Source organism: Phaenicophaeus curvirostris, chromosome Z (genome assembly GCF_032191515.1).
Source record: "Phaenicophaeus curvirostris isolate KB17595 chromosome Z, BPBGC_Pcur_1.0, whole genome shotgun sequence".
Lineage (NCBI taxonomy): Eukaryota > Metazoa > Chordata > Aves > Cuculiformes > Cuculidae > Phaenicophaeus > Phaenicophaeus curvirostris.
The window spans coordinates 75,079,356-75,149,951 of NC_091431.1; the positions used below are offsets into that span (position 1 = coordinate 75,079,356).

General features: G+C 50.6%; 1 protein-coding gene across 1 annotated transcript; it reads left to right on the plus strand.

Annotated features, from left to right (window-relative positions):
* Nucleotides 1-29,129: 29,129 nt before the first annotated feature.
* On the plus strand, nucleotides 29,130-58,232 carry MAPK4 (mitogen-activated protein kinase 4). Its single transcript, XM_069880994.1, has 6 exons — nucleotides 29,130-29,691; nucleotides 30,122-30,930; nucleotides 41,306-41,450; nucleotides 50,292-50,453; nucleotides 53,232-53,433; nucleotides 56,738-58,232. Exons 2-6 carry the CDS (start codon nucleotides 30,385-30,387, stop codon nucleotides 57,423-57,425), a joined length of 1,743 nt encoding a protein of 580 aa, XP_069737095.1. The 5' UTR covers nucleotides 29,130-29,691; nucleotides 30,122-30,384; the 3' UTR covers nucleotides 57,426-58,232.
* Nucleotides 58,233-70,596: the final 12,364 nt, after the last annotated feature.

Consider the following 70,596-nt stretch of genomic DNA (forward strand, 5'->3'; position numbering starts at 1 on the left):
GGAACACGGGGTTTGAGGACGGAAGATGCAGGGTTGATGCAGGGGTGTGGGGTTTAGGGATGCAGGGATGTGGGGTTGGGGATGGGGGGTTGGGGATGCTGGGATGCAGGGGTTGGGGTAGCAGGCTTGCGTGGTTGGGAATGCGGGGCTGGGGAAGCAGGGATGTGGGATTGGGGATGCAGGGGATGCAGGATTGGGGATGCAGGGGATGCAGGATTGGGGATGCGGGGGATGCGGGATTAGGGATGCAGGGATGTGGGGATGCAGGGTTTGGGGATTGGGGATGCAGGGTTGGGGATGCAGGGATGCGAAGTTTAGGGATGCAGGGATGCGGGATTAGGGATGCAGGGGATGTGGGATTAGGGATGCAGGGGATGTGGGATTAGGGATGCAGGGGATGTGGGATTAGGGATGCGGGGTTTAGGGATGCAAGGATGCGAGGCTGGGGATACAGGGATGCAGGGTTTGGGGTAGCAGGGATGCAGGGTTTAGGGATGCAGGTATGCTGGATTAGGGATGCAGGTATGCAGGATTAGGGATGCAGGTATGCAGGATTAGGGATGCAGGTATGCGGGATTAGGGATGCAGAGGATGCGGGATTAGGGATGCACGGATGTGGGGACGCGGGGTTTGGGGATTGGGGATGTGGGGTTGGGGATGCAGGGATTCAGGATTGCAGATGCAGGGGATGTAGGATTAGGGATGCAGGGATGTGGGGTTGCGTGGTTTGGGGATTGGGGGTGCGGGGTTTAGGGATGCAGGGATGCGAATTGGGGATGCAGGGCTGGGGGATGCAGGGATGCGGGATTGGGCGTGCAGGGTATGCAGGACTGGGGATGCAAGGATGTGGGATTGGGGATGCAGAGATGTGGGATTGGGGAGGCAGGGATGCGGGACCTGGGGATGCAGAGATGTGAATTGGGGATGCAGGGATGCAGGGCTGGGGGATGCAGGGATGCGGGATTGGGGAATGTAAGGTTGTGGGATGCAGAGGTGTGGGGTTTGGGGGTTGCAGGGACGTGGGGTTTGGGGCAGCGAGGATGCAGGGCTGGAGGATGCAGGGATGTGTGGTTGGGGGAGCAAGTGATGCAAGGTTTGGGGAGCGAGGGTGTGGTGCGAGGATGCGGGGCTCGTGCAGCAAGGATGCGGGACTGCGGGAAGCAGGGGATACGGTGCAAGGATGTGGGGTTTGGGGAGCAAAGATGTGGGATTGGGAGATGCAGGGATGCTGCCAGCATGGTCACTCCTCGCCCCGTGTGGGACCAGGGATGCGGAATTGGGGTGTTGAGGGTGCAGGGCTAGGGGAGCAGGGGATGCAGAACTGGGGGAGAAGAAGATGTAGGGCTGGGCGTGTGGGTATGTGGGGCTGCAAGAGTGAGGATGTGGGGCTCAGGGAGCAAGAGATTAGGGATTGCGGGACCAAGGATGCTGAGTTGGGGGATGCAGGGATGCTGCCAGTGTGGTTGCTCTGTGCCCCATGTGAGACTGGGGGTGTGGGGCTGGGGGAGCAGGGGATGAGAAGCTAGAGGAGATGAGGATGTGGGACTGGGGGATGCAGGGGATGCGAGGAGGGGAATGTGGAACTGGGGGAGAGAGGATGTGGGGGTAGGGGACAGGGACACTGCCATCGTGGCTGCTCCGTGCCCTATGTGTGACTGGAGATGCGGTGCAGGAGGAGCAGGGGATGCAGAGCTGGAGGATGCAGGGAGCCTGGGGCTGGTGGTGGGCACCCCACCTGAGCATCTCTCCCTGGAGCTGCCCGCTGGGTTGATGCCGGGACCCACCTCTTGGAAGAGTGGGATTGGGAGCCTGCAGTGCCCAAGAGGAGCAGTTGGTGCACATGTGTTTGCTTTGCTCCGATTTCATATATCCTTTATGTATCTATAAATGCTTTCTGTGTCTGCACACACTGACTTGTGGGCTTGCAGAGCTAAATCTGTGCACAACCAAGCTGGCATCATCGTGCCTTGCAGGTTCCTGACCCCTTCCTCATGTCCAGAATAGGGAATCTACTTCTCTTGCACACGTTTTCCTCTCTGTTTTACTTATTTGGTAACTTTCTGCTCTGAGAGTGTGCGCTGGAGGTGGCAGGTGGTGACGGTCTGGGCTTTAATGGCACTATATGTGCTCAGTGGGTGGTGAACGTGTGCTCGGCTGCTGCACTGGGAGGCACGACACCTCGACAAGATTCATTGGGGGTTGGTGTAGTGTGAGTAACAGAAAGGAGGGGAGAGAAATCCAACCCTGATGTCCCAGCCAGATTGTCCTGCATAGAGCTTTGCATCCTCAGAGAGTTGGGGTTGTCCAGCCTAGAGAAGTGAAGGCTCCAGGGAGACCTTAGGGCAGCTTCCAGTGCTGAAAGGGCCTCCAGGAAAGCTGGGGAGAGATTTTTACACGGGAATGGAGTGACAGGACGAGGGGGAATGGCTTTAAATTGGAAGAGGAAGATGTAGATCAAACATTAGGAAGAAATTCTTCATGATGATGGTGGGGAGGCCCTGGCCCAGATTTCCCAGAGCAGTGGTGGCTGCCCCATCCCTGGAGGTGTTCAAAGCCAGGTTGGATGGGGCTTGGAGCCCCTGATCCAGTGGGAGGTGTCCCTGCCTGTGGCAGGGGGTTGGAACTGGATAAGCTTTGAGGTCCCTTCCAAACCAAACCATAATATTCTATGATCCTATATGGTCCTCCAACCCCAAGGTGTGGGATTGGTTAGGGGTGGGAGGTCCCCAGGGGCCAGTGTGCACCCAGAGCTCATCCTTTTCCTTGTGTCACAGGTGTTTGGATACTTCTGCTACTTGTGCCTGGAGCCTGTGTGGTGTCTGTGTGCTCGGGCAATGTCGTGGCCAGAGAAGGTGATGTGGAGTATCACAGATCTCAGGAGGATTTCTCTTGTTAAAGCGGTTTGGTTTTGAAGACACAACACTTGGATACTGCCAAGAGGGATTTAGGTCCCTGCATTCCATTCTCTGTTGATTACTCCTCACTGTTAATTAGGCACATCTAATCCTACTCTGATCTTACTTGGCACTGGGAACTTTCCAGGAAACACGGAGTTCTTTTCTCTGTCCTGGTCTGCAGCAGGAGCCCAGCCTCCTGCAGAACGAGGCCTGGGGACAGTGATATCTTTCTTGCCACCCTGGACATGATGAAGGGGTGCAACTGAGACTCAGATTTGCACCTTTCTCCTTTTGGATGGACAGACATCCATCAGGTTGAAGGTGAGAAGGAAGCCCCGTGGAAGTGCGTATCGAAGGATTGCAGGGAAAGGGAAACCAGGACCATAGCGAGGACATCACAGGAGCTGGGGCTGGAGTTACGTGTAATATTTTGACAATAAATCTCACAACCAGCAGGTGAGCATCAGTGTTTCCTCTCTAAAGGAAAGGATAAAAGGATGTGGTGTCCCATGTACCATTGATTCTCTAGAGCTTGGGAGACCACTGTTGTGAGCCTCTGCCTGGGTTCAGAGCCAGAGCAGCGAAATATTAGGCTCACTGCAGTCCTTTCCCTTCTCAAGCTGAGCCCAGCCTGTTAGCAAGGACCAATAAGGTCTGAAATCCCAATCAAATAATCCGTGTTCAGAAGGAAGGGTGCTGAACTGCAAGCATCTCAGCCAGGCCCAAGCTCTCCAGGTGGAACACTTCATGCCAGTGATCTCTATCTCTTCTTTATACCCAGAACATAACTGTGAAGACCTTCCTTCAGGTGCTCAGGTAGCTTCTCATCCTGCTTCTGGCCAGGTTGGATGCTGTCTTTGAGCAACCTGATCCAGTGGGAGGTGTCCCTGCCCACGGCAGGCTTTAAGGTCTCTTCCAATCCAAACCATTCCACTATTCCATGGTTCTGTAATTCTGCCTCCTGGGTGCTGGGCGACTCAGCAAGGCAAACCAGCCAGAGCTGGTGTTAAGAGGTGAAATTACCTCTCGATTTCTGGGATAGCATGAGGCAGCTCACCTGCAGTTTTGAAGCTGTCTAAGGTCTAAGTTTAAGTGAAATGAATCTCACCCACTGCTTGCAGACTTTAGTTTTCAGTCCTTTCGCCTTCATCCTTTTTTTTTTTTTTTAGCATGACCCTGCTGTTCTCCTGCCACTCAGGCATTTTTTGAGGCATAAATAATGCTTCTGAAACTTTCCAGGTCTCCAGGTGGGAGGTGTTGCAAAAATGCAACTGAAGGGAAGTGCTCGCAGCTCATCCTTCTTCTGCAGACACAGAAGGCTGAGTTAAAAACCAGCCTGTTAATTTTGTTTTAATGGCTCTCAGCAATGGTGAGCACCCCCTCCCCTCCTCCCTCCCACCTTCCTCCCATACTTTGTGCCAACATTTAATTGCTCTCACTCTGGGGAGATGCTATCTCATTTCAAGGTTGAACTTCTCTAGCTTTGACTTGCAGAGTGGGGAAATGTTATTGTGCCCTTGTCACAAAGGCAACTTGTCACTCCGGGCTCTGTGCCCGCAGCAATCTGGAAACCTCTTCACCTGCTTCTCTGGAGTTTGAAGGTGCTATAACCTCACCGTGAGAGGCTCCTGCTCTGTTATGTTTGCTGTTTGCAGCTACCCTTGGGACCTGGCTGGTATGACTGCATCGTCCAGGTGCTGGTCTGGATGCAGCCATGACCTTGGCAATGCTGTGAGCTTGCTTTCCAGCTTCTATTGGACGCATTTCCCATTCCACCTGCGAGGACCACGTCCTTTTGCCCTGGCTTTGCTCTGACAGCATATGCAGAAGTGCTCCATGCTCATCCCAAATCCTTTTCTGGCTGAGAGAGAGATTCCTTTTCTGACCTTATGTGTTACTTTAGCACTTGTGAGACCTCATCTGGAGCCCTGTGTTCAGTTCTGGAGTCCTCAGCACAGGAAGGACATGGATCTGTTGGAGCAAGTCCAGAGGAGCCACAGAGATGATCCAAGGGCTGGAGAACCTCCTGTACGAGGCCAGGCTGAGGGAGGTTGTTCAGCCTGGAGAGGAGAAGGCTCTGGGGAGACCTTAGAGCAGCTTCCAGTGCTGAAAGGGGGTCCAGGAAAGCTGCGGAGGGGCTCTTGATCAGGGAGTGCAGAGATAGATGAGATTGAGCAGTGACGAAAGTCCCTGAGGTCCAAGCTTGGCTTCCCTCCCTGGTCTCACCCCATCCGCAGCCACGCCTGGCGCTGTGCTGGAACTCATCTAACGTGTTCAGGCTTTTGTTTCACCTGATGTGAGATTTATCCTGAAACTAGTAGGTGCTTTGGGGAAATTTGGGCAAACGCTGCACTGAGGCAGTTGCCTGCGTCATGCATCCCTGTCGTAGTAAATTAGGTCTTTTAAACAGTCCTAATTCCAGGAAGCTCAGCTGGCTGATAGGAATCGTATTTTTAGTCTCCAATTTGTGTATTTACCTGAAATTTCTGTCCCATTGTTGTAGCCGGAGATGACCCTGGCTTCCCTGCTGCTCCTGCTGTTCATATTTCATAAAATACTGCACTACACAAAGTTTCCCTGCTTAATTTTAAAGTGTTTTATTGCAGCAGGTGTTGGGCAATGCACAAATCTCTGGAATTATGGGGTTTTAAGGTAGTTTATTGTTGGGAAAGACCCTGCTTTTGCACAATGGGATGCACAGGGTTAATCTGTAGACCCAGTTTCTCTCGTCCTCTTTGGTAACTGTTTCATCCCATCGGCACAGAGTTGCTTCTAGTTTTACTGATGCTACCTGTTAATGAGTCTAGCAGCTACCTAATCCTCTGTCCTAACATGCTCTAAAAGTGCCTTACTTTACAGCGAATTCTGTTGGCTCTTCACATTTAATGGACTCCTTTAGAGATCCTCATCGATCACCAGCCCTTCACTTTTCTTTTTTTGCTGCCATTTCTTTTCCCTTTTAGAAAAATCGTGTTTCCATGCATTTTCCACGTCTTATTTTTTACAGAGTCATGGCATGGTTTGAGTTGGAAGGGATCTCAAAGCCCATCCAGTCCCACCCCCTGCCATGGGCAGGGACACCTCCCACTGGATCAGGGGCTCCAAGCCCCATCCAACCTGGCCTTGAACCCCTCCAGGGATGGAGCAGCCACCACAGCTCTGGGCAACCTGGGCCAGGGCCTCCCCACCTGCACTGGAAAATATTTCTTCCTAAGATCTCATCTCAATCTCTTGCTGCTTTACTGGGTTTGTATCTTCTGGGGTCCTTGTTAGATGCTTTGAGTTAGCCCTGTATCCAAGTAATGCCCATGATTTGCTTTTGGCTTTGTAAAATATACCCTTTTAAATTTAGACACCACTGCTGTTATTTTGAGCTCCTAGCACAGCAACAGAAAGGAGAGGGCTTGCATTAGACATGGCAGTTCATTTTGGCTTCGTCCTTGTCACGTAGGCTTGCTGCTACTCCATGGTCAATTAATGCTGAAATGTGAGCTATTCCATGTGCCAATGTGAGATATTCCATGGAATTTCATCTGGAAGACTTCTTGGTTTCCTGGGTTAATCTATTGATTATTCGTTGGTTGTTTGAACTGTGGTGATTTTATTTGCCTCTCTGGCTGTGTGATGAACAGAGTTGAGGTGATGTCCTCCTTGCACTGCTGTAGCTGAACGCGTAGAAGAGGCTGATATTTGGTGCTCATAGAATCGTGGAATGGTTTGGGTTGGAAGGGACCTTAAAGCCCATCCCTCATAGCAGCTCCAACCCCTTGCCACGGGCAGGGACACCTCCCACTGGATCAGGGGCTCCAAGCCCCATCCAACCTGGCCTTGAACCCCTCCAGGGATGGGGCAGCCACAACATTCCTGGGCAACCTGGGCCAGGGCCTCCCCACCCTCACAGCAAAACATTTCTCCCTAAGATCTCATCTCCTTCTCCCCTCTTTCAGCTTAAACCGTTCTCCCTCATCCCATCCCTGCCCTCCCTGATCCAGAGCCCCTCCCCAGCTTTCCTGGAGGCCCTTTCAGCACTGGAAGCTGCTCTAAGGTCTCCCCAGAGCCTTCTCCTCTCCAGGCTGAACAACCCGAACTCTCTCAGCCTGGCCTCAAAGCAGAGGTGCTCCAGCCCTCACATCATCTCTGTGGCCTCCTCTGGACTCGCTCCAACAGATCCGTGTCTTCTGTTGGGGTTTCCAGAACTGGACACAGGGCTCCAGGTGGGCTCTCATGAGAGCTGAGCAGAGGGGCAGAATCCCTTCCCTTGTCCCTGCTGGTCACGCTGCTTTGGAGCCCAGGACATGGTTGGTTTCTAGGCTGTGGTGCCAGCTCATGTTGATCTTCTTGTCCTCCAGCACCCCAAGCCCTTCTCCTCAGGGCTGTTCCCAATCTCTTCATCCCCCAGCCTGTATGGAAACTGTGGGTTTCCCCGACCCAGGTGCAGGACCTTGCCCTTGGCCTTGTTGAACCTCATGATGTTCTCACAGCCCCACCTCTCCTTCTGCCCAGGTCCCTCTGGATGACATCCCATCCTACTGGTGAGACACCTGCACCCCTCAGCTTGATGTCACCTGCAAACTCGCTGAGGGTGCCCTTGATCTCGCTTTCTGTGTCATCAATGAAAATATTAAACACTGGTTTTGGGACAGATGGCCTGAGGACACCCAGCAAATGGTCTACAGGTATCTTTGGCTTCAGTGAGGCAGAAAAACACATCCTTGAATTTTTCTTGCATCATATCTCTTCTTCTTTGCCCTGGTATCTTCATACTCATCTCCTACCAGGTTGCTGCACCTTGCAAGCCTCATTGGATATCTTTCCCAGGCAAGCACGATGCCAACCGGTGCAGCCCAAGCTTGGCACTTTGAAGCCTCTGTGTCTTTTCCGTGATCTGTACCAGGATGGAGTTTTACTTGATCTGCTTTGAGGGCGTTCCAGGCAGATTTGCACGCGAGGATTTACAGGAGCCGATTTCAGCCCCGCAGAAAGGAGCCAGGATGACCTTGTGGGCTGGGTCAGGAGTGGGACAAGCTCCCAAATCCCTCTACTAAAAACTTGCCCAGGCTTGGAGGCTGCAGGGGGGGGCATTAGCGTTGCTTTCTTCCTGCAGCATTTTGCATCCAAACTAAGCCTGTCTTTAAAAAGCATCCAGCGTGGTTGTGCTTGGAACAAGCAGCTCAGTTTCTATATTATACACAACAGTCATCTCCGTAGGAAGCTGGGCAGCCCACGCCGCTGCAGCAGCCCAGCACTACGAGGCTTCTAGTGCGCTTATCTTCAGGCCATTCCTGGGAGGAATGGGAGATGCTGGGGAACTCAAGGGAAAAGCTTTTCAGAACACTGCAGTGAGCATTTGCTGGAGTGAGAAGCAGTGCCTGGGTACATAGAAACACAGAATGGTTTGGGCTGGAAGGGACCTTAAAACCCATCCAGTTCCACCCCCTGCCCTGGGCAGGGACACCTCCCACTAGCTCAGGGGCTCCAAGCCCCATCCAACCTGGCCTTGAACCCCTCCAGGGATGGGGCAGCCACCCCTGCTCTGGGCAACCTGGGCCAAGGCATCACTGTCCTCATCATGAAGAATTTCTTCCTAATGTCCAATCTAAACGTCTCATCTAAATCTTTCTCTTCCAATTTAAAGCCATGCCCCCTCATCCTGTCACTCCACAACCTTGTAAAAATTCCCTGCCCAACTTTCCTGGAGCTGCTTGAGGTACTAGAAGCTGCTCTGAGGTTGCCCTGGAGCCTTCTCCAGGCTGAACAACCTCAACTCTCTCAGCCTGTTCTCATATGGGAGGTGCTTCATCCCCCATCATCATCTTTGTTGCCTCCTATTGACCCGTTCCACCAATTCTATATCCATCTTCTGTTGGGGATTCCAGCACTGGACACAGGACTCCAGGTGGGGTCTCACAAGAGTGAGCAGAGGGGCAGAATCCCCTCCCTTGCCCTGCTGGGCACGCTGCTTTGGATGTGGCCAGTGACACAGGGTGTGTCTGTCAGAGACATGGATACCTGCACATTTCTTGGGTCACTGGCAGGGATGGTGACATGTTTTTCTCAGTCCACAGTCCCTCTGCGGTGGGGACAGTGGATCCACCATGGGAAGGAGGGAAACCTGCATTCTGCTCTTTCACCCTCAGTGCGTTCATCACCATCCATGACCTGCTGCAGATAAAAAGTTAACCTGCACTGCCCGAGCTGTTGTCTTACTCCCGGGCTGAGTGATAGGGGACATCCCGAGTAGTTACAGCTTCCCGTGGAAGCAGCTCACCTGTGTCTCAGCTTCATGTTAGGATCCCTTTGGATTCAGGGAAGTGCAAACAACGCTCTGGGACTGATACTCAGTCCATGTCCATCTGTCCTAGCTGCTCAGATTGTTTGCACAAGTCAGTTCTTGGCTACACCTGATTTTACAATAGTGCTAATTACATATTAACTGATACACCTGCAGCAATTAGCTGTGTAAACTCATTATAGAATCATAGAATAGCTTGGTTGGAAAAGCCCTTTGAGATGACCCAGTCCAACCGTACCTGCCCACTACTAAACCAGATCCCTGAGCACCTCGTCTGCCTTGTCTTTTAAACCCCTCTAGGGATGGGGACTCTACCACCTTCCTGAGCAGCCTCTGCCTATGCCTGAAAAGCCTCTCAGTGAAGAAAATTTTCCTGATGTCCAATCTGAACCTCCCTGGTGCAACTTGAGGCCATTTCCTCTCATCTTATCACTTGTCAGTTTGGGAGGAGAGACCAGAACCCACCTCATCACAATCTCCTTTCAGGGGTTTATAGACTGTGATAAGGTTTCCCCTTAGACTCCTTTCCTCCAGGCTGAACAACTCCAGGCTTCTCAGCTGCCTTTCATAGCCTTTGTTCACCAATCCTTTCCCCAGCTCCGTTGCCCTTCTCCAGACACACTTCAGCACCTCAATGTCCTTCTTATAGTGAGGGTTGCAAAACCGAACCCTGGATTCGAGATGCAGCCTCACCAGTGCCGAGTCCAGGGGCACAAACACGTCCCTGCTCCTGCTGGCCACGCTGTTTCTGATCCAAGCCAAGATGCCATCGGCCTTCTTGGCCCCCTGGGCCACTGCTGGCTTATGTTCAGTCGCTGTCAACCAACACCCCCAGGTTCCTCTCCTCCAGGCAGTTTCCAGCCACTCTTCCCCAAGCCTGGACCTGCATGGGGTTGTCGTGTCCCAAGTGCAGGACCTGGCACTTGGCCGTGTTGAATCTCACCCCATTGGTCTCAGCCCGTGAATCCAACCTGTCCAGGTCCCTCTGCAGACTCTCCCTACCCTCCAGCAGATTAGCCCTTCCTCCCATCTTGGTGTCAATTCCAAACGTACTAAGGGTGCACTCAAAGCCCTCATCCAGATCAAAAAGATTAAAAGCATAATCAAATTTCCTGTTGCAGAGTACAGCCTGCTTCCCAAATCCTCCTCCTCTAATCCCTTCCTAAAGGAAACTACAAATCATTTCTGGACTCTGAGAGTGTCTTGTTTCTACGTGTAAGTGAAGTTAGGCAGAGGGAATGCTATATATCATCTACAGAGTCATGAGCTTGTCTGGAAGGAGTTGTTCCCCCTTTCCCAGCTCTCCTGGTCGCTCTGGAAGGAGCTGGAAGCATCCCCAGCCCCATGTGCGTGCTCCTGACCTGGGCATTTATGCAGGTGGAAGAAAGCACAGGCTGGGTCACGTTTGCAGTCAAGGTGGACTCTCATCCACGTCGGCTGTGGCAGCACCGGTTGTGCCCAGCCCCTCTCCAGGGCTCTGTGCTCCATTAATTCCCCCTGCCCTGTCCCCTGAGACACGGAAAGTTTTGAACTATTAGAAAATGCCTTTGGGTAAAGGTAAAATTAAACCCTTTCCTGCTGCGAGGAGGCAGGGCTGGAAATGCGAATGTGGAAATTAGGTCCTGGCTTAAAACGACTTCCAAGGACAGAGGGTAGGTGCTGGGCTTCTTGGGATCTGATTCAGCTGGGACCAGGTCCAATTAAAATGAGATCAAGGAGAATGAGAAGAAGAAAAAGAAGTTATTACTCTGTGTTTCTGCCAGTATTGTCGGTTGGAACATTGGGACTGGTTTCCATCTCTTCTACAAGTACTGAGTCTGACCCAGGGAGTATTTCAGGTTATTTCTCTTAAGAATCACAGTTTTTCTGCTCTCTGGGAAATCTGATTTCTTCCTATTTTTTTTTCTTAATTCCAGGGTTGAAAGAAAGCCTTTTCCCCAGAGCTTGAAATGAGTGGGACAGCCATTGTTTCCTGCCATGTATTCTCCCAGGCTGAACGTGGTCAGAAGTGCAGAAGTGCCATAAATCAGAAATAATTGCGTGCATTTCAGTAAGGCTGTGAACATGGAGCCGGCTGCTGCCGTTTCTTTGAGGGCAGGTGAGGCTTGTTGTGTTCCTCACTCCTGCAAACCCATCCCACTGCTTGCAAAGCTTCAGTGATGTAATTTTAATGTAAAGCCTAAATTTCACGTTCACGTTTCTCTTTTACTTGACTTTTGCATTAAACTTGGTGTCACTTTTAAGTTCTTTGATACAAGAGGCAAACAAGGAAATGTGAAATCCAGTGAGATCCTTCCAGGAAAATGAAACTTGAATTGTAACCAGCTGCTGTCAGGTCATCATCAAGTCATCTACTTTCTAGGTTGAATGAGGGACAGGGAGGCCTCACGTTGCAGCTTGATGCAACCCCCTCTTCCAGTGCCTGAGAACCATTTCAATGAAGGTATTTTTTCCTGATGTCCAGTCTGAACCAGCCCTGGTGCAACTTGAGGCCAGTTCCTCTCGTCACTTGTTACTTGAAAGAAGAGACCAGAACCCACCTCATCACAACTTCCTTTCAGGTAGTTGTAGAGAGCAATGAGGTCTCCCCTCAGCTTCCTCTTCTCCAGGCTAAACAGCCCCAGCTCTCTCAGCCACCGCTCGTAACCCCTGTTCTCCAGACCCTTTCCAGCTCTGTTCCCTTCTCTGGACTCGCTCCAGCCCCTCAATGTCCTTCTTGCAGTGAGGAACCCAGGATTCGAGGAGCGGTCTCACCAGTGCCGAGTCCAGAGGGAGAAGAACCTCCCTGGCCCTGCTGGCCACGCTGTTTCTGATCCAAGCCAAGATGCCATTGGCCTTCTTGGCCACCTGGGCCCCTGCTGGCTCATGTTCAGCCTCTCTCAACCAACACCCCCAGGTCCCTCTCCTCCAGGCAGCTTTCCAGCTGCTCTTCCCGAAGCCTGGAGCTGCACAGGGTTGTTGTGCCCCAAGCGCAGGACCTGGCACTTGGCTGTGGTGAATCTCACCCTGTTGGTCTCAGCCCATGGATCCAGCCTGTCCAGGTCCCTCTGCAGACCCTCCCTGCCCTCCAGTGGATTCTTCCCAGCTTTGTGTCGCCCATGAACTGAATGAGGGAGCACTCAATACTCTCCTCCAGATCATGGATAAAGACATTGAACAGGACAGGACCCAGCACGGAGCCCTGGGGACACCACTTGTGCCCGGCCTTTAGCTGCATTTAACTCCATCCACCACCAGACCCAGCCACCTAGCTGTTTTTTACACAGCAGAGGATTTGCGTGTCAACTCTCTAACGTACATTCCAGCCTCACCCAAGCCCTATCTGCTCTCGCTATTAAACAAGCGCTTAAGAGAACAACAATTCAGGGAGCAATGAGTGGGCTGCAGCTGTTCTCAAAATACCTGCTTGTTTTCAGGCACAACAGACGTCCGTGCCATCTGCGCGCCTCTTCAGCGCTGGGTTTTAGCCCAGGGTGAGCAGCTGCATCCCCGCATCCCCTGACGTTCAGGCAGGTGCGCGGGCTGAACCGCTTACTGTGAGTGACCTCAGTATTTCTGATAAATACCAACTGATTAACAAAGTTTAAACGCTACAGAGAGCGCTTCACTGAGCCGGGCAAGGGTGGAGGAAACACAAACAAGATTGTTAGTGGCGCTGAGTGGGATGGTAGAAAGTTTGATCACAGCGCTTCAAGGACCTTGTTACCTTGTGTTTTGGCTAGTGCAGTGGTTATTTTGCATTCAGGGAAGGTTTTCGCAGTCTTTGTCTCCTTAGGTGTTGTGGTTTGAGCTAAAGCAGAATCAGCTTGTGACTTAGTGTTTGATAGGAACGGTTGGACTCGATGATCCGGTGGGTCTCTTCCAACCTGGTTATTCTGTGATTCTGTGATTCTGTGATTCAGCTCAGTCTCATCTGAGGAGCTTCATTTTCTGAGCGTTGATGCCTGTGTGTCAGACAGGGCTCCTCTCCAGCAGCGACCACACAGGCACTGGGATGCAGAAAGGCCAGTGCTCGTGCTCAGCCCTACGGACACCAAGGCCATCCTGGAGCTGGAGGAGCCGAAAGGGAAAGGGGCGAGAAAGGTCACTCAGGAGAGGTGACCCCAAACTGACCAACAGGGGATTCCATCCCACACACCTCATACGGGGGATGAAACCGAGAGATCACAAAGGTCAATATCTTATTGCTCGCCGTGGCTCCTGAAAAGGAGTTTGTGGTGGAGGTGGGTGTTGGTCTCTTCTCCCTGGTAGCCAGTGACAGGACAAGGGAAAATAGCCTGAAGATGTGCCAGGAGAGATTTAGGTTGTGTATCAGGAGGAATTTCTTTACTAAAAGGGTTCTAGGGTGCTGGCAGAGGCTGCCCAGGGTTGAGTCCCCATCCCTGGAGGTGTTTAAAAGACGTGTAGATATCATACTTGGAGACATAGTCTGGTGGCAGGCTTGGCAGGGCTGGATCGATGGTTGGGCTCAATGATCTTAAAGGTCTTTTCCAAACAAAACCATTCAGTGATTCTATGTCTTCTTCAATGGCCCATGTCCAGTGAGGACCTTGCCTGTCTGTTTGCCCCTGATCCCAGATTCATGCATTCCTGAATCCAGTTCAGCTCCCTTCCAGCCTCAGACCCTTTCCCTCGTGTCTGCCCCGCAGCATCTGTGGTGACATCCCATCATCAAGGAGTAGGGGCATGATTCCACATATTCGTGTATATTTTATTACTTCCTTATTATTATTACTACTATTTTAATTACTACTTTATTATTATTACTACCATTTCCATAAATCTATAGTTTCAGTTCCTAACCTGCAAGTCTTTTTCTCTCATTTCCCTTTCCCCTTTCCCTAAGGGTGGGCTGAGGGGGAGGGGAATTGGGAGACCAATTGCTTCATTTTAGCTGCTGAAATTGGCCAGGCCAGAGCTAAACTGTGACACTAAGTCATTAGCAATGCCATGGTCTGTTAGAAAGATGGGGCTAAGGTTGGAAAAAAAAAAATCTCTGAGCTGCAAAGCTAATTCATACAATCACAGAATCCTGGAATGATTTGGGCTGGAAGGGCCCTCAAAGCCCATCCAGTGCCACCCCTGCCATGGGCAGGGACACCTCCCACTGGATCAGGGGCTCCAAGCCCCATCCAACCTGGCCTTGAACCCCTCCAGGGATGGGGCAGCCACCCCTGCTCTGGGCAATTGGTCAAATGCAGCAGAATAGACAGAGCATTTATTGGAAAAAAAGGGAAGAATTTGGAAAGAAATTCCCTTTACTATGCTTGCAGCGTGAGACTGTTGTGTATTTCAGCAGGTCCCAGGAGCAGTCAAAGGATTAATCCTTTGCAGCTAGGGAAAGCTGTGGTGGCAAGGTTTGGAAAACTTCTCCTTTTTCTCTAGGGAGGAGTGTAGGTTAGGGCTTTGCTCCCCTCACCTGTTTCATTTCACCCGTGCCGTGGCGCTAAGGAGGGCAGACAGTCCTGCAGACCCTGGAAAGAAATTCCCGTCCCCCACGGAGTCGCAACATCTCCCAGTGATTTGGCCTCACATGCTGGAATCTAAGCTCATCTCCTACGCTGGCCTCTTTTATCTGAATAAGTCTCATGTGGCTGCTACTACTCATTTAGGAAAGATAAGCTTTATTGCTGTAATATATTTGTCAGCTTGCTTTTATCCCAGCAAAGCACCGCGGGTTCTGCAAAACGCCTTGAAAAATACGTGCATTTTTTTGAGCCACAGATATTAAAAAGAGGAAGATGTGGATCTGAGACGTGAGTCTTGCAAACCTAACCACTCAGCCAGGTTGTCTTGGCATGATTCCTTCTGCAAAATGGGCATCTTGCCGCCCACTGGAGCCAGAAGTCAAGAAATGGATTAAGGTTGTGAAATGGCTCCATCCTGATCCCTCTTTTGCAGCCCCACGCGGAGCAGGAGGGAAGTTTTGGAGCAGTGTTTGGCTGAACATTGGGCCCTGGCAGTCTAGAGCCCAAGCTGGTGTAGAGGACGTTTATTATGTTGGCTCCACACGAAGCGTAGAGCAGGCTGACGCTTCGGCCCTAAGTTTAAATCATCTGATGTGTGAGAACAGAGCAAATGAGCCTGAACCTTCAGCAGCCTCCCAGCTGGCTGTGGAGCTGCTTTCTTGCTTCCTTCTCCCTTCTGAGCATCCAGGTCTTAACGGGGAGCAGAATTAGAGGGCTGGAGCACCTCTCATACGAGGACAGGCTGAGAGAGTTGGGCTTGTTCAGCCTGGAGAAGAGAAGGTTTTGGGGAGACCTTAGAGCAGCTTCCAGTGCTGAAAGGGGCTCCAGGAAAGCTGGGGGGGGGCTCTTGATCAGGGAGTGCAGGGATAAGATGAAGGAGGATTGTTTTAAGCTGAAAGAGGAGAGATTGAGATGAGATTTTAGGAAGAAATGTTTTCCTGTGAGGGTGGGGAGGCCCTGGCCCAGGCTGCCCAGAGCAGGGGTGGCTGCCCCATCCCTGGAGGGGTTCAAGGCCAGGTTGGATGGGGCTTGGAGCCCCTGATCCAGTGGGAGGTGTCCCTGCCCATGGCAGGGGGCTGGGTGGGCTTTAAGGTCCCTTTTATCCTAAATCATTCCATGATTCTATGATTCTTTCCCCCTCAGCAAGGCCTCATTAAAATTGATGAGTTAAAGTGGGAGGAATGGAAGAGAATTTGCTGTTAAATGTTTAGTTCATTTTTAACCTGAAGGCTTAGATGGAGTTTGTGCAAACCACCGGCAAGGCAGTTAAAGGGGCTTTGTAATGGGTTATTTTTGTAGCTTCACCAGGGTCAGAGCTGAGGATCCCAGGCTGTGAGCTGCCTGGGGTAGAGACCGTACTCGCGCTGCACTGCGGTGATGCTTAATCCCTAATTGGGTTTTACATGTGAGCCCTGGCTGAGTCACGACAAGAGAAACAGTGCAGAGATGTGGCTGGATGGAACAGAGGGAGCAAATCGTCTGGGATTCACTCCCCAGGGATCAAATTTGGACCCATCCTGGGAAAAAGGAGTAAAGGACTTTGGACCATGCAGTGTCTGACTTATTTTGAATCACAAAATTGTTTAGGTTGGAAAAGACCTTGAAGACCATCGAGTCCAACTGTAAACCCAGCACTGCCAACTCCACCATGAAATGATGTCCCCAAGTGCCACATCTTGGCATCTTTTAAACCTCTCCAGGGAGGGTGACTCCACCACTTCCCTGGGGAGGCACTTCCAGCATTTGAAAGCCCATTCCATGAAGGAATGTTTTTTTCGTGGCTGCTGGGTGTTTTGCAGGAGTAAGCTCCAGGGACAAAAAAACAATAAAAATGAGCTTGCTCCGCGAGTTCCTCTTAAATCCTGAGGACAGCTGGGAGAAAATGAGAGAGAGTGCACAAGTGCTGGGTTTTCTGAGCATGTGTGCAGTGACTGTAAAACAGACCCATTCCTCTGAGCACTGGGCAAACGCCTGTCTGCGTCTTGGTGAAACGCTGCTCCTGTGGGATGGAGCTGCTGCATCCCATGTGGTGAAGGATGCTGTGATGGTCACACAATCATAGAATCATAGAATGGTTTTGTTGGAAGGGACCTCAAATTCCATCCAGTTCCACCTCCTGCCATGGGCAGGGACACCTCCCACTGGATCAGGGGCTCCAAGCTCCATCCAACCTGGCCTTGGGGCAGCCACCACTGCTCTGGGCAACCTGGCCAGGTCCTCCCCACCCTCACAATGAAGAATTTCTTCCTAATGTGTAGTCTAAATCTTCCCCTTTCCAGTTTAAAGCCATTCCCTCTCATCCTATCCCTTCAATCCCTGATCAAGGGCCCCTCCCCAGCTTTCCTGGAGCTCCTTTCAGCAGTGGAAGCTTCTCCAAAGTCTCCTTGGATCCTTCTCTTCTCCAGGCTGAACAACCCCAACTCTCTCAGCCTGTCCCCACAGCAGAGCTGCTCCAGCCTTTGGATCATCTTTGCAGCCTCCTCTGGAACCGTTCCAGAGGATGATGATGAAGTCTGATTCCAGACTTGGTTGGGGGGCATCTTTCCAGGCATGTGTCCGGTCTGCATCAGAGGAGAGGGTGTGGGGCTTGTCACCTCTGTCTGGAGGGCAGAGTGCATACTGAGTGCATAGAATCATAGAATCATAGAATCACCAGGTTGGAAGAGACCCACCGGATCATCGAGTCCAACCATTCCTATCAAACACTAAACCATGTCCCTCAGCACCTTGTCCACCCGTCCCTTAAACCCCTCCAGGGAAGGTGAATCAACCCCCTCCCTGGGCAGCCTCTGCCAGGGACCAATGACTCTTTCTGTGAAAAATTTTTTCCTAATGTCCAGCCTAAACCTCCCCTGGCAGAGCTTGAGGCCATTGAGTTGCTCATTCCCTTCAAGGTTTGAGTCCATTTCACAATGCAGCATTGGAGGAATGCAAGCTTGGGCCTGGCTGAATTAATTTCTTATGCAAGTCAGCCAAGAGAAACCAGGGATGAATGTGTTTCTCTCCGTCACATTCATTCATTCAGCTATTGCCTGCATTAACACACTTCTGTTGCCTTGCGATTTCTCTCCACCTAGGTTATTTAGGGGAATGCTTTCTAAAAATAGCCACCTGGCTTGATGTCTTTCCGGCATTATTCCATGTAGAACTAAAAACCTGCCCAGAAAGGCTGCCCAGTTCACTGACGTTCCCTTAAAATACAGCTAATCCACATAATCTCATTAGAGCAGCAGGTGATAAAACTGAAAGCAAGCTTCAGCTGTGGTCCTTTTATTCCCCATCCATTATCTGGGCAGCTAAAAGTCACTGGGAGCGTGTTTTGGTTTTGCTGGGGCTGTTTGGGGCTGCGTCCAAAGCAGTGTGGACACAGATACCACCCGTGTCCTGGGCTGCATCCAAAGCAGTGTGGGCAGAGGGAGGGGATTCTGCCCCTCTGCTCTGATCTGATGAGACCCAACCTGGAGCCCTGTGTCCAGTGCTGGAATTGCCAACATGAGAAGGAGATGGAACTGTTTGAATGGGTCCAGAGGAGGCCACAGAGATGATCCCATGTCTGGAGCACCTCCCATACAAGGACAGGCTGAGAGAGTTGGGGTTGTTCAGTCTGGAGAAGAGAAGGCTCCAGGGAGACCTTAGCACATCTTCTAGTACTAAAAGGGGCTCCAGAAAAGCTGGAGGGGGGCTCTTGGCCAGGCAGTGCAGGGACAGGGTGAGGGGGAACGGTTTTGAGCTGAAAGAGGAGAGATTGAGATGAGGTTTTAGGAAGAAGTGTTTTGCTGTGAGGGTGGGGAGGCCCTGGCCCAGGGTGTGGAACTGGATGGGCTTTGAGGTCCCTTCCACCTCAAACCATTCTATGGTTCTATGATTTTAGGACCAGGACTTAAAACATTTTTGTTTTAAATCTAGCTAATCTCCCCCATGTTTTTTGGGGGGGTCTTTTATTCTTTTTTTTTTTTTTTGATGCCTGCACTTTTCTCCCACTGTCACTGGATTTCATAATTGCTGGCATCCCATGACTATGCACTGTGGTCTCCCAAGATCACGAAAGTGGGGAGCATTAAAATGTTAGAGACCTTTTTCCTGAAGCTTTTCCACGTGAAGCTGTTAGTGTGGAATTCCAGGTCTCCAGCATCATTTTGCGGGTGTGGGAACTTGTGGCCCTTCTCTTAGGGAATCAGACCAAGGAGAGGGCTGAAGGTTGGGATCCTGAGTCCCTGTCTTTGGGAAGGACCTGCCTCGCTTCCCAGGCAGGTGGGACGTGATGTCTGTGTCAGGCTGGAGGGGCTGCTGTTTGGGTTGTACTGGGAGATAACCCGGAGCAGAGGTTTGTACTGTGGAAACCTCACCATGAGCGAGGGCTTATGCCTGTAGAAGCTGTGAAACAGTTTGTGCTTGAAACATGGGTGAAGCCTGTCCTTGAAGAGGAACAACTCCCAGTGCACATTGCCACGTAAAACCCTGATACGCTTAGATCAAGGAGTGACTCTTCAACCTTGGCCATTATCACAGAGCGCATGGGGAGAGAGCGTGTCTGGACAGTGTCCTGGTCTTGTGATTCTTTGTCCTTGACATCTGAGCAGCTTGTGCTGTTTGTGATGGGTTACAGTTCAAGTTCTCTGCGTACTCAGTCTGACTATGCCCCTTGGTCCAGCAGACACGGGACCTTGGGGCAGTATCAGTTTGGTGTACCCCACCCTCACCCTCCCAGAGGATTGTTCATAAGGTGGATGTCTCTGAGAGCTTGCCCCTGGAGTCACACAATAGTTGAGATTGGAAAATGTCTTTAAGATCATCAAGTCCAACTGTCAAGCCAACACTGCCAACTCCACCACTAAACCATGTCCCTAAGTGCCATGTCTGCAAGACTTTTAAACCCCTCCAGGGATGGGGACTCCACCGCCTCCCTGGGCAGCCTCTGCCAGGGCCTGACAACCCTTTCTGTGAAGAAATTTTTCTTGATATGCAGTCTAAACTTGCCCTGGTGCAATTTGAGGCCATTCCCTCTCATCCTATCACAGGTTACATGGAGAAGAGACCAACACCCACCTCACCACAGCCTCCTTCCAGTGGGCTGCAGAGAGCCATGAGGTCTCCTCTCAGCTTCCCTTTCTCCCATCTAAACAACCTCGGATTCTTCAGCTGCTCCTTATAAGGATCGTTCTCTAAACCCTTCCCCAGCTCTGTTCCCTTCTCTGGATGTTCTCCAGACCCTCAATGTCCTTCTTATAGTGAGGGGCACAAAACCAAACACAGGATTTGAGGGGCAGCCTCACCAGCGCCGAGTCCAGGGGGACGATCCCTTCCCTGCTCCTGCTGGCCACACCGTGGCTGATCCAAGCCAGGATGCTGTTGACCTCCTTGGCCACCTGGGCCACTGCTGGCTCATGTTCAGCCACTGTCCACCAACACCGCCAGGTCCTTCTCTGCCAGGCAGCTTTCCAATGACTCCTCTCCAAGCTTGGAGTGCTGCACGAGGTTGTTGTGTCCCAGGTGCAGGACCCAGCAGTTGGCTTTGTTGAAGCTCATCCCCTTGGCCTTGAAGCTCATCCATGGCCTTGGCCCGTGGATCCAGCCTGTCCAGGTTCCTCTGCAGAACCTCCCTATCCTCAAGCCAATCAACGCTCCCGCCCAACTCGGTGTCTTCCTTGGAGGTGTTTACAAGACAGGTAGATGAGGGACGTGGTTTAGTGATTTGATGGGGATGGTTGGACTGGACGATCCAGTGGGTCCTTTCCAACCTAGTGATTCTGTGATTCTATGATCTGCAAACCAAGGGAGCGCTCAATCCCCTTGTCCAGGTCATGAATAAAGATATTGAACAGGACTGGCCCCAACACAGAGCTCTGGGGAACGATGCTCTCGAGGGCAATGGATCCACAAGCGGGAGCCTGTGGGTGGAGGTGCAGCTCCCCCGTGGTCCTGCCTGGGAGGACGAAGGGGCATCGGGGCTGGTGTTCCTGGCTGGGGTGCTGGGCAAGTCTCTGCATGGTGCAGTTTTGCCCCTTTCCTCTCTCAGTTGCTGGGGAGCATCTCTCGCTGCGTTGGGGCCGCAGCAGCGTGGGGCTGTGGGGCTGCCGTGGGGGTGGAACCTATTACAGAGTGATTCCTGCGAACAAATTCAGAGGTTTTTTCCTCTCCGTAATGTCTGTCTTTGTTGTTTTCCCAAGCTGAGCAGGCAGGTCTGTGCGCAGTCCAGCTCTGGCCCCCTGAATAAACTGGATGAGCTTTGTCAATGAGCAGAAGGATTAAGGGGGAGGTTAATCCCTGAGAGGCACAAGTGCAAGCACTTTTGTCAGATCCCAGCACAGTGTTTTCAGAGGACATTGGGCTCTCTGCTCACAGAGCTTCCTCTTGGGGCCCGTGGAGGATGGGGGCGAGTGGAAGGAGTCGCTCTGCACATTCCTCCTTTGGGGCAAATTCCTGGTGTGGGATCCTCAGTCACAGTTACAAAATACCAAAAACCTTTAGGGCTGTTTCTTTACTTTTTTTATTTTTTTTTTTTTAATAACCATCCTGCTTTTGCTGATCTTGGTCCAGCCCCACCAGTGATAACACAGGCAAAGCCCTGACCCGCGGTGTCCTGGGGAGTTATAGCCCAGTCCTCTGACCAAGTGCCGGCAGAGAGCGGATCTTTTCGTCTCTTAGAAGAAAAGCCTCTAGGTGCCAAACCAAAAGGGCAAAGTGATTTGCCCTGATGAGGTATCGTGTTTCTGCTCTGATTTATGGGTAGGGGAGAGGCTTCTGAGTCATCCGTTCTAGGAATTACTTTATTTAGGTAACGGAAATAATTCTGCTGGTTTTAAATTAATGTGGCGTCAGCCGTTAAAAGCCGGTGTGGCATGAAAACCACAGCTAGCAGGGTCAGGGCTGAAGGGGGAGTAGGATGGAGGCTACAGGTGCAGCGAAATGCACCGGCTACCATGTTTTTCTGTCCATTATGGACAGCTTGAACAGGCAGATACCTTCACAGACATGGAGCTGGGCTTTTTCAGCTCGATCTCATGCCAAACAAATGTGTTTAATCTGGTAGGAGAGGGTGTGTTGGATGCCCTGCAGTGGAGCTGGTGAAGGGGCTGGAGGACAGGGGTTATGAGAGGTGGCTGAGGGACCTGGTGGTGTTTAGGCTGGAGAAAAGGAGGATGAGGGCAGACCTTGTCACTCTCTGCAGCTCCTGGAAAGGAGGGAGGTTGTGGTGAGGTGGGTGCTGGTCTCTTCTCCCAAGCTCCAGGTGATGGGATGAGAGGTAAATGGCTTCAAGTTGCACCAGGGTAGGTTCAGATTGGATATCAGGAACAATTCCTTCGTGGAAAGGGTTCTTAAGCACTGGTAGAGGCTGCCCAGGGGGGTGGTGGAATCCCTATCCATGGAGATATTTAAAAGCTGGGCAGCTGAGGTGCTCAGGGATCTGATTTAGTGGTGGGCAGGTACGGTTGGACTCTGATCTCAAAGGTCTTTTCTAGCCAAGTGATTCTATGACTCTGTGTACTGAACTGTGTTTATTCAAGGCACTGTCTGGTTGCTGTCTGGCTGCAAAGCGCTGAGCCTAGAGTATTGTTACATGCTGGGTCCCACTGGGAAATGAGACCTTTCCCCACGTCTCGCCTGCGTTCAGCAGCTCGCACCCCCTCACCACAGCTGAGTTACCAAACCCATCACTCTGGCCCTAGGGCAGCCGGGTGGCTTTCCCGCACCACTTAAAATCTCTGCGACTGTCAGCAAGTTCTTCATTGTTTTCTGTTCTTTCTGTGAACTAATGAGCACTGTCTGATTTCCTCCCCCCCCCCACCCCATCCCCTCCTGCCCCTGAGTGTGATTTGGCCTGGCCACAAGCTGTTAAGAAGGAAAATTCCTACTTTCCTGAGGGAGCTTTGGGCAGCAAAGGTGGCTTCACGGTGTTGAGTGATGCTGTTTACTGTACAGTGGTGTGGGGGGGGAAATGGTAACCACACACACCGCTCTGGAGTCATTTTCACGCTGCTTCTCTTTGGTTTTGCCCTTTAGCTCTGTCTTTTCCCACTGGATCATGGAGATTGCACCTTTCTTCTGGGATAGTGCTACTTGATGCATACTGGCCTTTTCCTGCTGGCAGCTCTCCTCAGTGGGTTTCCATTTGGATTCTGATATGAAAGGCATCCAATAAGCACTGTTTTAGGAGAAATAGTTAGATGACCCACTCCTGAGCTGGTTACATGGGTGGTGTTTGATACAGCCAGGTTGCCAGGGCATGATGGATCCCAAACAAAAAAAACCCTTCATGGTGAACAGGTTACTAAAGATGACCTGGGGTACCTGACGTGCCGTGCGTCAGCAGCTCTAGCGAAGCAGGGTGGGATAAAACCCAGGGTGCGCTCATCAGTTTGACTCTGGTAATCTCTGACTCTTTGCTATAAGCAGCTCCGGCGTAAGAGGGTCTGATTCTGCCCGGAGTGGGGAGAACTCTGCCAGAGATAATTAGCAAGCGCTTCACTCAGAGGAGCTCACAGCAGCAGTCCTCTGACTCTGCAGCTTGGTTTTAGACAGCTCCAAGTGCTTCCAGTCTGTGCAGAAGCTCAGGATGCTTTCTGGGGTACCAGGGCGGGGTGTCTGTGGCTGGGACCCCAGCACCGAGGAAGCTGAGGACATGGCAGCAGAAGAGGATCGCAGGGACACCTCCCACTGGATCAGGGGCTCCAAGCCCCATCCAACCTGGTCTTGAACCCCTCCAGGGATGGGGCAGCCACCACTGCTCTGGGCAACCTGGGTCAGGGCCTCCCCACCCTTAGCGTGAAGAATTTCTTCCTAATGGCTAATCTAAATCTTCCCCCTTCCAATTTAGAGACGTTCTCCCTAGTTCCTGTTTATATTCTAGCTTGAGCAACAGGAGGAGAGGGAAGAGGCTCTTTGCCAAGATGAGAGCAGAAGCGTTGCCTTTACCTGCATTCAGCCCCGAAGAGCAGTGTTCCCTGGGGCTCTCAGTGGGATGTTCCTGCAGAAATGAGCACCAGGAGCCCATATTTATTGACAGGAAGGACTAATTAAATTTCAGCCTAGAAGCAATTGTTGGGCTGGGAGCTAAGAGCTGTGGGAGACCTGCCCATATTTCCCTCTGCCTCAGTAACTCTGTTCCTGTGACTAAAGCTTGGAGAGATTCCCTAAAGACGCGTGAGTCCATCATGGGAGAGCAGGCACCAGATTCCCTCGTCTCGGTCCACTGTGCCCTGCACCGTGGGGTCTCCACTGCTCAGCTGCTCCGGGTCGGAGACGATCTCCGCTGTACACGGCGGGGATGCTGCTGCTGCGGCACGGGGAGCGGCGAGGCAGAGATAAAGGTCGTTTGAAAGGCTTTTGCTGAAGGCAGGAGGGACGCATGAGTGAAGAAAGGGAGTGAAAAAAATGACTCTCATCCTGCTCCTGGCAGATCTACCCGATAGAGGAATCAATAAGCTTAGTCTACGACAAACACAGCCCTTGTCAGACCACTCCTGCTTTGCAGCACGGTGTTTAATCTTGCTGAAATGTCATGGTTTGCAGGATCCAGCCCTTTACAAAGGTGTTCAAGTGAGAGATGGCTTTTATCCTCCTTTAATTAGCACCTGCGGTGCTCTGTTAATAACAGACGTCTTGTTACGACACTTGAGCTTTAATGAATTCATCCAGCTACAGAGAGATCACTGCTGCTTGGAGTGGATTCGGTGAAAGAGAAGATCTAATCACAACCTTGCAGTCAGGTCTTGAGCTGGGAATTGGTGGGATCTTGCTGGGACATGGCAGTGGAGGGCTCATGTGAGGGCAACCAGTGCCCTTCTGAGCCTCTGCGACAGCACCTAGAGACCCCCAGCCCCTTGTGATGGCACCCAGAGCCCCATCCAAAATCCTGTGAGGGCACCCCAAGCGCCTGTAGACCCTGTGAGGGCACCCAGGTGCCTCCCCAAGCCCCTGTAAGGGCACCCAGAAGCCTTCTGAGCTGAAGCAGAGGCACGCATTCCCTGCAAGGCCCTGTGAAGGCACCCAGGACCTTCACCAACCCCCTGTGAGAGCACCCAGAACCATTCTAAGTCACTTTGAGGGCACTAAGAACCCTCCCAAGCCACTGTGAAAGCATCCAGAGACCTGAAAGCCTATGCGAAGGCATCCAGAGCCCCCCAGGCCCCTGAGAGGGCACTCAGAGCTCCCTCAAATTCCTGAGAGGGCACCTAGAGCCCCCGAAAGTCCTTGTGAGGGCACCTAGAGCCCCCCCAAGCTTTCAGAGGAGGGAAGGGAGCAGAAAACAGCATAAATCTCAGCAGCAACACAAGAGCAAATGCTTTCCTTGCACAGAGTGTTACAGGACAGAAGGAGAAAGGATGGAAGAATGAAAGAAAATGTCTTAATTCCCTCGTTCTTGCATTGTGGTGGTTATAGAGTCTCTGGGGTGATTCACTGTGTAAATGTGAAACAGATCTGCCGCCATCAGTTGGAAACTGTTAAATTGAAACTAAAATGAGTTCTGTGTTCATAAGGAGGGAATTTGTCTCTGCATTTCCCGCATTGTTCTTACACGTGCAGTGTTCCTTGGGAATTCAGTTGTGTAATTCTCAGTATAAGCAACTGCATCCCTACCTTGGTTACCCCTCCGGGCCCTGGCAATGGGAGGATGAGCATCGCAGGATCTCCGCATCCTCCCCTCTGTCCGTGCTGCAGGTTCGAAGGGTGCGTATTTATTAAATCAAGGGCATTTATGGTCTGCAGAACAGGAGGATTTTGCAACAGAGAAAACTTTTGGTGTGTGCTTTCTGAGAGAACCTGAATGCTTTATTACCTTTAAGCTAGGATAGAAAGGAAGTGGGAAAGGGGGTAGGAATAGAGTTAGCACTCATATCCCTTTAAAGTAGGGTATCCAGGGAGGGGGTTGAGTTACCTTCCCTGTGGGGGTTTAAGGCACGGGTGGACGAGGTGCTGAGGGACATGGTTTAGTGATTGATGGGAATGGTTGGACGCGATAATCTGGTGGGTCTCTTCCAACCTGGTTATTCTGTGATTCTATGTTTCTATTATTCTATGGTCTTCCAGCCCCACAGCAAAAGTGTCTATTGAGCACATGAGCAAAGACTGGAGTGACTCCACCAAAATCAGCAAGTCAGATTGATTTTCATAGAATCATGGAATCATAGAATCATTTGGTTGGAAAAGACCTTTGAGATCATCAAGACCAACTGTTCCTGTCAACTACTAAACCACATCCCTGAGCACCTCATCTGCCCGGCTTTTAAACCCCTCCAGGGATGGGGACCCCACCACTGCCCTGGGCAGCCTCTGCCAGTGTCTGAGAACCCCTTCGGGGAAAGAATGTTCCTGATATCCAAAATAAACCTCCCCTGGCACAACTTGAGGCCATCTCCTCTTGTCCTATATCTTGTTACTTAGGAGAAAAGACCAACACCCACCTCACCACAACCTCCCTCAGCCTCCTTTTCTCCAGGCTAAACAGCCCCAGTTCCCTCAGTTATTCCTTGTAAGACCTGTTTTCCAGCCGCTTCCCCAGCTTCGTTGCTCTTCTCTGGACTCTCTCCAGAGCCTCAACGTCCTTCTTGTGGTGAGGGGCCCAGAACTGACCCCAGGATTCGAGGAGCGGTCTCACCAGTGCCGAGTCCAGAGGGAGAAGAACTTCCCTGGCCCTGCTGGCCACGCCGTGTCTGATCCAAGCCAAGATGCCATTGGCCTTCTTGGCCACCTGGGCCACTGCTGGCTCCTGTTCAGTCGCTGTCAACCAACACCCCCAGGTCCCTCTCCTCCAGGCAGTTTCCAGCCACCCTTTCCCAAGCCTGGACCTGCACGGGGTTGTTGTGTCCCAGGTGCAGGACCCGGCATTTGGCCTTGTTGAGCCTCGTCCCATTGGTCTCAGCCCACGGATCCAGCCTGTCCTGCTCCCTCTGTCCATCACTGCCTTGGTGGAATCATGAACTCTATTGCTGTCTGACCCTGCGCTGCTGTTGTTCTTCAGAACAACTGTTGCCTCTATTCTGCTGCAGTTTGCCCTTAAGCTCCCATTGAATCTGGCTTTCCGAGTGGATGGCAGATCCTGGCCGCATCAGCCTGAAAACCTCTCTGGGGTTCTGTTTCGTAGTTCCATGAAAACAGACTGCATTTTCCTTCATCTGCAGCCAAATCGCTACTGGGTTTATGACTGCTGTTGGTGCCAACAGGCTACTGAAATCATAGAATCATAAATCACAGAAACATGGAATGGTTTGGGTTGGAAGGAATCTTAAAGCCCATCCAGTGCCACCCCTGCCATGGGCAGGGACACCTCCCACTGGATCAGGGGCTCCAAGCCCCATCCAACCTGGCCTTGAACCCCTCCAGGGATGGGGCAGCCACCACTGCTCTGGGCAACCTGGTTGAGGTCCTCACCATCCTTAGTGTGAAGAATTTCTTCTCAATGTCTCATCTTAAATCTTAAATGCACATTTAAACAGTCAGATGGTTGCTCCCCCACTGCAGTTCCCAGGCATCAGCTGCTGGGATAACTTGGGAACTGTGCCCAGCCTGCGTGCATGCTTTATTCTATTTCTTTAGTGCTTCTAATGGAATAACTACTCGGGATCCAATTGGGATAATGGAGTGTGCTGTAAAAATGCCTCCTGCAGCATTTCAGTGAAGGCTAGTCAGACAAATCCTTTCAGTTTGCTGTTGTCTCAGTTGGAAGAGGCAGAGAAAGACAAGTGGAGATGATGTTCAGTCCTACAGGAACATGTTGCCTGCTAGTACATCTCGCTGTATTCCCTGGCAGCTTTTCCACTGATGGTTCAGTTAGAAGGGACCCAGCCACAAGAGCAAGGACAAGAACATAGCCTGTGGTCCTCCAGGGCCATCCTTGTGGGGATGCCTCTGAGCTGGCTCCTCTGTAACCGCAGAAGGTGCTGCTGGGTCATCACTCTTGGAATCATAGCATCACTGAGGTTGGAAAAGACCTCTAAGCTCATCCAGTCCAGCTCTCAGCCCAACCCCACCATGCCCACTGAACCATGTCCCCAGTTGTCACGTCTACGCAGTTTTTGAACCCCTCCAGGGATGGAGACTTCACCACGGCTCTGGCCAGCCTCTTCCAGTGCTTCACCACTCTTCCAGTAAAGACATTTTTCCTAATATCCAGTCTAAACCTACCTCATCCAAGGACTGAGATGTAGCCAAGGGGACTGTGAAGCCCATCGCTTTGCTCGTGAAATAAAATAGGGCTCTTTCTTCCCTTTTCAGTCTTATGCAGCACATTTTCCCTTTCAGTGCTTCTAGAACTGTACTAATTATTAATAATTAAGCTGACGAGGCAAAACTTTGTTTCTTTCCATTGCATCTAGAGTAAGCCAAGAAGGTCAGCGTGGGAGCCCACACCATGTCCTGTTCAGCTTTATCTAGCCTCAGCAGACCCTGAGGGGCTCGGCTTACAGGGATGAAAAGCTGAGAAGCTGGTGGTTCTGGGTGGTGGGGATGAGAGGTGGGATACAGAGCAACTTCCAGTCCTGAAAGGGGCTCCAGGAAAGCTGGGGAGGGGCTCTGGATCAGGGAGGGCAGGGACAGGACGAGAGGGAATGGTTTGAAGCTGAAAGAGGGGAGATTGAGATGAGATCTTGGGAAGAAATGTTTTGCCTTGAGGAGGGGAGACCCTGGCTCAGATTGCCCAGAGCAGGGGTGGCTGCCCCATCCCTGGAGGGGTTCAAGGCCAGGTTGGATGGGGCTTGGAGCCCCTGATCCAGTGGGAGGTGTCCCTGCCCAGGGCAGGGGGTGGGACTGGATGGGCTTTGAGGTCTCTTCCAACCCAAACCATGATTCCATGTTTCATAAGAGGTAAAACCCTGCTCCTAGCATGTTTTTGTGTGGAGAAGGTTTTGGGTCTGTGAAACCATGGACTCCGGGAGGAGGAGAAGAGCAAAGCTGGGAGGCTGCAGGCTGGTTCAAGCCTCTGAGTGGAGTAGCTGCTAGACTTGGGCAGATGGGGGAAGTGCTTTTGCAACATGTGGGTGCCAAGCGCATCCTTATGCGGACGTGGTGAGAGATGAAGTCAGCTCCTATTTTCCTACTGGTTTATCCCACCCCTGTGTTCATCACCAGCAGAGCTGCTGGAGATGCAGGAGAACGGCTGCCACGCCGAGCGGCTCTTGGCAGAGCCGGGTGCTGGAGCTGCGGTCGCAGGCACTGCGGGTGGATGGTAAATCCCTGCAGCTAATGACAGAGCTCGTCCATCTTAATGAAGATGCTCTTCTCCTTCCCCCTCCACACTGGAGGAGAAACACCATTAGCTGCCTGCGCACACCACAGCATCTCTCTTTACAGACTGAAATGGTGTGGTTTGCTGCGTGAAGGAAGGGCTTGGCAGCTCCCTGCGACTGCAGGCACGGAGCCAGCGGCATCCTCAGGCTGCTGCCGAGGTTTGCTGTGGGACCCAGAATTCAGGAGGTCTCCCACCCTCGTGGCTGGGTTTTAGGGCTACTTGGAAAACCTGCCAGGGTGGCACCGCCTTGTTTGCCCGAGCAATTTTGGTCGTTACAAGTTGAAAAACTCCGTGTCCCTCTCTGCTCTCAGCTGGGAGGGTTCAGCCTGTGCTTTTCTTGCAGTTTCAATGGGCAGTCGGAGACAGAGTGTGCTATTGAACCTTTGCCTTCTGCAAATTGCTCTGTAGCGTTTTCAGACAGATTGAAATCAAGAAACAACAAAGGGAAAAGGAAGAGTTACAGTTTTTTGCGTGTTACGAATCGAAAAGGAAAAATTAACCATCTGAAAAACAGTGGTAATGACGTTTCCCTTTGGAGGAGATAACTAATGAGTCTCTGAAAGGTCACAGTTTTGCTCATGGTTAACCTTAAGCAAGCTATTACGTCGGCAGTGCGGGTAACAAATGCATCCATCTCCTCTTTTCTTGCAGGAGCAGAACTGAGACCTGCTGAAGAATAACAGGGCGGCGTGGAGAACTCCTGTGACGAGCTTGGATGGCCCTTGGCTACGCCAGGGAAAGGCACACAAGGCGAAGGTGCTGGAACTGCAAACGTGGAACCTTTCTACGCTGAATGCAGCTGATGATAAAGTGAGTTTTGGTCTGCAAAATATTTTCTGCCCTCAAGATTTCTGTCTGCTGATGGGGAAGATGGGGTCTGCCCGTACTGAAAAGGGAGAGATAAGAAGCGTGAAGCTTTGCTGACTGTTGGGGAGCCTGGCCAGCGCCTGGATGCGCTTCGCTGGAGGGGAAAACACTGTCAAAACTTGTGGGCAGGGAGGATTTGGGGCAGTGGAGGGGCCCTGGGGCTGCTCTGGGCTCTGCCCTGCCGTGAAGGCAGCAGCCAGCTCCCCTGGCACTGAGACACCGGCAACGCGGGGCCAGGCGTCCTGGTTGTGCCACCAGCCCTGCACTTCATCGTTTTTTGGGGATATCAGAGAAGGGAAACAAGAAAGTGGCTGAAAAATACAGCAGCACTGATCTTTGAGTCTCAAGAAAAATAACCTTTCTGTTTTGCTAGAGATCTCTGGGCTGCGTTTATCCACACTGCTTGGAAAGTCTCTTCTATCCCTTGATTTCTCACCCAGTTTAAAACATTTTATTCACGTGTGTGTGCTGGTATTTGTATTTTGACTGCATCTGAGCGTCACCTTGAAGCCATGGGCATCTCTAAGTAAAAATGAGGCATGTGATATCAAACCTCACCTGTGATCTGGAAGCCCTTCAACTCTCCCTGCTTTTCAAGTGACGAAGAGGAAGAGCTGATAGAGAACAGAGCCCACGATGGCAGAGAAGTGCGACTGCATCGCCAGCATGTACGGGTACGACCTGGGCTGTCGCTTCGTTAATTTTCGCCCCTTGGGCTTCGGGGCCAACGGGTTGGTGCTGTCAGCCCTCGACAGCAAGAGCTGCCGCAAAGTGGCGGTGAAGAAGATCACCATCAGCGACGCGAGGAGCATGAAGCACGCTTTCCGGGAGATCAAAATCATCCGCCGCCTCAACCACGATAACATTGTGAAGGTGTACGAGGTGTTGGGGCCAAAGGGAACCAACCTGCATGGGGATTTTTTCAAGTTTAACATGGTTTACATCGTCCAGGAGTACATGGAGACAGACCTAGCGCGGCTGCTGGAGCAAGGGAAGCTCGCTGAGGAGCACGCCAAGCTCTTCATGTACCAGCTGCTGCGGGGGCTGAAGTACATCCACTCGGCCAACGTCCTCCACCGTGACCTCAAGCCAGCCAATATTTTCATCAGCACCGAGGACCTGGTGCTGAAGATCGGTGACTTCGGGCTGGCCAGAATTGTGGATCAGCATTACTCGCACAAGGTAGGCAATGCCGAAGTGCCGAGGCCGGTGTTATCTCCATGAGCTACTGGCCAGCACCGGTTGCATTGAACATACGTAGATTGAAGCAGTTGGGTTGTGGTGGATGTTGGAGCTTTGTATCGTATATATTGCATATATATGTATGTATATACTCCTCATATGGAGTCCTGCATTCAATTCTGGAATCCCCGACATAAAAAGGGTATAGAACTGTTGGAATGGATTCAGAGGAGACCATGAAGGTGATCTGGGGGCTGGAGAAGAGAAGGCTCTGGGGAAACCTTAAAGCAGCTTCCAGTACCTGAAGGGACTCCAGGAAAGCTGGGGAGGGGCTCTTGATCAGGGAGGATAGGATGAGGGGGAACACTTTTCCGCTTAAAAGAGGGAAATATAGATGAGATTTTAGGCAGAAATGTTTGCTGTGAGGGTGGGGAGGCCCTGGCCCAGGTTGCCCAGAGCAGGGGTGGCTGCCCCATCCCTGGAGGGGTTCAAGGCCAGGTTGGATGGGGCTTGGAGCCCCTGATCCAGTGGGAGGTGTCCCTGACCATGGCAGGGGGGTTGGAACTGGACAGGCTTTGAGGTCCCTTCCAACCCAACCATTCTGTGATTCTGTGATTCTGTGATTCTATTTTCTCCTCCCAGAAACGGGCTGTGGGGAGAAGTGTATTCGCTTGCTTTATTTAAATGACTAAGCTCCGTGTTTCTTGCTTTTCTGCTTTTATAAAACATGAGCTGCTGTTCATCCCGGCAGTGGAAGTGCACGGAAAGGACAACTGCCTTGTCTGCAGCCGTTCTGCTTATCTTTGTCCTCCCTTCTGTGCCGACCCACTTTGCGAAAACCCAGCTCTGTCGAAATTACATGTATTTAATCACAGGGAATAACGGATGGGGCTTTGCCATATAGCCATATACTTCTCTCCAAGGTCAAGATCCACATGATCTGTAAAGTTTTTTCTGTTTTGTACTGTGTCTTAATGCAAAAATAAATGGGAGGGGCCGGGGGCAGCGTGGCGTGCCCCACCGCTGCCCTGCTCAGGGATCTGCACAAGATTCCCTGTGATTCCATCCACTGGTCCATGCACACCTTCTCATGGCAGGAGGGAAAGGAGGAATGAAGCAAAATGCAGGAAGACAAATACCTTCCCTTGAGTGTGGGAGATCCACCCCCTCCTTGGCAGTGGGTATGTGTTTGGGGCTGCCTCAGTTTTCCTCTCCTGCTGCTGTCACCAGATTTTCTCCATCTGCACAAGAAGGGCTGGAACTCCCCCAACGTGGCACTTTCTAACAAGAAATTATTGAGCCCTGGGCTGAGAACTTCTCCATGGAAGTTCATATTCCTAGGCAGCTGCCATACTGTGCAAAATAGTCTAAGGTACTGAAACCAGTTTTATAGTCAAGCAAAAATATATTGAATGAATTGGGTTTTTCCTCTAACAGATTTGATTCAGCGTGGCAGTTTCTTGCAATAAAACTCTCCCACTGGGATAGCCCTGGATGTGCTGCATTCTCTTGGAGCAGAGGTCTGGAGTAAGACCCAGGATCTCCCATCCACCACAGCCGGGCTTCTCCAGGCTCTCCTGTGCCCTCGCAAGTTGGGGTTTGGAGCTGGTAGCAGCTCATGGTGGCTTTGCTGGTGGGGCAGCTTCAGGTGGGAGCAGCGGCTGTGGTGGCAGCAGGCAGACAGTGTGAGAGGGAGGAAGGCAAGGAAAACTGGTGAGAAGTCTCCCTAACACACACTCATGATGCTAATGGATTTTGAAGGGAGCTGCAGATGTTTAATGCAGGTTGCCATCCAGGCTGGTGGTCTGGAGCGGTGGACACGGCAAAGGCAGAGAGACGATAGGAGGGCTTGGATGGGGTTGGGGTCAGTGTTGCTTTTTATTTCCAGCTCTTCTCTGATGCCTCAGAAAAATCAATTCCTTTCTATACACCACTTTCAACATCTGCTTTCCTCAAGGGCTCTGACAGATTTGTAAGCTCCTTGGTCCATGCACTCGCAGAAAGCATCAGTAAGAGGGAAAGGACCAGAGCATCACCCTGTCTGGAGCCTCCGTTCCACTCCCAACCAGTGCTGACCATAAACAGGGATCCTTACACCCCAAATTTTGGTGCTACAGGGTACTAATGCAGAGCTGCCCAAAAGCAGATGAACTCCTGCTCCCTGTGGAACTGGAGACTGGACATCAGGAAGAAATTCTTCATGCTGAGGGTGGGGAGGCCCTGGAACAGGTTGCCCAGAGCAGGGGTGGCTGCCCCGTCCCTGGAGGGGTTCAAGGCCAGGCTGGATGCGGCTTGGAGCCCCTGATCCAGTGGGAGGTGTCCCTGCCCATGGCAGGGGGGTTGGAATTAGATGATCTTTAAGGTCCTTTCCAACTCAAACCATTCTGTGATTTTGTGATTCTATGGTATTAAGCGCCTGTATTTTTTTCCTTCAGGGTGTTTTGTATCTGGAACGTGCTTGGACTGACGGCTGTGTTCTGCTGAAATGAAAAATTGCAGGTTGTGTGTTGCTATGAGTCTGAAAGGTTATGGCTTTTCTGACCCGAAGTTTCCCAAATCCCAAACCATCCCGCTGAGTGTTAAAATGGCAAATAATAGCAGCGGTAGACTGTGAGCAGAGTTCTAAACACAGTTTAGAAATACATATACTACCTAAATAATAGCCCTTACTTGGCAGTGTGTCTTGTTTACATGGCTTGCAGCAGGCAACTGCTTAATTAGGATAATTTGGTGGGAAAGAGAGAGCTCTCCAACTCTGGGAGGTGCCCTGGAACACAGCAGGGTGCTGGCCTCCACCAGCTTTGAAGCAGAGCAGCTTTGCCGGCGTTTCTCCCACCATTCAGCCAGTGTTTGCTGCTAAAATCTCTTTCTCCATGTGTTAAGAGCAGCACAGGGGCTCCAGGAAAGCTGGAGAGGGGCTCTTGATCAGGGGTTGCAGGGATAGGACAAGGGGGAAAGGTTTCAAGCTGAAAGAGGGGAGATCAAGACGCGATCTTAGGAAGAAATGTTTTGCTGTGAGGGTGGGGAGGCCCTGGCCCAGGTGGCTGCCCCATCCCTGGAGGTGTCCAGCCCAGGTTGGATGGGGCTTGGAGCCCCTGATCCAGTGGGAGAAAGATGGAAATGCCTGCTCTACAGGGATGCACAGACTTGCTGGATCTCTATGCTTCAAGTGATGGAGACAGCAAAGTGGGACATTCCTTTGCGTGCCCATGTTGCACAGAACAGTCAGATTTGTTCTTCTGGGGGCCTGAAAGCACCTGGGGGCATCTGCTTGGGGCTGCCAGGGGACCCTCTTTTCCTTTGCCTGTTGGCAACATTAATTACAGCATTAATTGGCAGAAATTCCACGCTAAGGAGGGTGTGACAGCCCTTTTAGGGGGGAGTTCATGCTAAATAGATTCCAGAACATCTTCAACCTTTGAAGTCCTTCCTTTGTTTTGTACTTGCTGGGAGGTGATTCTCCCCTTCTGCTCTGGTGAGACTTCACCTGGACCCCTTCATTCAGTTCTGGAGTCCTCAGCACATGGATCTGATGGAGCAAGTCCAGAGGAGTCCACAGAGATGATCTGAGGGCTGCAGCACCTCCTGTATGAAGACGGGCTGAGAGAGTTGGGGTTGTTCATTCTAGAGAAGAGAAGGCTCGGGGAAAGCTTAGAGCAGCTTCCAGTACTGAAAGGGACTCCAGGAAAGCTGGGGAGGGTACTTTTTATATGGGTCTGGAGTGATAGGATGAGGGGGAATGGCTTTAAATTGGAAGGGGAAGATTTAGAACAAACATTAGGAAGAAATTCTTCATGATTAGGGTGGTGAGGCCCTGACCCAGGTTGCCCAGAGCAGTGGGGGCTGCCCCATCCCTGGAGGGGTTCAGAGCCAGGTTGGATGGGGCTTGGAGCCCCTGATCCAGTGGGAGGTGTCCCTGCCCATGGCAGGAGGTGGAACTCAATAAGCTTTGAGGTCCTTTCCAACCCAGCCCATTACATTATTCTGTGATTCTGTGATCAGTGCAACAAACATAATGCCTTCCAGTTCATCCAGTAAGCAATACGATTCTCAGATGGGTCATCATGAGGAGCTCTTCAAAGGAGATGGGGTTGTGAGATGTTGCTCCGTGCTCATCCTGGAGGAGACCATCCTCTGTGTTGGGCAGCTGTGCTTGGCCCGGTGCAGCCAACACCGAGCCTCCCTGCTGTGACCCTGGATCAGTTTTTCTCCTTCTCTGTCCTCTGACGAAGCACGTAATAGTCTGCAGTCCTGAAATAAACGCACTCTGTCATCCCAAAACAATGAGAACACATGTCACATTGCTGGAGCCTTGCACAACAGCAGTTCTATTATTTTATTATGGACCAACATTCCTGCAAACCCAGCCTGTTCCCCAGCCTCTCCTAGAACTGCCCTACCTGCCTTTTAAAGAATAAGCTTAAAAAACCTGCTGTGAGGAGGGCGCTGGACTGCTGCTTCACGAGAATTATTCCAGAAATCTTGGAATGGTTGCTGTTTCCATCTGCACCAGGAGCCAACCTGGCTGGCGCAGGGGCAGTGGGAGAAATCCTGTTTGTGGCTGTGGCTGGAGGCAAGGACAGGCAGGCTGTGGCTGGATCCTGATGGAGTTCTGGTTCACAGGCAACTGATCCGCTCCTCTGTGGCTTGTTGGGGGCAGAAAGGTGGATTTCGGTGTGAAATACGCTCAGGAGATGCTTTGTGCTGTGGCACAGGGGCTGCTTGGTTTGCTGGAGGTGCAAACCTGGATTTCAGTGTCCACCTTGGGGAGATACATCCTTATTCCCTCCAGCTCCAAGGACGAACTCTGGGCTTTGGTGAGGGCTGTTTTGGAGCACTGGAGGGTCTGGTTGCTCGCAGTGCTGTGCCAGCTTCCCTCAGCAGGATGCGGGCAGTCCAGTGCGCCGTGATCACTGCAGCACTGGGATGCAGGAGCACCCGCACCAACCGTGAATTTTTTCTCCTGGTGTTAAAAGTGTTGTGTAAATCAGAAAAAGTATTCATTTTTCTCTGCTTTTCAGTTTCCTTGCTGTGCTGCTTGGCATGACTTGAATCTTATCCTGCCTGTGGTGAATTCATAGAATCATAGAGTCTTTGAGAATCTCTGAGGTCACGAAATCCAACCGTTCCTGTCCACTGCTGAACCAGATCCCTGAGCACCTCATCCACCAGTCTTTTAAACCTCCCCAGGGATGGGGACTCCACCACACCCCTGGGCAGCCTCTGCCAGTGCCGGAGAACCCTTTTCGTGAAGCAATTTTTCCTGATATCCAATCTGAATCTGCCCTGGTGAAACTTGAGGCCATTTACCTCTCATCCCATCACCTGGAGCTTGGGAGAAGAGACCAGCACCCACCTCACCACAACCTCCTTTCAGGCAGCTGTAGAGAGCATTGAGGTCTCCCCTCAGCCTCCTTTTCTCTCCAGCTAAGCAACCCCAGGTCCCTCAGCCACCTCTCATAACCCTTATTCTCCAGCCTCGTCACCAGCTCCGTTGTTCTTCTATTTGTAACCTTTATAAATCGCCTGAGCTGTTCCTGCAGATGCTGCAGGAACAGAGGAAACTATTACTTGAAAATTGCCAAGAAAAATAGTGTGCAGGGACTTGAGAGCAAGCCTTGGACTTGCAAACCATTTCTGTTGTTAAATTAACTCTGTTGTGTTGTTTTTTAAAGTGCTTCCAGTGGTTCTTCTGTTCAGAAAGGGCTGTGCTGAATCCACAGATTATTGTCATTCCATCTTCATTAGAACTAATTAATATGCTTCTGCTCTTGGTGTCCCTGCCTGGTTGAATCTACGTAACTGGAGAAATTCCTGTGCTGGAGCCAGTGCCTTGCACAGGTGATGGCTGGAAGTACTTGGGATTTCCATCCTGGCCCGTGTAAGTCTTGGCACCACGGGAAAGAGCCGAGCCCGTACCTAACTGGGGTTTAGGTGGATCCTTACCCAAGCATCCTATAGCTGTGCTGGTGGCTGCGTGATCCCAGTTCCCAAATCTTTGAGGTTATTTCTCCACAGGACTTGATAGCCCACAGGACTGTAGTTACATCCTCCACCTGGTGGGACGGGAGCTTTTCTTGTGTATTTAAAAATAAAGCTCTATCCTCTGTTTCTAGCCACCGAAGAGGCAGAGCAGACATAGGTTTGGGGCTGGATAAGCCGATCAGGACTGGAGTGAAGTGCTGCCCAGCCCAGGAACACCCCTATCCATTCCACCAGTGGACCTAACTGAGTGGTTGAGGGGGCAAGGGCTTGAAAAAGTCTTGATTTTCAGACCTCCCATCAGTCCTTCCCACTGAGAAGGAGGAGAGATAACCCAAAACCCAGCAGTAAAATAACCAAGGGAAGCAAAGGGGCATCCATCTGTACAGTCCATGACTCAGTGGAATGGAGAGAAGCCCTAAGTTGCTCCTCTCTGTGGGTCCCTCCTGGGCTTGGTGGTGAGTGCCCGTGGTCTGGGTTATTCATCGCATGAAAGCAGGGAGATGACAGTCAAATATATGGTGGTGGGTAATAGAAGAGGGAAGCACAATGAGAAGCCCTGCTAATAAATCACCATCAGTAGCCTCACATGGCAGCCAAGGGGTTGAAGATGTGTCCTCAGAGGTGATTCTCCCCCTTTACTCTGCTCTGGTGAAATCCCACCTGGAGTCCCACTTCCAGTTCTGGAATCTCCAGCATAAGAAGGCTATGTAGCTGTTGGAGTGAGTCCAGAGGGGGCCATAGAGATTGTCCGAGGACTGGAGAACCTCTGCTCTGAGGACAGGCTGAGATAATTGGGGTTGCTCAGCCTGGAGAAGAGAAGGCTCCAGGGAGACCTTAGAGCAGCCTCAAGTGCTGAAAGGGGCTCCAGGAAAGCTGGGGAGGGGCATTTTTCCAAGGGCCTGGAGTGATAGAAGGAGGGAAAAGGACTTTAAATTGGAAGGTGGAAATTTAGATCAGACATTAGGAAGAAATTCTTCATGATTAGGGTGGTGAGGCCCTGGCTCAGGTTGCCCAGAGCAGGGGTGGCTGCCCCATCCCTGGAGGGGTTCAAGGCCAGGTTGGATGGGGCTTGGAGCCCCTGATCCAGTGGGAGGTGTCCCTGCCCATGGCAGGGGGTGGGACTGGATGGGCTTTGAGGTCCCTCCAACCCAAACCGTTCTGTGATTCTATGATATTTGCAGTACTTAGCTCGTACATTTTGCATGATGCGCAACATTAAATGAAACTCCTCACCTAGTCTGTCTCCTTTACAACTTATCTTAAGCAGACCAAAACTGACACATTCTTTTAGAGGTAAAGTCTTTATGATTAAAAGCTTGACGACTTGCATGTTTGGACTTGGAACAAAAACCTGCACCGGGTGAAGGGGAGCATTACAAACCTCATGCTGTTTGTGATGGTTGTGAAACTGCTGTGATGTTTCGGCTGAGAGGTGTATCCTGCAACATCCTCAGAGATATTAAAGAGGATAACAGCGTCTGCAGTGATATTGCAACTGGAAACTGTTCAGGAAGCTATATTGGTTAGGATGGAGTTTTTATGTGAACTTCATTCATGGTGTCACCGCATTCTCATAGAATCATGGAATAATTTGGGTTGAAAGGGACCTCAAATCCCATCCAGTTCCAGCCCCCTGCCATGGGCAGGGACACTTCCTACTGGATGAGGTTGCAATCGAATTTTATGTTTTAATTTTATTTTGTCTTTTATGTTGTGTTTCAATCTACCTCATTCTGTTTATGCACTGTATTTAATATAGAAAATGCCTCTTAAGAGCATTCCACCATTACCCTGATGAAATAACCGTTCATGTACAGCTCCAGGGTGGCACCCACACATCCGGAGCTTGGCCGGCGAGTGAAGCCAGGAGCACTGGGACATCTATTACGATGCTGTTATTATTTACAGGATTGAACACATCCCCTTGATTTCAGCGGGAGCTGCTGAGCGCTTGGCACTTGTATTAAATCTCCTAGGAGAGCGCAGGAACGGGAAGGCTGTGGTCCAAAAAAACTACAGCGCTTGGTCTTTGTCCCGTGGGATGCTACTGACGGCATTACCTTTAAAACCAGGTCAAGCATCCCAACTGACCATCCTCGCTATACGCAAAGGGACAAGGACCTTCTCCACATCACCCCCTTGCCAGCAGAGATACTGGGGCCCCAGCAGCTGGGTAGCAAGGGAAGAAGGTTTTCTTTTTAGGCAGGACTCAGAAAAGGCAGGGTTTCCTATCTCTTCATTAGCCAGCTAATCCCCAGAAGGGTTTTCTCCCTTATCCCCCAGCGGCTTATTTTTAAGACTCTTGACTGAAAGACCTTGCTGCATTACCTGCTCTTCAGTGCTTTAAGACATCCCCTGGTCCAGGAGACTTTCTTCTGCATATGTGATAGCAATATTCCTTTGTAAATCTGTTTTAATTCCCATTCCCTCACTCTCCTCTTTGTTATGAGATCCCACATCTGAGATGCTTCCATCCATCTGAGATGCTGCGTGATGAATTCGTCTGCAGTTTCCTTCACATGCTTCCAACCGAATTGGGGTTGACCGTGGCTGCATTCCAAGGATGCAGGTGGGATGAGCTTGCCTGGCTTCTGTGCAAGCCCAGATCCTGCTGTGCACATCCTCTGGGCACTGCCTGCTTGGGGGCCCTGTGTTCTCCCCATGCCACCTCCCCTCTGGTTTTGTGTCCCCCCAGCACTCGCTGTGGGTTTGTGCCCAGCCAGCACTGACCCAAGAGAGCTCCCACCCTTCAAAAATTAAATTTCAGCTTAAGTGCTGGGAGATGAATCCATGAGTATTCAGTGCCGTGTATCTTGCTGTTGGGTAGCTGTGGAGGGACTATAGATATAGGCTTAATGGTGTTCCCCATGCTGGGCCTGTTGCTCTTCATTATCTTTCTTTATCCGTGGTCTGGATGAGAGGATTGAGTGCTCCCTTAGTCAGGTTAAAGGCAACACCATGTTATATGGAAGCGTTGATCTGCAGAAGGGCAGGGAGGCTCTGCAGAGGGACTCGGACAGGCTGGATTGATCTGCTGTGACCAATGGGATGAGGTTCAACAAGACTCAGTTTTGGGTCCTGCTCTTGAGCCAGAAGAACACCAATCAATGCACCAGCCTTGGGGAAGAGTAGCTGGAAAGCTGCCCTCCGGAAAATGACCTGGGAGTGTTGGTTGGCAGCAGCTGAACAGGAGCCAGCAGTGGCCCAGGTGGCCAAGGAGGCCAACAGCATCCTGGCTTGGATCAGCCATGGGGTGGCCAGCAGGAGCAGGGAAGGGATTGTCCCCATGGACTCAGCACTGGTGAGGCTGCACCTCAAATCCTGTGTTCAGTTTTGTGCCCCTCACTACAAGAAGGATATTGAGGGGCTGGAGAACGTCTGGAGAAGGGAACAGATGTGGGGAAGGGGCTGGAGCACAGGGGTTATGGAAGCAGCTGAGAAATCCGGGGCTGTTTATTCTGGAGCAGAGGAGCCTGAGGGGAGACCTCATCGCTCTCTGCAACTCCCTGATAGGAGGTGGTGGTGAGGTGGATGTTGGTCTTTTCTCTCAAGTAACAAGGGATAGGACAGGAGAAGATTCCCTCAAGTTTTGCCAGGGGAGGTTTAGATTGGATATCAGGAAAAAATTGGTTACTGAAAGAGTGGTGAAGCGCTGGAAGAAGCTGCCCAGGACAGTGGTGGAGTCTCCATCTCTTGGGGGTTGTTTGAAAAGTGTGTAGCTGTGGCACCTGGGCACACGATTTAGTCAGCATGGTGGTGTTGGGCTGATGGTTGGACTGGATGATCTTAGAAGTCTTCTCCAACTTGAATGATTCTACGGTGAACTAGGATGGAATCAGCAAAAGGATTGCACGCTGGTAGCCTTTGGAAATCTGAGCACTGTGCTTGTGGGTGCAGAGCCAGGAGAGGCTTTGTTCATGCTGGTAGGTTGTGTCTGGGACCTAGCGGAGTGCTTAAATAACGTGCTTAACTTCCAAAATATCTCAGATGGTCCAACTGGGATTTATGCAACAAGTCTAGGTCTTCTATACAGTGACCTGGGATCACTTTTGCATGTGTGATCTGCGAATCTCTGCTGTTAAAGCCATCTGTCCTTTGCAGAAGATGCTTCAATACCTCAGTGAGAAACAGCAGATCGGCTCTTGGGGAGCAGAAAGTGCTTTGCCTCCTGGAGCACTGAAGCATCTCTGTTTCCAGTGGTGTAAGTCTTGCCTCCTTGCTTCCTGCAAGACACATCACCACAGCCCTCCTGAAATGCAGCACGGGCACGGTGGGCAGGTTTCTCTGCAGCATCTCGTGGTGGGGCCGGGGCAGGCAGTGTGGGCTGAGCAGGGAGAAGCAGGGTTGCTCTCCTGCGGGGCTGCTGACATTTCTCTCTCTGTTCTTTCAGGGTTACCTTTCTGAAGGCTTAGTAACGAAGTGGTATCGCTCCCCCCGCCTCCTCCTCTCACCAAACAACTACACCAAAGCCATTGACATGTGGGCTGCTGGCTGCATCCTGGCAGAGATGCTGACAGGAAGGATGCTCTTCGCTGGTAGGTTTTTGCCTCTCTGTTGATTAATTTTTTTCTCCCCTCCTGCCTCCTGTGCTCCCCAGTTCAAAGGCTTTTTAGCATGGCAGAGGGAATTTCCTTCTCTTTTCAGCCAGCATCGCCACAGGGATCCTCCATTTGGTTCTTAGCCATGAGAGTGGTCTCCAGAGCGAGCTTCACTTGCACAGGCTCTGCTCTTAGAGGGCTCCTTGTTTGGTGCAAACTTCCCTGGTGCAGGAGAAGAGTTCGTGTCCTGATTTTCAGTCTTCCTTCTTGCACTTATCTGGGATGGATGCGGGGTGGTAAGGGTGTGATGGCACAGAGTCGGAAGCTGCTGGACTGGGGTGTCTGAGGCCAGCCAGGGTCAACGGTGCCTCCGTGCCAAGCCTTGCCAGGCAGGGACGGCCTTCTGCAAAAAGCAAAACCCCAGACAAAGAACAATTCTGATGAAACAACAAAACCTTTTTCTGTTTCTGGATTTCCGACGGAAAATAAGAGCTGCTTGTTGGGAGAAAAGACACTAAAAAATATCACAGGGTGGAATATAATGACTTGAGACAATGCAGCCCTGTCCCAAGAGGTTTGTGCTCTGTGCCATGGATTTTAATTGTGATTGATTAGTGTCTTCAAGGTATTTATTTTCTTTGAAGGAAAACATTGGAATGCCACTACACATTTTCAGCCTAAAGTGCTTCTTGTAGGCAACAAGAGGGGTTCAGCCTTGGCTGACCCATGCAAAGAGCTCGACAGCAGCCCTGTGTTGTTTTGCAGTTTTATCAGTGATTGTTATGAAATCCACAGTGAGGAATCCCAGAATTAGTCTAAACTACTCCTGTGACATTAAACATATTTTACAGAGGCTCGTATTTGTCACTTGTATTTTCTGTGAGCAAATTCAGAGCCAGAGGCGGTTCAGTCCTACTCAGGGGCTGCCTGGCTTGAGACACGTAGCTGGAACCCTGCTTCTTCTCTTAAGCAGGAGTGTGGATGCACCTTTTTGTTGTCCTTCCCAGCTTCCATGTAGCTGCTTGTAAATTTGAAAGTTCCAGGATATTCCTATAAGCAGGTATTGGAGTTGTAAAGGTGCAGCAAAAAGTGAAGAATACAAAAAAAGCACTGAGAAGGAATGCGTAGTTATCAGTGCAGCTCAGCTCTGACCTTCTGGAGAAACAAATATTTATCTAATAAGAGTTCCAAATATGCTATTGTAGAGCACGAAGCTGTGCTTCCCATGCCGGGACATGGAGCTGCTCGTTTAGGAATGCGGGAGACGCTCTCGTCCTATCTAAGCAGCTGCCTTCCTGCCCAGTGTTTGCAGCAATGCTCGTCCTTGGTTGTGGCTACCATCACCCGTTAGTGTTTTGAATAACAAGATTCAAAACACTAGATTCTCAACGGGTTCCGTGAGCAGCTGTTCGCAGAGTTTGTAAATAAATGATTAGACCCATTAATAATGGAGAAGGACATTTTCTTCACAAATATTCCAGTGCACTGCCGAGTTCCGCAGCCGGTGCTCGATTGCAGCTGCTCCATCGCTCCCTCCGTGTTCCCACTTGCAGGTTCCATGTTTCTTTTGTGAAAGCTGAAAATTAAGGAGTCGGTTTCATTTCAAGGAGATCATTAAAGCTGCCTCCCCCTTCTTCCTTCCTCTTGTCCTCAGTCTTCCCACCCCAGATTTCTTTAATCCAGGGGCTTTAGCTCTGAAAATTATGCATCAGACCTGGCTGCTCCTGCTACATCCCTGGAATATATTCCATGTGCCACTTGTTCCTGCAGACTCAGGGAATTTTCTGGTCTTGCTGGGGATGCTGCATGTAAGGGAGCTCCTGAGGCTGCTCTGCCAGCCACCTGCCCTTGCCAAGCCGCAGTTTGCACCATGTAAGGTGCAATCTTTCTGGGTAGAAGCAAATTGGAGGATATCTTCCCAGGGCTCAGAAGCCAAGCTACCCCCAGGTGAAACAGAGGAGCAGAAGCAAACCCCAGTGTGATGCCAGGGTCCTGATCCTGCAGGAGTTGTACTAGATCAGAGCTAAGTGCTGCCTTGTATTAATCTGGATGTAGCTGGAGACCCAGGGAAATACTTTTGGACTCTTAAGTCAGTCTCTGGTCTCCTGTACCTGTTCCTTGAGTGGAAGAGCAAAACAAAACCTGCTTGTCCAGGTCCTTCTCTGGCCATTCCCACCAGAGCACCCAAGAGCTCATGTTTATGCTGGCTTTTCAAACTGTGCCTGACCCCAGTCTCAACCGCAGCTTCGGTTACTTTTTTGCTCTTTGTGGTAGAAATTATGTTGGCTGACACCAGCTGCCTACCACCTCTGTGTCCGTGCTGGTCCTTCGTGCTCCCTTCATGGCCAGGGCAGAGGCAAAGGCAGCACTGGGGGGTGATTTTTCCAGGCTTGGACTGTGCCTTGGAAATGTTTATTTCCCCATTACTGCTCATGAAGAGCACCTGGAGAAGAAGCTGGAATGCCCATGCTGGCATTGCACGTGGCTACAGGTGAGATCAATCCTCTCCCAGCTGCCCAGGGGAGATGCCCCAGAGCAGCCATACGGGTATCTATCTCGCTTATTGGTTCTTGAGAGTCCACTGCAGGTCAGAGATCAAGAGATGGGATTTGGCAGGTCACAAGCTGGGCTCAGCTGGACAAGTGCTGCGAGCATCCCTTCTTCTCTGCTTTCCAGCCCTATGCGATTGCTTAATCAGCCCCCAAATGATGGCAGGATGCTTAGTTAATGGATGGGGATCAAAACCAAAGCTCGAGGACCCAAGGGGTTGGCAGGAAGATGTGCCAAGGGAGGGTTAGGCTGGATATTAGGGAAACATTCTTCCCCCAAAGGGAGGTGGAGACCTGGAACAGCTCCTCAGGGAAGCAGTCATGGCATCAAGCCTAACAATATTCGAGAAGCATTTGGCCAAAGCCCTCAGCCCCACAGTGTGAGTGTTGGGGTGTCCTGTGCAGGGACAGGGGCTGGACTTGATGATCCTAGTGGGTCCCTTCCAACTCAGGACATTCTGTGATTCAGTTAGCCTGTGGTTCAAAATGCATATTCCTTTCACATCGCTTTAAAGATAATCTGTAGAGTTGTTAGGGGAAGGTCCTGGCCTGTGCCCCATTTTCCTGGCTGCCCATGGTGTTCCACGCCATGTACCATCTTTCTTTGCTGGTATCCGAAGAGAAGGAGAATAAAAACTCAGTCCCTCAGAACAGCTAAAATTGAATCACAGAATGACAGGTTGGAAGGGACCTCAGGGATCATCTGGTCCAACCTTTTAGGTGATCCGTGGTTTCAGTGGGATGGCCCAGCACCTTGTTGAGCTGAGCCTTAAAAGTGCCCAGTGCAGAGGAATCCACTGCTTCCCTGAGGAGATGATTCCAAGGTTTCACTGTTCTCCTGGGGAAACATTTTCTTCTGGAATCCAATTGGAATCTCCCCAGAAGCAACTGAGCCCCATTGCCTCTTGTCTTTTCCATGTGGCTCCTCATAAAAAGGGTGTCTCCATCCTCTTGGCAGACATCCTTTATGTACTGCTACAAGGTAATAAGGCCTCTCCTAAGTGTTTTCCTCTTAAGGCTGAACAAACCCATTTTTCTTAGCCTTAAGAAAGATTTCCTAGTTATCTGATCATCGTCATGGCCCTTTTCTGCACCCTCTCCACCCTGTCCTCCTCCTCCTCCTTCTAGAGAAACTGGCAAACACTTACATGACATGGCTTCGTCCTTGCTTTTGCTTTTCTCCTCTTTGCTTGGGAGATGGAGCTTGTCCCTGGACAGATACAGCCACGCTCTGCAGCTGCAGGACGAGACGTTCGAAGAGCCCTGGGTCACCAGCAAACACCCCATGGGAAATAACAGTGATGGAGCTCCCAGAATGTTGCAGACCTCCAGTAACTGCCTTACAGTGGATAAAGTGTTTTCTAAGTGTGCATCAGCAGCACTGTTTAGATGGGATGCTTAGCATAAGTCAATATAATTAACTCCGTACTCTGTCTGGGGTGCTTAAGCAGCGCAGTTAAGTTAAGGTGGTCAGTTATTAGGATTAGATCTCACTCTCTGCCTTCATTCTCCTATGCCAGTTAGCAAATACCCAGCAGAGAGAGATCACCTTGCCCTCCTCACAGCCCCTTCTCTGGGTCGTGTGGTGGCTGAAGCCGCTTTGGCTTTGGCATAACCTTGGGAGGGCACAAGAGAAATTCAACTAACCCAAAGCTCACAGGAGCATAGCTAACATCTGATTCACAGACCTTTGGAGAGCTCCTCACCATGAACAGGATGGAAAACAGGGAAGAGCATCCATAACTGAACGACTACAGCTCCCTCCAGTGACTTTTCCATCGACTGCTGTTGAAGCGTATCTGAAAGAGTCGCCAGTGGAAGCAAGACAAGATAGGAGGAAAAGAAAAGCTGCCTGTCCTTGCACCTACCTACCATGTCCCCTGTGCCCGAAATTAAGAGCTGGCGTGGTGGATTTTCCCATGGGATCAGTGTTGTCTCCCAGAGGCTTTGCTAGCAGGAGTTGGGTGCTCATGTGGGACTTGGCTGCAAGCTTGAGGAAGGGTTCTCTTTTCCAAGACACAATGCAGAGCTCCTCATCCGCTCCTTGGGTAATGCCGGCACGTTGCATTTACGCTGCCTGTAGTTTGTGCTTTTCTTTTCAGGAATTAATGCTCCAGAAGGTCCCTAGGAATTACATAAATAGAGGATAATGGTGGAAAATTGGGTTCCTGAGAGCCATAATTCAACACTTCTAGTGCTGCATTAACAGCTTTTTTTGTGTGACTAAACACGACGACTTTTGGTGGCTGGATGCCAGTGAAGAGCTGCACTGACAGGAGAACAGCCACAAAGCCTTTGTGGCTTTTAATATCCTGTAATTTTGATAAAGATTTGGCAATTAGCCTGACTAACAAGGTGGGGATTTTTCCCGATAGTAGTCTTCCATTTCTGTTGGAGCCATGCTGTGAGCCTCCGGGCGACCTAAAATGAGTTTTTCTTTAGGAAGATGTATTCATTTGCCCAGGATTGACTTGAGGAGGGTGTCCCTCTGTCTTTTTTTGCTTTTCGTATTTCTCTGTCTGCTCCGGAGGCTTTGTTCAGAGCGAATGTGTGCTGTGATGGTGGCTACTTGTGCTAATGTCAGTGTTGGTTTGAGCCTCTCTAAGTTCATTGCTACATCCTGGCTCAAAGCTCAGGTATTTAGTGTGAAAGGTGCCGTGAACGTGTGGAATCACAGAATCACAGAATCACAGAATCACAGAATAACCAGGTTGGAAGAGACCCACCGGATCACCGAGTCCAACCGTTCCTACCAAACACTAAACCATATCCCTCAGCACCTCGTCCACCCGAGGACAAACCTTGTTGTAGCAATGAAGCCATGATGGATGGAGACCCTTCCCCAGCCTCAACATTCGGGCCTTCCCTTGACTATGGGAGGTGTGCATTTGGGGCCAGCTCCGTGAATGTGGCTGTGAAAACCTCCTGCGGACACGTACGGAGCTCTGGGCTAGGAAAGGCAGCTTCCATGAGGTGCCAGGGACCTCCAGAGGGATAGGGTTGCTTGATGCCAGCAATGATGCCAGCAATGTGTGCTTGGAGTACAGAAAAACAACTTTGTCCTGGGTTGCACCCAAAGCAGTGGGACCAGCAGGGCGAGGGAGGGGATTCTGCCCCTCTGCTACTCTCTTGTGAGACCCCACCTGGAGTCCTGGGTCCAGGTCTGGAATCCCCAACATATGAAGGAGATGGAACTGTTGGAACAGGACCAGAGGGGACGACAAAGATGATCTGAGGCCTGGAGAACCTCCCATATGAGGCCAGGCTGAGAGAGTTGGGGTTGTTGAGATTGGAGAGTGGAAAGCTCTAGGGAGACCTTAGAGCAACTTCCAGTGCTGCAAGGGGCTCCAGGAAAGCTGGGGAGGGGGTCTTGCTAAGGGAGGGCAGGGATAGGATGAGGGGGAATCTGAGAGAGGGGAGATTGAGCTGAGATCTTAGGAAGAAATGTTCTCCTGTGAGGGTGGGGAGGCCCTGGCCCAGGTTGCCCAGAGCAGGGGTGGCTGCCCCATCCCTGGAGGGGTTCAAGGCCAGGTTGGATGGGGCTTGGAGCCCCTGATCCAGTGGGAGGTGTCCCTGCCCATGGCAGGGGGTGGGACTGGATGGGCTTTGAGGTCTCTTCCAACATAAACCATTCCATGACTCTATGATCTCCAGCATCCCCTACAAGCTGACCCCTCCACCCTCCCCGTAGACTGATCAGAAGAGCTGTACCATAAACGAGGTTTACTCCTCTTGCTGTGGATTAGCCAGGCAGCAGCGTGAAATCCATGTCTGGGACTGACAGGCCTTGGTAGCCCAAAAATCTCCATTGTTTGTCTGCCCCAGCTGGCTCGCTTTCTTAATGGATAGTCCTGCCTCTAATGACAGACTATTTATATCCAGTGCAGACAGAAAATCAATGGCATGACTTGATATTTCTGCCAGGCTGCTTCTCCAGACACACTGGAAGCTGGAAATCAGCCATGGAGCTCTTGGTCGCATCCAATACTGTGCTGAAGAATGGGATTAACGTTCATTAATGAGGCAGTTGGGTCCTCTCTGCTTCACTGCTGGTTGTGTTCTATCACTGGCTGGTAGCTAGTCCTCAGCAGGGGCTTAGGGATGTGGGGATAAATGTATCCTGAAGGAAAAGGATTGGAAATATATGATTGCTCATAGCAGTTGTGGGGATCATCATCATCAGAACCTTGACTTGGTGCCCAGCATCTGGCAGGAGCTGGTCAGAAAATGGCTTTCCCACTGGGAAAGCACAGAAGTCGTGCTTTTGCATTCATTTAAAGTTGAAGATCTGGGAATCCTGGAGCTGGGTTCATGTTTCAGGTGGCCAAGAAGGCCAGTGGCACCTTGGCTGGTATCAGAAACAGCATGGCCAGCAGGAGCAGGGAGGTGATTGTGCCCCTGGACTCGGCACAGGGCTGCACCTTGAATCCTGGATTCAGTTTTGGGTCCCTCACTCCAAGAAAGACATTGAGAGGCTGGAGCGCGTCCAGAAAAGGGAACGGAGCTGGGGAAGGGGCTGGAGAACAAGGGTTGTGGGAGCGGCTGAGGGACCTGGGGCTGTTTAGCCTGGAGGAGAGGAGGCTGAGGTAGAGGAGGCAGAGACCTTACCACTGTCTACAAGTGCATGAAAGGAGGTTGCAGAGAGGTGGGTGCTGGTCTCTTCTCCCAAGTGGCAGGTGACAAAAAGAGAGGAAATGGCCTCAAGTTGCACCAGGGCAGGTTCAGATTGGACGTTAGGAAAAATTTCTTCACAGAAAGGCTTCTCAGGCACTGGCAGAGGCTGCCCAGGGTGGTAGAGGATTCCCCATCCCTGAAGGGGTTTCAAAGATGGGCAGACGAGGTGCTCAGGGATCTGGTTTAATACTAGTCAGGCACGGTTGAATCTGATGATCTCAAAGGTCTTTTCCAAACTAGGGATTCTATGCTTCTATGATTTTATTGTTATCGCTGAGGTTGTGGCAGCACTTTTTGTCACCGTGCACAGAGGGGCTCTGCTTCTTGGTGTAACACAGCAAGTGGCAGGGACATGCAGTGTTGCTGTCAGGCACTGTCCTGTCTGGCCACAGTCCTGTGAGCTGGAATGCTTAATTTCAGGTTACAAATCATAGAATCATAGAATCATAGAATAACCAGGTTGGAAGAGACCCACTGGATCATCGAGTCCAACCATTCCTGTCAAACACTAAACCATGTCCCTCAGCACCTCGTTCTCCTGTCCCTTAAACCCCTCCAGGGAAGGGGACTCAACCCCCTCCCTGGGCAGCCTCTGCCAGGCACCAATGACCCTTTCTGTGAAAATTTTTTCCTAATGTCCAGCCTGACCCTCCCCTGGTGGAGCTTGAGGCCGTTCCCTCTCGTCCTGTCCCCTGTCCCTTGGGAGAAGAGCCCAGCTCCCTCCTCTCCACAACCTCCTTTCAGGTAGTTGTAGAGAGCAATGAGGTCTCCCCTCAGCCTCCTCTTCTCCAGGCTAAACACCCCCAGCTCTCTCAGCCGCTCCTCATAAGGCCTGTTCTCCAGCCCCTTCACCAGCTCTTCACCAGTTGCTCTTCTCTGGACTCGCTCCAGAGCCTCAACATGATCCCCTATGTAGTATTGCTTAAAGAGGGCCATCAGTTTTGAGTTGTTGGAGCCAATATTTGACTCCAGGATGGACCCTGCCGATGGGTAATCATAGAACCATGGAACGGTTTGGGTTGGAAGGCACTTCAAAGCCCATCCAGTTCCACCCCTGCCATGGGCAGGGACACCTCCCACTGGATCAGGGGCTCCAAGCCCCATCCAACCTGCCCTTGAACCCCTCCAGGGATGGGGCAGCCACCACTGCCCTGGGCAACCTGGACCAGGTCCTCCCCACCCTCACAGGAGAACATTTCTTCCCAGGATCTCATCTCTATCTCCCCTTTCAGCTGAAAACATCTCATCCTATCCCTGCACACCAATGATTTCAGTCAGGAACGGTTTCATAGCCGTTTTAAAATACCTGGGTAGGTTGGTCAAAAAGCTGCGTGGCCAGCCTAAGGGTGGTTACACAAGGAGGATAAATTGCATGGCTTAACTCTTTCACCCTCAAAAAGAAGTGACCCATCTGGGAGTCCCACCACATTTTCCTTGGAGCAGAGTGGTGGATAACGTGGGGATGCAACAGTGTGGAGAGGCTGACAGGAGATGTGGCACTGCAGGGACATGGCTCGTTTTAGAGGGGTTGACAGGCACGACGGTGGCCAATAATACCAACCCCCACAATTTAAATTCTGGGTCTCATCTCACTGCCTGTTTTCTGCCTGTTTAGGGGGTCATGAGCTGGAGCAGATGCAGCTTATCCTGGAGACGATCCCTGTTATCCATGAGGAAGACAAAGAGGAGCTGCTCAAAGTGATGCCCATGTTCATCAACAGCACCTGGGAAGTGAGGAAGCCGCTGCGCAAGCTGCTCCCCGAAGTGGACAGTGAAGGTACCTGTAGTGCCCATGGGTTCAGAAATGTCCTTCTCCTGGGACTTCCCCTGGCTGCCCTGTTTTCAAACCTGTTTCCTCCTGGTGTCGCAGGAATAGCAATGTAAGGCCAAGTGCCTGAACCCTGATGAATGAGAGTTCAGATATCTGATGCTCCGCAATGGTTGGTCCCACATGGAGCTCACTGGGCATCTCCAGAGGTGTCCTCCCAAGTCCTGCTTGCTGTCCCACCAGGGAAGGTGTGGGCTGCAGGGCAGCATCCTGATGCGGAAGTGTTCTTGCAGGTAGCTCATGGAGAAATAAGGGTGAAACAGCCTTCAAGAGTTCACCTTCAAAGTACATCCCCTTCTCGCCAGACTTGCTTCCCTCCCTTCCTGCTCCTTCCCTTAAGCTGTGAGTAAGGGTTCAGAAGTTGTTTTCATTTTCTCACTGTGCTTTTTTGGATGAGCACAGTTGTGTAGTACAGGAAAATAAATGTTTTACCCCACAGATCATAGGATAATAGAATCATGGAATGGTTTGAGTTGGAAGGGACCTCAAAGCCCTTCCAGTTGCACCCCCTGCCATGGGCAGGGACACCTCCCACTGGATCAGGGGCTCCAAGCCCCATCCAACCTGGCCCTGAACCCCTCCAGGGATGGGGCAGCCACAGCTTCCCTGGGTAACCTGGGCCAGGGCCTCCCCACCCTCACAGCAAAACATTTCTCCCTAAGATCTCATCTCAATCTCCTCTCTTTCAGCTGAAAACCATTCTCCCTTGTCCTATCCCTGCACTCCCCAATCAAGAGCCCCTCCCCAGCTTTCCTGGAGCCCTGCTCCAGGACTGGAAGCTGCTCCAAGATCTCCCTGGAGCCCTCTCATCTCCAGTCTGAACAACCCCAACTCTCTCAGCCAGTGCTCATCGTGGGTGGTGCTCCAACCCACACATCATCTTCCTGGCCTCCTCTGGACTAGGTCTAACAGGGGTATGTCCTTCCAAATGCCAGAACTCTGTGAGATGGTTGCTACAGGCAGAAACAAGTCCTCCAAGCCCTGAACATCACTTGTGTTGGTCTATCATGGCCTGCAGTGCTCAAATAGTGCTTCAGCCACTTCTGTCCTTTGGCTTTAGCGTTAAAAAACCCAGGAGTGTGTTGTGGCAAGGAGGCTGCAATCCACTGGCTTTGGGATCTGAACTTTTCCCTGGAGAAGCTTTGTAGGCAGTGAGAGCTTGGAGGGCCTCAGAGTTGAGCCATGTGCATCAAGCCTCTTCAGAACCCCTCCCAAGACTTAAACTACATCTGCTAACTTTTGAGAAGAAGTCAACACTTCTGCAAAATAAGAAGACTGCTATAAGGGCTTGGCAATGCAATATTCGTTGTTCTGAGTTACCCAGAGACCACGCCAGCCTCTGGCAAGCAGGAATGGATTTATTCCCCATCATTACTGTGGGAAGAAAGGTCACCTGCACCCCTTACATAATTCATTGACATTTTCCTGCCTCTCTGACCCGTAATATATTGTAATACATAACTCCTAATACATCATCCCACCGTGCTTCTTGCCTGCAGTCAGTGACCTTATGAAGCTATTGATTCCTTCCTACTTAATTAGTCCAAGCAATGAAATAATCTCATGGGAGACAATCGGATATTGGTTATAGTTTAAGCACTGAGGTGATAGGTGAGGCTTGCCCTTTCTCCTGAGGGATTTTGCCCCTAAAGAATCCTCCCTGTTCACAGAATTGCATCTTTAATGAGGATAATAACCACAATGAGGGTGGGGAGGCCCTGGCCCAGGTTGCCCAGAGCAGGGGTGGCTGCCCCATCCCTGGAGGGGTTCAAGGCCAGGTTGGATGGGGCTTGGAGCCCCTGATCCAGTGGGAGGTGTCCCTGCCCCTGGCAAGGAGTTGGAACTGGATGGTCTTTGATATCCCTTCCAACCCATCCCATTCCATGGTTCTATGATTTCTGAAGGTACAAGGCAAAAGTGGTGACTGAAGAAAAGCTGCATTCCTGTTCATATTATCTGAACTCTAAGGGACTCTTCTGTGCACCAAGAATCAACAGAATAAGCAACATCTTTGATGACAGGATGTGATCTTTTCACATAACCCCATTAGAAGGAATCATCAAAGAAGTTCCAATAAACTCCTTGCATTTAGAGTTATTTCTAGTCACTGTAATTGCACTTAATTTTCTCCTTCATCATTGTAGAAAGAGTTTGTGCTCCACAGTCTTTCTAAAGTAATTCTAGGCACTCAGAATTCTTTAAATATTAATGGACAAAGTAATTGCATAGTGTTGGTCATACCAAAGACTTTTATAAATGCACTTTAAATCTAATCCCCCTTCAGCTCACATAAAGATGTGAAATCAATTGTCTGGAATGCAGTGTGCTTGTTGAATTGATCTGGGAGCATGGGATAATAACATGACACTGTCCAAAGGTCTTTTTAGGGTACGAAAAAGTGTTCTTGGTGTTCTGGCCTGGAATAAAACGCGTATATGCTGTGCTGTGGAGGTGTGATGCTCTCGCCATCGTTCCTTCTCCTTGCTAGATGAGGTAATGCCTGCAGGGTGCAGGATTGCTCCTCTGTGAGTGCACAGCTCCCACAGGAGGTAGGATAGATGCAGCGAGGACAGAAAGGCCTGTTTTAAATGCACATGGGATGCAACTTGCAATTTCTTCCTTGCTTTGAGGGGATTTGTTATGAGGAGGATTCATGAGGCTCATCCTGGAAAGGAAGCTGTTATTGCTTTTGAGGAATTATTGAGCTTGTTCCTCTCCGCTTCACAGCTATTGATTTCCTGGAGAAAATACTGACGTTTAACCCTATGGATCGATTGACGGCTGAGATGGGTCTGCAGCACCCTTACATGAGTCCGTACTCCTGCCCCGAGGATGAGCCGGTGTCGCAGCATCCATTCCGGATTGAGGATGAGATTGATGATATCTTACTGATGGAAGCCAACCAGAGCCAGATGTCCAACTGGGACAGGTACAGTACCCAGGTCTGGGCTGGAGACCAGACACCAGCTTAGATTCTTTAGGCAGGACTTGACTGGTGAGTCTTGGAACTGCTATTTGTAGGGTTCAGCTACGCGTGCTCGAGGCCAACAAAGGATCCCTGCTTTTCCCTCTTCATGCCATATTTTAACTCTGGCTCAAGCTTGCTCCTTGCTAAAGCCAATGAGAGGTTCATCATTGATTTCCATAGGGAGTAGCGGTGCAGTCTGCACATTTCAGTTACCAGGTATCTTTCTGCTCTTGGTTTTTTTAAAAGCCTGGGTTGTCTTCCTTTGAGTTACATCGCTGCCATTCTTCCCTCCACCTTCTGTCCCTAAAATACAAGTTATAAAATAATGTAATTCTTGTACATTTTTGGGACTCAGCCTGATTTGGAGCTCTGCATTTATAATTGAAGGAGCTGGTGGATGTGCTGGCCAAACCCCTTTCCATCATCTTCCAACAGCCCTGGCTGACTGGGGAAGTTCCACTGGACTGGAGGCTGATGTTGTGCCCAAGAAGGGTCGCAGGGAGGATGCAGGGAACTCCAGGCCTGTCAGTCTGACCTCAGTGCCAGGGAAAGTCATGGAGCAGGTGATCTTGAGTGCTATCACGAAGCACATGCAGGAGAACCGGGGGATCAGGCCCAGTCAACACGGGTTCACAAAAGGCAGGTCTTGCCAGACTAAACTGATCGCCTTCTATGATAAAGTGACTGGGCTGCTGGATGAGGGAAAGGCTGTGGATGGATCTTCCTGGACTTCAGTAAAGCCTTTGACACAGTTTCTCACAGCATTCTGCTTGAGAAACTGTCACCTCTGGGCTGGACAGGCGCACACTCTCCTGGGTGGAAAACTGGTTGGCTGGAGGGCCCAGAGAGTGGTGGGAAATGGAGTTAACTCCAGCTGGAGGGCAGTGACAAGTGGGGTTCCCCAGGGCTCAGTGCTGGGTCCAGCCCTGTTCAGTGTCTTCATCAATGACCTGGATGAAGGCATCGAGTGCACCCTTAGCAAGTTTGCGGACGACACTAAGCTGGGTGGAAGTGTGGATCTGCTGGAGGGTCGGGAGGCTCCAAAGGGATCTGAACAGGCTGGATCCATGGGCTGAGACCAATGGCAGGAGGTTTAACAAGGCCAAATGCCGGGTCCTGCACTTGGGGCACAACAACCCTATGCAGTGCTACAGACTAGGAGAAGTCTGGCTGGAAACTGCCTGGAGGAGAGGGACCTGGGGGTGTTGGTTGACAGCGACTGAACATGAGCCAGCAGTGGCCCAGGTGGCCAAGAAGGCCAATGGCATCTTGGCTTGGATCAGAAACGGCGTGACCAGCAGGTCCAGGGAGGTTTTTCTCCCTCTGGACTCGGCACTGGTGAGACCGCTCCTCGAATCCTGGGGTCAGTTCTGGGCCCCTCACCACAAGAAGGATGTTGAGGCTCTGGAGCGAGTCCAGAGAAGAGCAACAAAGCTGGTGAGGGGGCTGGAGAACAGGCCTTATGAGGAGCGGCTGAGAGAGCTGGGGGTGTTTAGCCTGGAGAAGAGGAGGCTGAGGGGAGACCTCATTGCTCTCTACAACTCCCTGAGAGGAGGTTGTGGAGAGGAGGGAGCTGGGCTCTTCTCCCAAGGGACAGGGGACAGGATGAGAGGGAATGGCCTCAAGCTCTGCCAGGGGAGGTTTAGGCTGGACATTAGGAAAAAATTCTTCACAGAAAGGGTCATTGTGCACTGGCAGAGGCTGCCCAGGGAGGGGGTTGAGTCACCTTCCCTGGAGGTGTTTAAGGGACGGGTGGACGAGGTGCTGAGGGACACGGTTTAGTGTTTGATAGGAATGGTTGGACTCGATGATCCAGTGGGTCTCTTCCAACCTGGTTATTATATGATTCTATGGTTCTATAATTTTTCAAGACACAAGAGGTCACACACATGTTTTTTTTTCAAAAAGCAACTTAATTGTGTTTAATTTTATATGATTTTCTGAAAGCTGTACAGGAAGGTTAGAGCAGATCAAAGCCTTGAGTTAAGGTCTCTCGTGTCCTAGATGACTACCCCAGTTATTAAGACAGCCCCAAACTGGAGCAGGTAGGACAAAATAAGTAGCTAAGAATTAACGGGGTTCCCTGTCCTATAGAGCTCCTTCCACCTGAGCAGGCTGAGCTGGCAGAAGGTGTCTGCAGTGTTGTTCCTCTCAGTACATCAATTTAAATCTCCTTGCTTTCTTGATCCACCGTATTTCACCAGCATTGGAAAAATGGAAAGAGGAAAGCTGGAAGCGTTTCTCAGGATATTTATCTTCAGTGTTAACCACACAGCTCCAGGTTCCCCACTGGTTACAGTCACCAAAGCAGCAAATCAGTTATTGGAGGACGCCTTTATATCTTGGCTTTTATATCTCGGTGTGACACAAGAAGTTGGGACCAGAACTGTTGGCCCTGCCACTCACCTGGGGACATCTGCTGTAGGGCAGTAAATTCTGCAACACAAGCTGAATATTTTAGAGACGGAAAATGTGTGTTGTGGGACACCCGAAGAGCTGGGACATAGGGTCCCAATAACTGGGATAACACATCTTTTAAAGGCAGCTTAGTTAGGGACCAGGAAATCAGATGTCACTTTGAAAACCATGTACAAGACTGGGTGTTGTCAACTAATTGCAATCAAGGGAGATTGACTGGCTTGAGAAGTTATTGCTTAGCAAGATGACCCTTCAGGGATGCTCTCGGTCCATGCCATCAGAGCAAACTGGTGATATCCAGTCTCAGTGGGGTTTAAGTTCATCTTTTTTACTTTCATGGTGTCCCCATCCAATATCGGAGAGGGTTCTTAAACGATCTCAAGAGCGAGATTAAGACACAAATGAGGTCAGATGCTGTACAATCTTGTGAGCTTTATTTTCTAGAACAATCGATAACAGCGATAGGACAGAGAGAAAAGGAAAGAAAAGTCAGAATCCCACAAAATGAGTGGTCCCTGGACAAAATGTTTAAGGCAAAGAGACACACATAGTCCGACTCTACACATGGCAACAAACAAGCAGTGCTCACATCGTGGGTGCTTGTCTTTTGTCTGAGGGCCAGTTTGATTATTAATACTGTTAATTATGTTTGAATCCCAAGTGGAGGGCATATGGTTTGTTTAATGGGCTTCTATCACCACTGTTGGTCCTGTCTTAGACCCTTGATAACACCTTATCCCCCCGACCCTTGGCCTTTCTTAACGCACAAGAAAAAGTCTCTACGATCAATAAGAATGTTTATAACAAAGCTTCATCTCCGTGTCTAACAGCAGCGTGTCTTTCACAGGTATCACGTGAGCTTCTCCTCTGACTTGGAATGGAGACACGATAAATACCATGACATGGATGAGGTTCAGCGCGACCCCCGAGCAGGGTCTGAATCCATCGCTGAAGAAGTACAAGTCGACCCACGGAAATACTCGCAAAGCAGCTCAGAGAGGTTCTTGGAGCTATCCCACTCATCTATGGACCGAGTGTTTGATGCCGATTGTGGGAGATCATGTGATTACAAAGTGGGATCGCCTTCCTACTTGGACAAATTGCTGTGGAGAGACAATAAGCCCCATCATTACTCAGAGCCCAAGCTGATTTTGGATTTATCCCACTGGAAAAGAGCGACCATAGCACCTGCAGCTGAGCTATCACTGGAAGAGGAACCATCCAACCTCTTTCTGGAGATTGCTCAGTGGGTGAAGAGCACGCAGGTGGGTCTTGAGTGTCCCACTTCTCTTCCAGAGATTCAGGAACGGAGCCTGCCAGCTTCTCCTCACCATCTCCACCAGGAACCCACAGAGGTGAACAAAGAAACAGACCCTGAGTTTAACTTGGACGTCTTCATCTCCAGGGCACTGAAACTTTGCACAATACCCGAGGATATGCCAGACAACAAGCTCAGTGACATCAACGGGGCCTGCATATCTGAGCACCCCAGTGAGATTGTACAAACAGAGGTGTACCAGAAAGAACGATGGTGAGGAACCCTACACTGGGAAACCCTGCTGTGTCTCCCCGTTCCTCTCCGATGGTGTGACCCGTGCCCGGGGCTGAGTGGCTTCTGTCTGTCATTGAACATCCGTTCTTTACGCTACACTGAATGCCTTTTCCTGAAAAGGCAAGCACAAACCACGTGCCCCTTTTGATGCCTTAGAAATACCTTTAAGGGAATCAAGAGGTGTGAATGAAATATTGAGTTTCTGACACTGCCTTAACACTCTTGCCTTGCAATCTCTGGGACCTGTTTGAAACTTAAATGTACTAGGAAAAGATGACGGTACATGATAAGTTTACAAACAGAAGGTCAAATCAACTTCTCTTCCTTTCTTTTTCTATAGCATCTTAAAATGATAAGGACAAAGTCAGTATTTTTGTTATGGTCAGATCCCTTCCTGGTCTGATGGGTTCCCATCAAACTCCAAGCTCCCCCGAGGCACCCGTGTGCATGCAGGGAGTACGGACAGAAGTGACCATGGGCAGTGTCCATGGTCAGCCAGCGGGGAGTGGAACTAGAAATAGAGTTTATCCATCAAACAGAAAATAACTCTTTGAGAATGCGAATGGGGAAGGAATTTGACCTACACAATATGGGCTACTTTATTTTTTTTGACCAGACAACAAAATTTTTGCTAAGTGCATTCTGCTTGTTTGGTTTCTCGCATAAGTCCTCCCTTCCATTGCATGGGGTAGGTCTGAGGTCTCCGAGTGCTTAGGAAGCCCCATGTCACGATGCACTTCAGTACAACAACCTGGTGCTGTGAGTCCTGTCTCAGGCAGACCAGCTAGTTCTGGTGAGGAGCCAAGAGCCAGAAATCGGGTGTCTCACGGTGTGATGTTGCCTGGCGCCACCAGCTACATGGACTCAGCAAGGGCAACCACCTCTACTGATGAAAAAATGAATGAAACTACTACTGTTTTACCTTCCGACAACGACGCTGTGAAGAAAACGACAGTTCCTGTGGCATCAGATCATAACTGGTCACTGTACTTCCAGCTTCTTTGGAAGACGCTGGTGTCAGCAGGCAACCAAGCATGGTTTGTAAATAGACACAAACACAACTGATCTACTGTAACTCCTGTTTTCATTCACACTTCTGAGCACCTTAATAATTAATCAGCTAACAAGAGTTTGTATATGGGAGATATGTTCTATACTTATATTTAATCAAACCTGGCATTTTTTAAAATGGACAACCTGTAAATAGTGTCATAAAAGCCAGTCTCTGCTTTTCTTGCCATCGTGTCGCTGTGCGCTCCAGCATGGTGATGCTACTTTCATTTGTAAAAGAGAAACTGCTGTACTTAGTTAACTTCCAGGGCTGTATTTAACTATTGCTCCTATGCGAATTATTTCTGCCCTTCTAACAAGCAATCTAACATCTAAATGTCCAGAGATACGAAGAGAACTCTTGTGAGACTCAGATGGTGACAGCAGCATTCACTGTATTAACCCCGGTTTCTGTTTTTGGTGGGATCAGGTACGGGTTCGGCTGTGGGACAGCTCATGCGAGGTGTTGACAAGCCCAAAAAGTTGTTGTTATCATGAAGATCTCTCCTTAGGCTGATTGAAATGCTGTTACTCCAGCTGTTTAGAAGCGTAGGGATGAAGGCTACCGGCCGCACGTGTGGGATCTGGTGGAAGTCCCGGTGTAGAGGTGGAGAAGGCATCTGGAAGGCAAAGCCTTTGGAGAAGGCATCTGGAAGACAAAACCCTTGGAGGAGAGATCTGGAAGGCAAAGCTGTTGGGCTCTGGTCCTTGCTTTGAGTGTCTGGATGTCCCCCATGGTGGTTTAGAAAGGGGAAACACGCGGGTTGGTTTCCAGTGTGTTGCAGATAATTGATATACCTCAGCTAAAGCTCAGCACTTTTACTCACAGCGAGAGGAACTCGATGAAGAAGCAGCTGGCCCTGCAGTGGAGCAGATCCGAATCTGGCTCCAGCAGCCCCCAGCTCACCACCCACCATTCTGCTCAGCTTCACCGTGCGCTCGGCAGCAGCCAGCAAAGGCTGGGAAGGGGATTGCCAGCGCTCGAGTGACCGTGTGCCCAGAATGGAGGAGGCAGCAGCAGCCGTCGTTGTGCCCTGTGGCTCCGTGGTGCGGGTAACACCCAGCCTCTGGTGGGAGATGCACCAACACTGCAGCCAGGGGCACCAACTCACAATTAGATGTTTAAGCCAAGGGTGTTTAAACCTGAAGGATAAGACCAGCAATGCGAGAGCTGACTTTTCTAACTCTCTTCTGACAGATTCAGCAGCTATTTGCTGCCGTTGGGTTTGACACGGAGATAAGCTGATGTGAAATCAGCAGCGATCAAGCCACGCCAGCAGACATCGGTCACCACGTCCTCTGAAACCAGAAGCCATTTTCCGTGTGTTGTTACCTTCAGCCTCAATGTCTTCACCAGAGGCGTATGGGACTATTTATTACATTATGGCCATGAAAGTAGCAGTTTTGCTTTTCAATATTGTCCTCTAGGGAGGAGTGGGAGCTTGGGGATTACACAGTTAAAGACTAATATTAACTTCATTAGAAACAGACTGAGCTCATGGATGTTGCTCTGGATTTTCCATCTCAGTTCATGAGCTGTTACTTAATATTGTTCCCAAACACTGGCGTCGTGTGTGGCGAAAGGCAGGGAACAAGGGGGATGGATGTAATTTGTTACCTGAGTGTGCTCAGCCGATCACAAGCCAGATTTATTTCTCATTTACAACAATAAAATCTAAGGCCTGAGCCTTTCTTGCTTGACAGTGTGCAATTATGTTGCTTATTTTGAGAATTGAAATGTTTATTCCAGTATTTGTGGCAAGGTTCCTTCTGCATATGATCACAAATATCTGAATTTCATACATCCTGGCTTGAATCAGCCATGGTGTGGCCAGCAGGAGTAGAGAAAGGATCATCCCCCTGGACTCGGCACTGGTGAGGCTGCACCTTAAATCCTGGGTTCAGTTTTGGTCCTTCACTCCAAGAAGGACATTGAGGGGCTGGAGCGCGTCCAGAGAAGAGAACAGAGCTGGGGAAGACCTGATCGCTCTCTGCTGCTCCCAGAAAGGAGGTTGTGGCGAGGTGAGTGTTAGTCTCATCTCCCAAGTAACAAGGGATAGGACGAGAGGCAATGGCCTCAAGTTGCACCATGGGAGGGTTATACTGGATATTAGGAAAAATTTCTTTGCTGAAAGAGTGGTGAAGCCCTGGCAGAGGCTGCCCAGGGCAGTGGTGGAGTCTCCATTCTTGAAGGGATTAAAAAACGGTGTGGCCATGGCACTTCTGGGCATGGTTTAGCAAGCACAGTGGTGTTGGGCTGGTGGCTGGACTGAATGGTCTTAGAGGTCTTTTCCAACTTTAATGATTCCGTGATTGTATGATGCAGTCTTTCTGAATGCTCAGGGTCACAAGGAAGAAACTGGGACTTGTCACCAGCACGGTGACTTCACAAACTGCTGCTTCTTAGAGTGTTGGAAAAAATATTTTCAGTGCAAAATTAAGTACCAGGTGTTTCAATAGATTTGGAGATGTTAAATATTTGCAAAATAGGGAAAAAAGGAATAATTTTGTTAAGAATCATAGAATCATGGAATGGTTTGGGTTGGAAGGGACCTCAAAGCCCATCCAGTTCCACCCCCTGCCATGGGCAGGGACACCTCCCACAGGATCAGGGGCTCCAAGCCCCATCCAACCTGGCCTTGAACCCCTCCAGGGATGGGGCAGCCACCACTTCTTGATGACATGATTGAGAGCAGCAATGACATGATTGGGAACAGCCCTGCGGAGAAGGTCTCGGGGGTGCTGGTCAATGAGAAACTCGATACAAGCCAGCAGTGTGTCCTCACAGCCCAGAAGGCCAACCATCCTGGTGGCATCAAAGGCAGCGTGGCCAGCAGGGCAAGGGAAGTGATTCTGCCCTTCTATTCCTCTCTTGTGAGACCTCATCTGGAGTCCTGTGTCCAGTTCTGGAATCCTCAACATAAGAAGGAGATGGAGCTCTTAGGATGTGTCCAGAGGAGGCTACAAAGATGATCCAAGAGCTGGAGCCCCTCTGCTATGAGGACAGGCTGAGAGAGTTGGGCTTGTTCATCCTGGAGAAGAGAACGGTCCAAGGAGATCTTATAGCAACCTTCCAGTACCTAAAAGGGGCTGCAAGAAAGCTGGAGAGGGACTATTCATAAAGGTTCCTGGTGACAGGACAAGGGGAAATGGGTATAAATTGGAGACGTGCAGATTTAGACTGGACGTAAGGAAGAATTTCTTCACCATGAGAGTGGTGAATGGTGGAACAGGTTGTCCAGGGAATCTGTGGCTGCTCCATCCTTGGAGGTGTTCAAGGCCAGGCTGGATGGAGCCTTGGGTAACCTGATCCAGTGAGAGGTGTCCCTGCCCATGGCAGGGGGGTTGGAACTGGATAATGTTTAATGTCCCTTCCAATCCAAACTATTCTATGATTCTCTGGGCAACCTGGGCCAGGGCCTCACCGCTCTCACAGGAAACCATTTCTCCCTGAGATGTCATCTCAATCTCCCTTCTTTCAGTTGAGAACCATTCCTCCTCATCTGTCCCTGCGTTCCCTGGTCAAGAGCCCCCCCCCAATGCTGGCAGTGTGATGGGCCACTGAGGGCGCGTTGTGCTGGGTGGGCAGGTGCCTTGGGTTTGATTATGTGCTGGTGTGGGTGTACTGAGCTGAGGCAGGAAGGATGGAGGCTGCTTATTCTCTCTGAGGATCGGGAGTCAGCAATGTAGTCCTCTTCGGTGACACGAAGCACAATGACAGGCCTTATGAGGAGCGGCTGAGAGAGCTGGGGGTGTTTAGCCTGGAGAAGAGGAGGCTGAGGGGAGACCTCATTGCTCTCTCCAACTCCCTGAAAGGAGGTTGTGGAGAGGAGGGAGCTGGGCTCTTCTCCCAAGGGACAGGGGACAGGACGAGAGGGAATGGCCTCAAGCTCCGCCAGGGGAGATTTAGGCTGGACATTAGGAAAAAATTCTTCACAGAAAGGGTCATTGGTGCCTGGCAGAGGCTGCCCAGGGAGGGGGTTGAGTCACCTTCCCTGGAGGGGTTTAAGGGATGGGTGGACAAGGTGCTGAGGGACATGGTTTAGTGTTTGATGGGAATGGTTGGACTCGATGATCCGGTGGGTCTTTTCCAACCTGGTGATTCTGTGATTCTATGACAGTGCAGGCAACTTCACTGACAGAGGCAGAGGGACTGCAGGTGTCTCCCTGATGAGGACCACCTCACCTTTAGAGACGGGGTTCAAGCCAGTGATTGTGTCTTTAAGTATCTTTGGGGGTCTCAGCTGTTGTGCCCAGCCTTCTACCAGGTTGTATTGGAAGAACTGAGGGAGCAGCATCCCCTCCCAGCCCAAACCTGCAGGAGGTGCTTGTGGTGGCTTCCATGCAAGGACCTATCATAGAATCATAAGATCACAGAATCATAAATTCATAGAATCATAGAATAGTTTGGGTTGGAAGAGACCTTAAAGATCATCTAGTGCAACCCCCCTGCCATGGGCAGGGACACCTCCCACTGGATCAGGTGCCCAAGGGCCATCCAGCCTGGCCTTGAACCCCTCCAGGGATGGGGCAGCCACAGCTTCCCTGGGCCACAAGTTCCAGGGCCTCACCACCTGCAGCACGAAGAAATTCTTCCTAATGTCCAGTCGAAATCGGCCCCTCTCCAGTTTATCCCCATTCTCCTTTGTCCTGTCACCACAAGCCTTTGTGAACAGCCCCTCCCCAGCTTTCCTGGAGCCCCTTTCAGCCCTGGAAGCTGCTCTAAGGTCTCCTTGGAGCCTTCTCTTCTCCAGGCTGAACAACCCCAACTCTCTCAGCCTGTCCTCCTATGGAAGGTGCTCCAGCCCTCTGGTCACCTCCGCACTTTCCTCTGGATTCATCCCAACAGCTCCATCTCCTTCTGTTGAAGATTCCAGCACTGGACACAGGGCTCCAGGTGGGGTCTTATCAGAGCAGAGTAGAGGGGCAGAATCCCCTCCCTCGCCCTGCTGGTCACACTGCTTTGGATGCAGCCCAGGATGCTGTTGGCCTTCTGAGCTGTGAGCGCAGCCTTCTCTCCTTCCACTACAGCCACCCACAAGCTGGGAATCCAGCAGAAAGACGAGGCTGCAGGCGCCTGCTCAGCTGCTCTTAAAAGCACCTTTAAATGTCAAAGCGATGCCTGCGACAGCTCAGTTTCTGCCTGGGTGATTGTTCTTCCCCAGCCACAAATACGTGACTATTTTTACTGCGGTTTATTTTTAATTGTGTTGTGATTCAGCAGCTGTTGCACCATCACAGGGCTGCTCTAACCAGTTCTTCAGAGTAATAAAAAAAATCAACTCCAGCTTACTTCTTCCTTATTTTAGAGATATCCTGGGAAGTGTTTCCTCTGCAAACCACACCTGGATCCAAGAGTAAAACCACAACAGAGTGTCACTGAATATTGCTGAGATAGTTGGATTTGTTCAGCCTGGAGAAGAGAAGGCTCCAAGGAGAACTTATAGGGACCTTCCAGGAGATCTTATAGGGACCTTCCAGGAGATCTTATAGGGACCTTCCAGTACCTGAAGGGGCTACAAGAAAGCTGGGCAGGGTCTGTTCATAAAGGCTTGTGGTGGTAGGACAAGGGGAAATGGGGATAAACTGGAGAGGGGCAGAGTTAGACTGGACATTAGGAAGAATTTCTTCACACTCAGGGTGGGGAGGCCCTGGCCCAGGTTGCCCAGAGCAGGGGTGGCTGCCCCATCCCTGGAGGTGTTCAGGGCCAGCTTGGATGGGGCTGGGAGCCCCTGATCCAGTGGGAGGTGTCCCTGCCCATGGCAGGTGGGTTGGAACTAAATGATCTTTAAGGTCCTTTCCAACCCCAACTATTCTATAACTCTATGATTCTATGATCGTGAGCAGAGCTTCTGGAGATTCCATTGTGAATGATCTTCTATACCTTTTAATCCAACAACACGTATTTCACAGAATCACAGAATCACAGAATAACCAGGTTGGAAGAGACCCACCGGATCATCGAGTCCAACCGTTAAATTTGAGCAATTTCATGCCACCATCCACCGTTCAGTAACTTTCTTTACCAGAAGAGTGGTGAAACATCAGCAGAGGCTGCCCGGGGCAGTCACGGTGAAGGAAAAGATTGGAGTCTCCATCCCTGGAGGGGTTCACAACAGTGTGGATGTGGCACTTTGGGGCAGGGCTCAGCAGGTACAGTGGGGCTGGGCTGACAGGCGGACTGGATGAGCTTAGAGGTCTCTTCCAACCTTAATGATTCCATGATTCTATGACTTTGGAGAGCTTGTGATGAGAACACTGTTTATACGTGGCACGGCGTGCAGGCTTGAAGTGTTCTTTTTCCTCTGTTGATTCTAAGAGGGGCTGAAGAGGGCAAATGAACCACACGGTGTTTGCTCATGAGTAGTTGTCTCTGACATTTTCAAAGGCAGGATTTGATGTTGAAGGAGCACAATACTCAGGTGAATGGAGTCCTCTCAGAGCACATCTTCACTTTCCGAGACCGTGCTCATTCTGAACAGCCATCTGGCTGCTGTCAGGGCTGGTTTATAACAACCACGTTGATGAATTCAGAGAGCAGCATTTTATTTATCATAAAAGGAGAACCTCTCTTAAAAAGATGACCTTTTTTTCACGGGGGCTTATTCTATCAGCTCTTGGGCTGCAGCAGAATAGACTGCAACAAAGGGATCTTGAGAGGGCTGCTTTGATTAATCTTGCAGTGAAGAAAAGGTGTTTTAGGAAGGCTGTGTATATTTTAATTAAGCTTTGGAGAGACTACACCCAAGTAAATCTTCGACAGGGCAGACTATCCGTAAAAATCCAATTAATTCCTCTAATGTCACTGTTGCATGAAGTGTTTGTGTACATGCAGATTGGATATTGCTTTCAGTTTAAGCAATGTATAATATTCCTCCCTTAAAATGGGAATTGGTGGAGGTAAAGGTGCTTTGAACTCTGCTTACCCTTTGTGCTCCATGTCCGTGAGTGAGAACCACGTGGGGCTTCTCTAATGACTTAATGCTGGGCTGCCAGCTCTGTCCACGTGCTCACAGAAATTCATACCTTGGTCATACTATCCCATACTTGGTCAACTATCCCATTTTGATAGGAATGGTTGGACTTGATGATCCGGTGGGTCTCTTCCAACCTGGTTATTCTATGATTCTATGACTCTATGATTCTATACTGGTGGTGGGATAAAAGTCTGGGGCAAAACATGAAGTAATTAGACAAAATTTTAATAGTCCAGTCTGCAGAATGCAGCAGGTAGGAATAACCCACGAGTGGGATTGGATCTATGATCAGGGAGAAGAGAGGAAAGAACTGTGATTTATTCATGGACATTTAACCTCATGAATAAATGGGTTGGGGCAGTGCCAAGCACATCTACAGGGTGAGAGGAGAATGGATTGGGAGCAGCCCTGAGGAGAAGGACTTGGGGTGCTGGGGGATAAGAAGCTCAACAGGAGCTGGCAATGTGCGCTCACAGCCCAGAAACCAACCATGTCCTGGGCTGCATCCAAAGCAGCGAGGCCAGCAGGGTGAGGGAGGGGATTCTGCCCCTCTGCTCTGCTCTCATGAGACCCACCTGGAGCCCTGTGTCCAGTGCTGGAATCCCCAACAGAAGAAGGACATGGAACTGTTGGAACGGGTCCAGAGGAGGCCATGAAGATGATGCAAGAGCTGGAGCATCTCTGCTCTGGGGCCAGGCTGAGAGAGTTGGGGTTGTTCAGTCTGGAGAAGAGAAGACCGCAGGGAGACCTTAGAGCAGCTTCCAGTGCTGAAAGGGGCTCCAGGAAAGCTGGAGAGGGACTTTTGATCAGGGACTGTAGGGATAGGAAAAGGGGGAATGCTTTTAAGCTGAAAGAGAGGAGATTGAGGTGAGATCTTAGGAAGAAATGTTTTCCTGGGAGGATGGGGAGCCCCTGGCCCAGGTTGCCCAGAGCAGGGGTGGCTGCCCCATCCCTGGAGGGGTTCAAGGCCAGGTTGGATGGGGCTGGGAGCCCCTGATCCAGTGGGAGGTGTTGGAACTGGATGGGCTTTGAGGTCCATTCCCACCCAAATGACTCCATGATTCTATGAAGTGTGGTGCACTGCCAACCATGCTGCCACTTCTTTCCCTTGCCATTTCTCCTCTGCTGCAAGTCACCATTTCAGTGCGTGAAGGGCAATGCTGCTGAGCAAGTGCCCTGGGAATTCCATGCCTCTGGCAGCGAGCTGTGCGGCTCCAGGACACAGCAGGTAGTGCCAGACTGGCCACTCCACCGTGGTTATTACAGTATCTGTTCTAAAATCCTGGGGCGCTTCTGTTAGTCCTGCAGGCGGTTCAGAAGGGACGTGAAGATCAGTGGAACAGCTTGAGCTGGACGTTAGGAAAAAACTGGACATTAGGAAAAAATTCTTCACAGAAAGGGTCATTGGGCACTGGCAGAGGCTGCCCAGGGAGGGGGTTGAGTCACCTTCCCTGGAGGGGTTTAAGGGACGGGTGGACGAGGCGCTGAGGGACATGGGTTAGTGTTTGATGGGAATGGTTGGACTCGATGATCCAGTGGGTCTCTTCCAACCTGGTTATTCTATGATTCTATGATTCTATGATTCTATGATTCTATGATTCTATGATTCTATGAGTGAGGTCCAATTATAACGGCAGGTTGCACTCCAGGTTGCACAGGGTGATGGGACAGGCAGCACAGTTGTGTTGCCTCGCAGCCACCCCACTGCTCTTGGAACAAGAACAAGGTGGGTTGATGTCAGATGGATGGGGTGAAATGGGTTTTGGAATGACAATTTAATAAAGAGGTGGTAAAATTCACCTGTCAAGAAGTAACACGCAGTAAGGCAAGAAACGTTTTCAGCCTGAAGTGTTTTTGCTCTGTTCTTCAAGGGGATTGTGCTGATGAGGGGCTGGGTGCCAGGAAGCAACTAGTCTTTTGGGTTAGTGCTCTAATAAATGCAGCAGGACTGCAAGGAGGTGAAAAGAAACACATAGTGCCATGAAATGGGCTCAGTCAGGAACAGCAAATCTCTCTGTGTGTGCATATATAGAGAAACACATGAGCTTCATTTGCTGAACACCTGGGAGAACCTCTGGAACATTTGTTTGCATCCCCGTACATCAATCCTCCTCTCTCCTCACAAAGCTCAGTGTCATCTTCTCAGCCTCCTTCACCTCTGGAGACATGAATTCCTTCTCTGTAATGACATCTTGGCACTGTTGTAGGAACAACAGGAGCCTGGGGTAAAATGCAGAAAATGCACAGAGGATCTGACTTGTCCACATATAAATCTGCTTTTTCAGCTTACTGGAGGTCGTTGATATCTGAATTAGAATCATGGAATGGTTTGGGTTGCAAGGGACCTTAAAGCCCATCCAGTTCCACTCCTCTGCCATGGGCAGGGACACCTCCCACTGGATCAGGGGCTCCAAGCCCCATCCAACCTGGCCTTGAGCACCTCCAGGGATGGGTGTAAACACCTCACAGGAAAACATTTCATCCTAAAATCTCATCTCAATCTCCCCTCTTTCAGCTTCAAAACATTCTCTCTCATCCAGTCCATGCACTTCCTGATCAAGAGCCCCTTCCCAGCTTTCCTGGAGCCTCTTCAGGTACTGGAAGGCTTCTAGAATGTCTCACCCACAGCCTTCTCTTCTCCAGGCTGAACAACCCAAACTCTCGCAGCCTGTCCTCAAAGCAGAGGTGCTCCAGCCCTGGGATCATCTCCATGGCCTCCCCTGGACCCATTCCAATAGTGTGATATCCTTCTTCTGTTGGGGATTCCAGCACTGGACACAGCGCTCCAGGTGGGATCTCACCAGAGCAGAGGGACAGAATCCCCTCCCTCCCCTGCTGGCCACGCTGCTTTGGATGCAGCCTGGGACACAGTTGTTTTCTGGGATGTAAGAGCACGTAGCCAGCTCATGTTCAGCTTTTCCTTCACCAGCACCCCAAGTCCTTCACAGGACTGCTCTCAAACCATTTTCCAGTATTATTGGATAGAGCTATTCCAACCCTAAATAATGAGCCTTACCATGTTTGTGGATAGGCAACATTCACATTCTACCAAGGAACTCATCACTCCACAAATCAGTCATTGCTGGGGAGGAAGAGACCTTCAACTGAGAAGGTCTCCTCAGGCTCAGTTGTTTGGCACAGCTGGGTTAGAGGAAGACTAGGCAAGGCAGGAGGCAGGTGTGGACTTCTGATGTCTGTCCAGGGTAAATAATGAGTCTGTAGGGAAGTCTGGAAACAAGAAACAGCCATCCTGAAATGAGTTAAAAAAGATTTGTAGGGGCTTCTAGATTTTCTGTGTGATCCCATGCAAATGTCAACTGTAAATGGAAGGAAGAAGAAAAGCCTCTCTCTCTAGGGAAGATGGTAGGTGATGGTTGTCTGCTGCAGGCTGAAAAGAATCATAGATTCATAGAATAACCAGGTTGGAAGAGACCCACCGGATCATTGAGTCCAACCATTCCTATCAAACACTAAACCATGTCCCTCAGTGCCTTGTCCACGCTGTGCACCCCACTGCCCTCCTGAATGGTTGGACTCGATGATCCAGTGGGTCTCTTCCAACCTGGTTATTCTATGATTCTATGAGTGCCACCACAGCCAAATGGGTTTTGCCTGGTCTGGGTGAGCTTCTCAACCCTCCCATGGGAGATGGGGAGGCTTGGCTGGGAACACAAAGAGTGCTGGGAGCAGAGAGAGTGCTGGTACAGCTAGTTTTATGTCTGCATGGAGCTGGGAGTTTATTTATGCGTCACCCCTTAATCCTCAGCCAGACTGTCAGACTCCAATGAAAAAAAAAAAAAATGAAACCAAAGGAAAAGGTGGCAAAAATGTCATCCTGTGAACTGCTGGGCAAAAACCTGAAACATTTAATCACAGAGATGCTTACAGAAAGGCTCAACAGCAGGAGCCACGGCTTCTTCCTTTGTCTGCGACTTCTCTGTCTCCAGAGATGCTGACTGACATTTCACGCTGCCTGGACTGGCTCATTAAAAACAGACGCTGGCAAGACCTGCTTGCCGTCTCTCCACCGAGTGAGGTCCCATTCCCACAGGAGGTACTTTGTTGTTCAAAATTATATTCCTCAAACACAGCAGTTGCTGGTAGATGCTAAGATTTTCCATTCTCGTGCCTGCCACTTGGAGTTGCTCGCTCAGGAGCTGTGAGGTCTCTGTGCTGCTGCACGCTGGAGCGCGTCCAGAGAAGGGCAACGAAGCTGGTGAAGGGTTTAGACCACAAGCCTTTTGAGGAGCACCTGAGGGACGTGAGGTTGTTTAGTCTGGAGAAAAGGAGGCTGAGGGGAGACCTCATTGCTCTCAGCAGCTCCCTGACAGGAGGCTGTGGCGAGGTGGGTATTGGTCTCTTCTCCCTGGTAGCCAGTGACAGGACAAGGGGAAACAGCCTCAAGATGCACCAGGGAAGATTTAGGTTGGATTTCAGGAGGATTTTCTTCACTGAAAGGGCTGTCAAGCACTCGCACAGGCTGCCCAGGGAGGTATTTGTGTCCCCATCCCTGGAGGGGTTTAAAAGATGAGTAGATGTCGCACTTGGGGACGTGGTCTGGTGTCGAACTTGCCACGGCTGGATAAATAGTTGGTTTCAATGATCTTAAAGGTCTTTTCCAACGCAAAACATTCTACAATTCTTTGATTCTATGAGTGTCACTGCACACACTTGGTTTACAGTGACAAATCCTTATTTTCGGATTTAGTGGTTACAAGCACGGCAGAGGGCTGCTCTCGGTCTTGCTCCACAGCATGTTCCTCTCTGGTCTGCTGAGCCACCAGGGGTAAAATCACCCCAGCTCTGCACGTGCGTGTCCTTCAGATCATCTGTGAAACATGGGAGATGCAAAAGAATTCTTTGAGAATGATTGATGAAGAGAATGAGGTGCCCTCTTGTTCACTTCTCCAATCACAGAATCATAGAATAACCGTGTTGGAAGAGACCCACTGGATCATCGAGTCCAAATCGTTAAGCTTTTCTAGAATCACAGGATGGTTTGGGTTGGAAGGCACCATTAAAGATCCAGTTTCAGGCAGGGAAGCTATGATGAATGGGTAAGTGGCAGCCTGCAGGGAACCCACTCCCGCAGCAGCTCTTCCAGGGGATAAGCCTACGCACCTGAGT

Coding starts and splice junctions, on each gene's coding strand:
- MAPK4 (XM_069880994.1), top strand. CDS start 30,385: ATGGCAGAGAAGTGCGACTGCATCGCCAGCATGTACGGGTACGACCTG. Junction 50,454..53,231: donor CCCCGAAGTGGACAGTGAAG/GTACCTGTAGTG, acceptor TCCGCTTCACAG/CTATTGATTTCCTGGAGAAA. Junction 53,434..56,737: donor CAGATGTCCAACTGGGACAG/GTACAGTACCCA, acceptor TGTCTTTCACAG/GTATCACGTGAGCTTCTCCT.